The 72,089-nt window shown below is 30.2% G+C and overlaps 2 protein-coding genes across 2 annotated transcripts in view; one reads left to right on the top strand and one right to left on the bottom strand.

Moving 5' to 3' along the window:
- The first annotated feature begins 575 nt into the window (after positions 1-575).
- LOC108778297 (visual system homeobox 2) lies at positions 576-53,096 on the top strand. Its single transcript, XM_018545427.1, has 7 exons — positions 576-1,059; positions 12,478-12,519; positions 30,719-30,808; positions 33,519-33,649; positions 51,359-51,533; positions 52,127-52,378; positions 52,933-53,096. Exons 1-7 carry the CDS (start codon positions 576-578, stop codon positions 53,094-53,096), a joined length of 1,338 nt encoding a protein of 445 aa, XP_018400929.1.
- A 5,794-nt stretch (positions 53,097-58,890) lies between these two features.
- The window catches only part of DAAM (disheveled-associated activator of morphogenesis-like protein), a 13,915-nt gene continuing 716 nt past the window's right edge, over positions 58,891-72,089 (bottom strand). The window contains exons 2-12 of the mRNA XM_018545463.1: positions 67,204-67,311; positions 64,840-65,148; positions 63,968-64,186; positions 63,165-63,762; positions 62,556-62,830; positions 61,719-62,051; positions 61,008-61,483; positions 60,394-60,830; positions 60,019-60,146; positions 59,764-59,934; positions 58,891-59,406 (exon numbers count right to left, since the gene is read on the bottom strand). Of these exons, the coding sequence (XP_018400965.1) occupies positions 59,137-59,406; positions 59,764-59,934; positions 60,019-60,146; positions 60,394-60,830; positions 61,008-61,483; positions 61,719-62,051; positions 62,556-62,830; positions 63,165-63,762; positions 63,968-64,186; positions 64,840-65,148; positions 67,204-67,311 (3,324 nt within the window). The 3' untranslated portion in view covers positions 58,891-59,136. The remainder of the gene's footprint in view (positions 59,407-59,763; positions 59,935-60,018; positions 60,147-60,393; positions 60,831-61,007; positions 61,484-61,718; positions 62,052-62,555; positions 62,831-63,164; positions 63,763-63,967; positions 64,187-64,839; positions 65,149-67,203; positions 67,312-72,089) is intronic.

Genomic DNA, 72,089 nt, shown 5'->3' on the forward strand with positions numbered 1-72,089 from the left:
TATAAATCTAATTTCGAACGGCCTCGAAAAAAGTATGCACGTAAGGAAATAATCACTGCAAGCAGAGAGTGATGTTAAGGCCTACCGGATTTGAAAATGTTACTTCGTTAATGCTGGCAATTTTTGTGAAAAATTACATTAAGAATGATAATGGTACTGCTCTTGTAATCCAGATTAAAAATTTTGCAGTGTCTATTGGTTTCTGTGTTTAAACTTTAGAAAATTAGTTAGGTATTTAAGAAACAATGTACAACGATTCTCTTCGATTGAGTTCCTAAACGTCGGAAGAAGAATCTTTCGAAGAAACTGAACAACGATTATCTATCTGGAAGACCTAATTGCGCGCTTCGTGGTTAAACAATTAGAAACACGGTAGATAAATCCATAAGTTCCTGAATGCACTCTGATATTAGCTGGTGGATCTACACGCAGCTCGACATTCGCTTGCAGCACCTTTAAACTACCATTATCAAATATCTTGTGGATTGAAGATCAATGGTCACGTCGTCCTTGTGAATACGCGTTCGAGAATGTCGCTCTAAGCTTGTGCGATCTCAGTTAAAAAGAACACGAAGATGCCACAGCAGCAGCAGCGATCGGCGTTCGCGATTCAGGAGCTGCTGGGTCTAGATGGTACCGGAAATAGGAGTGGTACTGATCGCGGCTCCCCGCAGGGCTCGCCACCCGCCGGAGTTTCGGCCGTTTCCTACGCTCCGACTGCACCTCATCACTCGAAATTATGGGAATACATGCCCAGCCTAAATCATTTAGGCAATTTGGGGAATCTGGGAAATTTGGGGAATCTGGGCAATCTTACGGCCTCAAGGATGGCCTATCTGAATGCGCAGGCGGCTGTGGCAGCCGCCTTTCTACCGCCACCCCACCCCCACCCAGCCCACCATGTAACACACCATCAGGTACATCAATCAGGCCAACTTCCGGCTTCACCACCCGGCGTTAACCTGCATCCTGCGGCACACGCGCAGCACGTACTTCCTGGTACAGCTGTTACTACGAATCATCATCAACATAGCCCGACACAGCATACGCCGCCTCATGGTAAGTCAACGATTTTGAATTTGAGCCTCTATTAAGCAGCAATCGTTTGAATCTAATTGTGTTTTCAAGTTTTGTATTAGAAATTTGAAGAAAAAATAACGGCTTACAGCTTTAAGTTCTTCTGTGAAAAAATATATAAAAAATCGACTATATATATACACACACACACACACACACACACACACACACACACATATATATATTACTATAAAATTATGATATTTTGATTTCTTATTGTTATACATAATTTCTAAATATGCAACTATATCGAATAAATAAATCGATACCTACTGAAAAGAAAGAGAAAATATTTCTTTTGTGTTCTTTGAAAATCTTATTTTTTTACTTATGATCTTCAAAATTTCTAATTATTTATAAAAGGTCAAACTTTCAATATTATTATTAATATCATTGTCTTATCAATATTTCTTAAACGGTATACTCATCAATACATATACTGCGAACCATTCGCTAATTGTAAACAAGATTGAACTTATGACCCTCTATTTTCACAAACTCCGAAGTAAATTAATAGATGTAGCGTCGTTCTAGCGTGAAACGAACACTTAACTGCCACTTACAGCTATCACTTAACAGAGAGCCACTCAAGATCAAGTTACCGAAAATTGACACACGCCTTTGTCGCGCATCAATGTCGGCACTATATGTGCCAAGAATCTGGGGGAATTTTTGGGAAAATAGTATTCGGTTAGGCAGCTGCATAACTGTCTTATATTTTCAATATACACAAGCAATAATTGAGTGTGTCGAGTGTCCATCGATCAAGGTAGGAATTACTTTTATTTAGTTAACAGTCCAAAAGTCAAACTATCATTATTCATTGTAACTTGAAACTATATTTTCCCTGTGAACAAATGTTTCCATGTGAACAAATAATTAATTTTCATAAAAAAGTTTACATTCTCTTTTTTTTTACATCCATATAATATTATTCTTTATTCGCATTTTAATTAAATATAGATTTGACCACGCAAATAATATACAATTTACGAAATGCAATAAATAAATGTATATACAGGTAAGGAACAAAGAGAAATGGACTGTGGGAATTGATTTTTTTCGTCAGAATAATACCAAACGTTATGAATAATTAGTAGTATAATGAGTTGAGTGTTAGGTAGGCTGGTAATGTCTCACCAAAATACAAAGAGCGTCGACTAGCCGTCTGTTACCGAACTGTTCTCAACCTGAGTTAGTGACATTGATACCTTGACCATTAAATTATTAAAATAAAGAGTTAAATATTTTATTTATTTGTTAGTATTAATCTGATTGAAAAGACTAGATAATGAAAATGAAAATATAAAATTCATATTTTCGAATATCAAAAAATATATGTAAAACAAACAAAAGTTTTATAAGCTAATACATGAATTAAATAGAAATTTATTTAAATATCTATAAATTTAAATGTGTGTATGCAGTAAATTTAATGTGTGAAGAAAGATACTCCTTCAAAATATACATGCAATGCATATTATAGGGACATACATTATAGGCATACGTATTATATATATACTATATATCCTTTCAAAAATTATTATTATTATATAAAATTTTATATAGGTATATCATTGTATAGTACAAGCCATATATAATTGATTTCATCAAATTGCTCTAGCATTACCTCATTATTTTTACGTATCAGAGATTTCGCGGAACAGAACGGATTTTGAGAACTATTTTCGGGTGTCGGATTTCAGATAGAATACAAAGGTTCTACCGTTCCATTCAAATGTCACTCTGGCACCTCGTCTTACAGCATTTATTCGGTATGCTTCATTTGTTCGTTTTTGTCTTAAAACTTACGTAGTCTTAAATGAGGGTACGGGATAAAATCTTACTACCGTTATGTTAGCAATATAATGTGTTTTCATTAACAACAAACATCGAGTTTTATGAACTCATCTAAAATTCTTATTTACTGCATGCAAGATGGATGAAAAATTGCATGATTAAATAAACATTACAGGTTACAAGTAATTTTTACAGATAAAAAATAAAAATTGTAATAAAGTTTAAAAACAAAATCTCCATTTTTTATTCACATTATAAAACTTATAATTATTACTCCATTTACGCTGTGTGATCACGAAAAAATTAAAAATAGTTTTGATAGTTTATTGATTATGCAGTATATATGATAGTCACAAGTTATGATAAATTAGGAACAAAGAAGAAGGAAAAGAGTAAAGAATCTTTGCTTTGAAAAGCAAGTTACAATATCAATAGTGACAATATCAATAACAAATAAGAAAGAAGGGAAAAGTACATACATGAGCGATGAAAAGAGGAAGAAGATGTAAGGAAGAGGGAAGTGCGTGAGCGGGCTTCTCTGGCGTTGATAGGCAATTTAGTTGATTGCCGACTTCAAACGATCCAAAAAAGCGGCTTGCAGACGTGATGCGATGCTTAGAAAGCTGAAGGCGCGAAATAAATAATCGCCAAACTTGAAATTTTTGAAACAATACATTTTAGCTTCTTTTATTCACACCTACGAGATGTTTCTCGTAATATGATTTTCCATTCATGTAGGAAAATGTTTGTAATTATACTAAATCTTTTTATTTTTAAATTTGATTCGTGCATATCTAATGAAACTAATAATGTACATAAATTGGAGTCGCTGTGTGTTGATTGAGATCTGAGCTTGCAGTTTGTATGATTGGTGATTTGTGCGATTTTCGATTTTAAAAGAGTTTTATAGATATTTTATTTTGCACAAAAAACTTCAAAATATCATAAATATACTATTAAAAATTAAGAAAGAAGAAAACAAGAAGAAGAATCTAACTGCATTGTGAATGATTCAATTCTCATAACACAAATATGTTGTTTGCCTATAAATGTATGCCTATAAATGTTCATTTTATTTGTTGTAACATATCATTAAGAATAAAACAAGCAAAATGTAGAAATTTATTATGTTTCTTTCAATCCTGATAACAAATATGCGTGTATTACATAAAATTGGAGGAAATCATTTATATAATACAAACTTTTAATATTCAAGATTCTTGTAATTATTAAATTTAAATATAGTGTCGAAAAAAGTAAAATATTATAGAATCTATGCTGTATACGTATACATAACTTTTCCGTATATAAACTATTTAATACCAGAATTTATAACACGTAACATATAAATTATAGATTATAAGCAGAATTACAATCAATTTAATGAATAATTATTTTGATATCTCGAAAAAGAAAGAAAGGCCGTCAGCAATCAACACTCTCAGGAGATCATATTAATAAAATGCTATGCTATTGTTTACTAACTCAAAAATATCTAAATAAAATAACAAATAAATAATATTTATATTTTGTATACGATAATACGTTCAAGTTTAAGAATAATAAGGAAGTATGTATGTTAATTAATATTAAAAAGTATCTTGAGAACGTTTTAAAATGCTTGAAAGAAAAATGTGTTGTAACGAATGCTGTTATGTATTATAGCATATTAGCATTATGGTGTAACGGCGAGCTACTGAATAAATAATTCCATAAGTAATCATTAGAATTCGCCACTAATAGCGGATCAGATATTAAGAGAGGCTATTACACACTAGCCATAATACTACCTTATCTCCTCTACCCTTTACTCGTATCGCTTCTTTGCCACTTCGCTTCTTTTTCTTTTTTGTCGCCGCAACTTTTTAAAGGAATCATTTCGTCAGGAGTATGACTCTGCAAAAATCGGTAACACATGTATTAACGACAAATGATTACCCATGAAATAAAAAGACAAATACATGAATTCGAAATTTTCGATGACCTCTCGGCCAATTACAACATTTTCGATATTTACATTGAATAAGGTCGATATTGATTAATACAAAATAGTACTTCAAAGCGCGTCTGTATCTTTCATCAGTCATTCAACATTCACGTTGACATAAAGTTTGCTCGCAAAATGTGCGATAATGTGCTCGAGTAAAAAGTCTTTGACAAATTAAGTAGATTACCAATTTTTTAGTAGGTTTCGTTTTTTCGGGAAAGTATCGCGTATTCCGCTTCTTCCTCAACATATATAAGAGACTCGCGACATTGATTACGTTTGCATAAATTTGTACGCGTAAATGCGCGCGTTTTTTGCGCGCCCACGAGGGTAAGTGGCTCACGATGCAAATTAGTTTACTTGTGATAAAACCGATATATAATAGAACGAAATTTCTGTAGTCTTGTAATAATACTCGATCGAGATATTGAGAACCGCTATCAGTTTTCAAAAATTTTTAATTTTAATTTATGACTGTTTCGCTCTATTCGAGATAAAATTATGTAAACTGTAACGTAATGATGGAATGTATGTATTTTGAGATAATTAGACCCTATATGGTCTAATATCCAAATATAACCTATTTGCTATTTGTGGGTAATTACAGGTGAAATCATCTCTATAGCACTAATAATGCAGACTGTCCATCTAATTCGATTGTATCAATTTATTGCTTAATTTGTTCATTCTGTTATTGTTAGTAAAGTAAACTGTAGAATATAGTGATGTAATATTTCGTATCGTGAATAATTACTTTCTATCAAGAGATGATTAGTAATTTTTATGTTATCATTTTTACGTTATTGTAGTTCTGTATTTTTTTTACAACATTGTAACATTCGGTTTATATTTTCGTTCCGTTTATAGTCAAAGAAAGGCAACCCTTTGTAGGGTAAAATCAATATGACCGACCTGTAGGCATATTGAATGTATGTACACACATCAATTGTAACGTTTTTTTTTTGTTACTTTTGTTATTTCAGAACATGGATTCTAATTTACTTGCTAAACATCGTGAAGATAAGGATAAATAAGTATAAATAAACAGATAAGCCAATTATTTGAAAAATAGCTTTTTGTGTACTTTTACATGTTAATCAATATATGTCAATATGTTAACAAACTTATATTCTTATAAAAGTAACATTGAGGATCACTTCATTTTCCATTTCTCTAATATTTATTTTACTTTGATGTAAAACTTTGATAAATTAACAATTACAGTAAATTAATGAAAATATAATACTTCTGAAAATATTATTGAAAAGTTTAATGAGAAATATGAAAAAAGGAATTAATTTAATCAATGCCCATAATTACCAGAAGAATTTGAAGTTGCAGACTGGCGTTTGCAAAAGAAAATAAATGGCATTCACACTGTAATGGGTATCTTTTATTTTTTATATAATTCAAATATATTTCAAGAGCTATTTTTTTTATTGGTTTATTTTGCAGGAAAATGCAACGCAGTCGTGGTGCCTAGCCCAGCTTATGCAATTGCGAATGCAAATTAAACGAAATTAAACAGTTAATTAAAGTGCTGGCGCCCTCGGAGAAGTTAATTGAGATTCTTGGGAGATTTGTCGCGCGGAATGTCTTAATTTAGTCCCTTAAGCGCCCTAACTCGCCTTAACAACTTAGAATAATTGGATAACACTGCCGAGGCGTTCTCACCGCTAGAAGGAGGAAAATTTAGTCTTCCAGCATGGACATCTTCTTTTTTAAACGCGTGGCAATTCACGATATACGTTTGAAATAATTCTGTCGGTTTTTCCCTAAAGAAAAATTTTTACTTGTTAGTACAACTTTGTGTACAACTATTTGTTCTTCATACATGACCAAAAATAAAACAATAAACGTTTATATACAAATAAACTTATTGTATTGCAGTCTCTTGTTCTTTCATTGAAAATAATGGCTCTCTAGTTTTTGGATCGAAAATATGTAGAAAAGCTTTTCACATTTTATAATATAACATATAATAATGTCTTAGGTATTTTATTGATAGGTATTAATTAATAAAGAGAGTTTTTTATTATTAAGATCTAATAAGATTAGTATAATAGAGAGTACACATATAAATATTTAAGCTGTTTGATTAACTTCGTGCAAATTTAGTTACGTATATATGAGACATTGTTTTTTTTAATTTTAGAATTTCATTTTTAATTTTTTATTTGGTGAGAATGTATATTTTGTCTGTTATACGTAAAATATAAATAATGAAATTTACAATACATATATCTATAATGTTAAAATTATATGTTTGTAGTTTATTGTTTTATTTTCCCAATTCTCATGTAACGAAAGCAAAAACTCCGTATATATTTTGTGCATTTTAATGATTATATTTTAATTTGCAGCGTATATTTTTATACGATACATAATATTTTAATTATTATTTTGATAATAATTAAAATAAAATAATTAAAATACTGAATGTGTGTAATGTGTAAAGTATACATATTAAAATCAATATTATATATGAGGTCGGAGAGAAATATTAAGAATTATTTATAAAAATCTTGTTACTGACGCTAAACAATCGCACAATTTTTACGTATGCACAAAATACATATTGTTGAGGACATCATACTTGTACGATTGTCACGATTACTTGTTTTCTTTTATCTTCTTAACCATATTTTAAATCAAACTTTGTTTGACAAAAATTTATTAGAAGTAATAATCTTGGTTTGATATTTTTACTACAGATAGATTATAAGACAATCAGTATTAAATATAACATATATACATTACAATATATATCTATCAAAATATAAATTAATCAAAAGTGTTTATATATGATTGTATATATGATTATATATAATTGGCTATAGAAAATTCACTGAGAAACTCTTTATTTAATATCTTTGTTCAGCATATAGATATAATAACGGTCTAATCCGTATTCTCCTCCAATTGATTGCCACGAGTTTTTCCGAATTGAGCAGAGAAATAATTTTCTCTCATTATACTCTCGTCGCGATGTCAATCATTTGACCCTCGTCGCCGCAGTACCTAATCGTATAATCCGCTCCAACAAATCAATTCGGGGTTCTGACAAAAGCACCACTTCACTCTCGCTATAGCTTCTGCCTGGCAACTATGTTGATTACGAATATATAGAATTTTGCACGAGTTTTACTCGAATCATTTGGCATAATATATTTTGATGCGAGACAACATCAAAGTTTGATTTTAGTCCATGATGATTTTGCGCATATTTGTCAAATATTAATTGCAAGAATTATTCGCGAACTTAAAATAATTTGTACTTGAAACCGTCTTAGCGTTACATAATAATGTAAAAAAAGACAAAGAGAAAAATAAATAATGTATTAAAAGTAAAATAGTGTAACATGTCTGTAGTATGAAATGAAGACAATACTCCGTTGTGAACTTGTAGGTTTATATTAAATTATATTATCCAGATAACAGATTTATATTTTAAATCATCACATTCTAATTATATTCTCTCTTATAGTTTATTTCAATTATATTTGTAATGAATAAGAAATGCAATTTGTGTAAGATGCTCTTAGATAGAGCGCTTATTAGATTTTTGATAAATCAGATATAAAAATTCATTTAACATAATATACTGTATATAGTTATAGAGTTTATAATTTTTATACATTAAAATTTTTTTCTTATTTTGTGTAATAATCTCTTAATTAAACACAATATCACAATATTATATAAATTAAAAATAAAAAATTATCTAATGTACATTTAGATGTTTAATTTTACACGACCGACTACATTCAATTTTGAATTAATGGTTTGGCATTACAAACGATATCGATCTACTCCCAGTGAAGACATGCGCGCTGCTAACGGGGTAGGTAACTATGGTTCGTCATCCCATAAACTTGTCGGCATTGTTTCAAGGCAGCGTACATACGGTCGGCTATCAATCGGCCTTTTCGCGCGAGGCACTCACCTCATAAATTCTCACCCTTTGACACGTGCCCGATACGAACCCCTAGACCCGGCGGGGATCAGGGACAGCTATGGCGCTGCGCGTCGGCGCGACAGTGGCAAACCCCGTTGGCGTAGAAGCTTTACCCCTCGGGACCTGCGGGACGTTAATGAAATAACACGGGAATTAGTCTCGGACATTACCGACAAACTATGTCCATTACCACATCCCGCGAAAGTATAGCACCCCACGAAAGCTGAACTTTGAGGGTTTGTTGCAACAGGACAAATTGGGAAAGGCTTAAAAAATCAAAGTAAACTGTAGTTTCTTTTATGTCGTATGTGTGCAATTACATTTGCGTAAAATTTGTTATATTTTTCCATCAAAATTATACATATTATGTTGAATACTGTAAATTTTTTAAATAAACAGGCTCGTAAGATTGCGAAGCAATGTTACAACGTTCAATGGCCTATAATGAGTAATAACAAGTAATTAATATTCATTTAATATTTATTGTCATAACCATACAATAATAAAGATTTTTTAATTTACTTAGTCTTTCTTAATACAATGGTTCGTAATACAATTACATCATTCTGTTTATCTAAACATTATTAATTAACGACTCATGGAAATTAATACAGTCAATTTGTGAATAATTTTCAAACGCATGATTTGCATCTATTTTTAACATATAACAGTAAACCTTGATAAACGCAGTTTTTTTTTTTTATAAAACTCGTGTTATGGTATTGTTAGACACTACCATAATCATCAGAGTAGGATATAACAATATTTATTATTGTTTGGTCGATTAGCATCACAATATTAATTGTAAAATAATATAAGTATTGTTATACATTTGAATTTTTTTCATCTCATGAAGATTAAGAAAACAAATATACGCACTATTATATGTATATGTACAATATATTTAAATATGTGTATATATATATATATATATATATAGTATGCATGTTGTTGCTAAGCTTTTAAGCGAACGTGTGTAAGTCGCTCAAATTGGTACGGATTTCCAGCCTAACACCTCGATTGTCTTCCCTAAAGAGTACTTCGCAGGCACATACGTGAAATCATGCCTTGAACACACGTTCGTCGTTGTTGCCCCTCTTCCCTTCATCTTGCCGCAATACGCTCTCTCTGTCTTTCTTTTTTTTGATCTCACTTTTTTGCTCTCGTAGTTTCATCGTATAATTGTCTTTCTTTCTCCTATCTACAAAATTCTTTCCTTGTTGATCCCTACTTTGCTCACGCATATACCACCCTTTCTCTTATTCGTTCATCCCTTCGTTACTCATGCATTTCATTCCCTTCCTCTATTCCCCTTTTAGTTTCTTCTCTTTTTAATGTACCAACCTCTCTCTCTCTCTCTGTCGTATGTCGTGTCTACTCTTGCATTTATTCGTTCTTTAGCTGTGTGGTACTCTGTTTTTTCCTTTTTTTCTTATTATTCTTACCATATAAATTTTCTTTCTTTAGTTAGCATTTCTTTCTATTAATTTAATTTTAGACTTTATGTAGATATTCTCTTATTCATTCTCCTTTCTCTTGTTTGATTTTTTACAAAATTATCTTCTTGTTTCTTTATTTCTATTGTTCTTATATATTTATTTAAGTCAGATTATTATGAATAGCTTATTTATACAAATATTTTTTAATTGTTTTTATTTTTATATTCTTAATTCAAAGATATATGAATATAATTCTGTAACTTTACTGATAATTATCTAATTTTTAATCAAATAATCATTCTCTCTCTCTCTTAATTATTAAAATTTTTTAAACTCGTATTATAAATAGCAAGCGAGATATACTAGAGCAAATGTAAATATAAGAACAGAAAAAATTCGATTCTTTCGAGGGAAATCGCATGTCAAGTTATCGAGAAGATACGCTCGAGCTGTGTGTTGAATGGGCCGACGTGTCCCGCAGCCGTCCGCGTGCACGCCTTCGACCGTAAAAGAGACCCGTAGAGGACTCCTTTCAAGAAGTAACCGCAAATCCTAGTATAATACTAATAGGGCCATAATAGGGTCAATAGGGCTTAGCCGTGCGACGACAATAAGATCTTGTCAAAATACGTCGGGTAACACGAGCCTAGGAAACGGATTTTTCTCAATGGGGGTCTGTCTGTCCCCCTCTACTACATCAACTGGTACGACGCGATGCGCATTATGAGGTTTTCAAAAAATCTGAAACCTTCCACCCGTGTGCGCGATTGAGGTTTAAATTTCATCACGTTTGGTAGTCGTGAAAAGAAGACGGATAGGAAAAACCGAAGAATGCCATATCAGTCTAACTCAATTGGGACTTCAAATGAACAGTTTCACACACGATATATATGGCATTTACACTGAATGCTAGCTCAATTTCCGACAGTTTTCTCTAGAAATGGAATAGTTTTTATGTAATCAGTATTATTACAAGGAGCAAAATATAAGTATATGCACCATATTTTTTCTCAATCAACAATAAAGATATTATAGAAAAGTAAAATTTTACATGTTACTAACTTCAAGTTTGCAGCATGTAAAATTTCACTTTTTTGTCTTTGTTATTGACCGAGAGAAAATATGTTGTATTATTTGTTTTATGAACTTTGTGTGTGTATCAAGGTTCAGAATTACATCTCTAAATATGTAATGTTAAAAAGTTAGAATAATCAGAGTGTTTAATAAACACAAGACAATTATTTCTTCGCGCGCACGAACAAAAATATCATTATATAAGATTTCCTTAGAAGAAACGTACCTACTGCTTTTCATAAAACGAATTAGGCTTGTTTAATCTTCTCTCAACGGGCCGTACTTTTCTGGATTAATTTATCAAACAAACGTGCAAACCTGGGTCAAGCTTGGCGTCCCTATTTTAAGACGCCAACTCGTTAAAGTCATTTGAGGGTGCAGTTCCGCCACCATCATTGGTAACCTTCCCTCCGTGAAAACGCGAAGTCTATCTTGCATCCACCAACAAGCCCCAACTTTCTTAGAAGGCAAATCTTTTCCAACCCCTGTTTTTCGCCACCCTAACATCTACGTCGTGCATGGTGGAATGACTTTATCAGAACATGGCTACGCTGTGAAATGTCTTAATATACAATTTCTTACTTTAAAAATGTTTTTGCAAAATTGAAAATCCGTTTTTTTATTATACATAGCAAATTTGAAAAAGTAATTAATAATTAAATATTAATTATAATATGTACTTAAATAGCAAGCATATAGTAAATATAAAAGAATACGTGATTGACAATTTCAAACAACTGTATAGTTTAATCTGCAATAATCATTTTATATATATAGTTTTGATGAAGTAAAAATAGTAGTTTATACGTTACAGTTACATTGAATTATTTATTAATAAAGATCATTGAAAGTGATGTATTTGCAATTGAGCGGAAATAACTTGAAAAGATTTTTCTCTTTTCCTTGGATCGGATAAGATATTTTTAATGTTCGTTGGTTTAGATTTTGAATTAATTAATTTAAATACTAGCACTTATACTTATATTTATAAATAAAGATGATTTATTAAACTTATTATTTGCAAACTTAAACTTATAGTGAAATGTATTAATTAGTAATATAAAAACTATTTCAATTAATTGATTAATTATTAATTATTATTTTTATTGATAATTTAATTAATATTTGTTTCTTTGTTTTAGGATTTTCGCAATCAAAAGGGTCATTCTCCAATACAAGTCCAGGTGAGATTTTTATAAAATTATAATATTTTTAACATATCAATAATATTATGCTACAACATTTTTATGCTCAATACGGTGTATTTACGTGTTTTTCTAATACGCAAACGAAAATTCATTACTCTTTTATCGAGACGATAAGCGACTACCAAAATCATAATTACATGTAATATATGTATAATCGAATGAATTTATGATGTTTCTCGAATGCGAACACTATAAAATTGGTCATATTAATAATATGTTAATCAATAAATGAAAGTAACGTTTGGAGCTAATGTATTTTGTTTATGAATGTAAAACTAAACTTGTTACAAATGATACAAATTTGTATTAAACTATTATTTACATTAATAGTACAAGACGATTATGTTGTATAAAAAATCAAGTGTACTGAAATAAAAATTAGAATTCTCTTTTGAACTCCCCATGTGCCATCTTTAAATTAGAGTTCTCATTATATTGCAAATTATAACAAATTACAATTTTGTTAGTTAATCATAAATATTATTAACAAACATGATATTTGAAATTTTATATAACAATGAGTTCTACAGATGCCATGACCATTATCGCCATATGATGACATCATGTGCACATCGACAAAAAAACTGCTTACGTATTCATGTGCGCGATGATTTCGATTTTTCCAAGCCATTAAGCGCGATCCGTTTAGCCCGCAAAGTGATGTTACTCGAAACAAGAAACGACAAGTTAAAAATGATTACTGAGGATGAGTTTCGTATCTAATGGGGATAAGTTTCTGTATTACTTGCTGCAAATTTATTGTTACCATTATATATCTATCAATTATCGTTAATAATTTTTGAGAATGTTTTTGTAAGATATGTCATTAATAGTGCTATTTTTTAAATATCAAATTAATTAGATATGCATTAATTTGAAACGAATCATTATTTGTCTGCCAATAAAACTTTTTAATGGTTAGTAACAATTACTTTTTAAAAATAACATTGTTTAAACTTTTGTGCATTTAGTAGATATAATTATTTGTGATTTTGATAAAAACGGCTTAAAAGTAATTTTCTTTTACTATTAATCTTTGACTAATTTAAGTGTTAACACAGAAATAAAATATACAGATAATGTTATTACATATACGACGTGTTCCGAAATTCGCAAAACGAAATACTATCAGTAAAATTTTTTAAAAATTAAATAAAAAAGCTGTGTATATATTTTAGTTTTAAGCGTAAGTAAGTTTATGTAATAATAAGAATTTGAATATAGTCAATACGGACTACATTTAGACAGATTACGTTTAATCACTGAAATGTGTATTTACTAATACTATCGCACGAGTGATTCATGGACAAATGACTTAATAATATAATCTCTCTGTAATTGGCTAAATTTAAACTCTATATTTCAAAAACTACTACTTGAAATAAAAATGTACACATAATTTTTTTATTTAATTTTTTTAATTATTGATCTAAAGCAAATTAAATGAGGAAATTTACTTCAATAAAACATATATTGTTTTTAATTTAAATTAAATAAAAAACATTATTTAATTTTAACTTTATATAAAAAATATAAGCTTAAGAAGGTAACATTTCAAAAAGCGTAACACCTTTAAGAAATCGAATTAAGATTTGACAGCAGGCGTGGACACATACTCGAATTTCCAATAAAAAGTCTCCCGTTACCAATTAGCATTTCAATGTAGTGAATGATCAGAACCAATAATTTCTCAAAATATTTTGACATAAAATACAATATACTATCTGTACGAGATAGATGTTATAGATATGGAATCATCTAATTAAATATTAGATATATATATACCAGAGTTTAGTGAATTAAGATATAAATATTGTCTTACTTTCACAATCACACTTATTATTGAAGTTATAATTTTTTAGTGTTTAAATTTATTTTGTCCGATAATTTAAATCATTAAATTTCTATAATATATATTATACCCGTAGTTGATATTATATCGAATCGGTGCCAAAGAAAATTTGTATGTTCTTTACTTCTTTTTGCGAAAAATCAATGACAATGCTGGACGGTTAAGCTTCACTTCCACATTGCTTCACTCCACATCGTGTTTCCGTACGTCTTCAATTTTCCAGCAATCTTTTCCGAGCAGCACTGCTGTTACGGCCGTGGGCGGTAACGCAAGTCTCCTTTTACTCGCAGGATTCTCCGCGGTATTTTCCTTTGCCAGCAAATTGGACTATTACGCTCCTAACTCTCATACCTCAGAAACGCGTTTTCGTGAGAACCGCGTATTTCTCGCCTATCTACTACGTATTTGGGAGTTCACACTACGTTCTACTTCCATTCCTATTTTTCTTCTTTTGCTTTTTTGTTATGTTCTTTTTTCTCTTTCTATCTTTGTCTTTTACACAAAATTCTTCACAACTCAAAGTACTACACAGTTGTTAAAACAACCAATTCTGACGGAAAGCTTCTTGTTACTAGATATTCGTTGTTGTCACGAGCAGCTTCTATGTGTTTGACATGAAAAAATTTCAAACATGCAAAAGAAGACATCGTGCTTTTGTCAAGAAATGTAGAGATTGTTTTGTCTGTAATTAATACAGTACGTATAATTGTGTATAGTTAATGATATTATTACAATTTTTAATACTATTATTGGATTCATTGTTTGTTTTACATACATGTAATTTACATATAAATAAAACACACACACACACACACACGTTGAATAGTATGTCTTATATTACATTAAACTGCAAGATATGATCATAATAGCGCTTATTACTTTGCGTATTATTTCAGTACTACTTTTGTTGTGTTACAAACATTTGTTATATATAGTATATTGCGAAGTTTTCACTTCTATATGTATAAATGCTTCTTGTTGAGTTATATGCGTCTTTTATGCTGTTTTGCAAGATGCAAGTATGCAACGAGATTTTTTTCAGTCTTTTTTTAGAGTTTTCCCATAAATACACAATTGCTTTCAACTTCGATACGACTATTTAATACTATAATGTAACGTTATAAATATTATGTTAGTTTATCTTATAGATTGGTTACGCTTGCATCTCGTTTTTATACTTGAAACTGTATCATGAAAAAGGAATATAAATAGAAAAGATTTGAGAAACTACAAACATATACACAACAACATAATGTTTATTAATAATATAGCCACTATTATTTAAATTACTCAATTTGCAAAAGAAAACAACAAGAATTTATCTTCGCACATATTATTGTAGTATTTATTTTAAACTGATTTTGTATAGAAACAAATCACAAATACCTATATGAATTGAGTTTTTACTTTTGTAATCATCTAAATTTAATAAGTAGATCACGTTTTTATTAATAAAGTACAATAGCTAGTTTCCAAGAAATAAGGAGGTGCTTTGTTAGAAGATCTATGTCAGATTTTCATCTATTTGTACTTTAATTATAAATAGTAGATACTATTTGGTGAGAGAGAGAAACTAATCCGAATTGCACTGATAATTTATTTAAATTCACTAATATATTCCGTAGATACTGATTGCTTTTTCTAAATTTCAAGCCTTTCACTGCATATCTATATTATTTTAATATATGTATTATATATTATTATACAAGTACATTATATAGTTGTACGATATCTATTTTTTATTTACTAAGATTTTACTTAATATATATATAACTAGAGCTGCATTATTAACGTTTATCATACCTGAAACACGTTATTGCAAGGAATCTGTACTTTTAGACAGACCAACGATTGCCCCATCGAAAGGGGCTGCGCGCTGTGGAGCGTTTAGAGGAGTGCCAGAAGCATTCCCGTACTCCAATCCAATCATCTCGTTTCCTCTCGTATCGATTTCATCGTCCGCTAGAAATTTCCTCCGTGAAAAGAAATGTACAAGACAGCTGGAGAGGGGAGGACAAGCGACGGAACAGGGAATTACGGCGGTAACTCGCGAGACGGACGACGAGGAGAGAATAAAACCCGGTTTCTATAAACGATTTTGAAATTGTGTGCGTCTCGGCACGACTAGAAGCCCGAACCGGGGGTAGTGGGACAAAAAGGAGGCGGAAGTGCGCGAGTAGCTAGGAAGGGACGGCGAAAATCGAAGTTGAGAGTCGGCGTAAGACATAGAAAGCGTAGTAGGGACATGGCTCGTATTTTTCTTCTATGAAAAATTAAGTGCGTTCAACCATGAAGGAGTTCGTGCCTGATTACTAGCATCGCTTGAATATGGGAGCCTTGCCAACATTTTCCTCGTACAAATGGTTTCCGTTCTAAAAACCTATTCTACACATACAATATTTGTTTCAATGTGTTTTTTAGATCTATAAATCTATATGCCTCGCGCGATATGAAGTTGATTCAATCAGCGTTGTAGAGAAATAAAATAAGCCATCTTTTATTTTTTAAAAATATACATAAAATAATTTAATAATTCTAAGACAAGTATAATAATTTCCTAAGACACGTCTATGCCGTTCAATTTATTTACTTGGATAGTTCCGTACAAGAACTATACATATATGTTCTAAAAAATAACATTGTAAAATTTATCAACAGCGAAAAATACATTTTGGTCAAGTAACAAGCGAGTTAAAGTCAGAAGGTGATTTTATAGAAGTGAAATCTTTTGAATCTGATTTTCTGCTGTGTGTCATTCCTTTTGTTTTTACTCTCTTTTTCTTGGTCACCAGTGGTTGATTGTAACGGTAATAACAATTTGAGATACGAGAGCATGCTTTCGTTTGCAGCACTTCCTTTTTATTCGTAAACTTCGTCGAGGGAGAAAATATCATAACACATATTAGAGACGGAAATATAAGATATTATAAAGGGAACAAAAAGAAAGAATAGGAGAAAAAGAGATGTAGCTAAAAAAGAGATGTAGCTGAAAAAGATAGAAAGATATATACTGGGGAATCTACAGGGAAAACAATGACATTAATTAAATTTAACATGCGCATTGAAATTACCCTTAATTAGTAACACCATTACTGAGAATATTTTCGTATCTGCGTGATAATTTATAACGCTGCTAAAGATCAGCAAGATATTTTATTAAATTGCAATATATATATATATATATATATGAAGAATTAAAAGAGTGTTTGATTATGATTTTGAAATTTCGTAAAACTTACTTAAAGTATTAATATGAAATATTAGCCTGTAATTGTAAACAAATATGAAGTTTTGTGTAGACTTTACTACGAGAAGAGTGTTACTAAAACACACAACTTATACTAACGAGTTGGACAGAAATGTGTCAATATGTTTTCCCTAACAGGCAACACTGAGCGGATTCACACAATGCGATCGTTTTCGTATGTTTTGCTTAATCTATTATAACAATTTCTTTTCATATTTTATCACATACAATGAACTTCGAATCACTTGAGTAGGATGACTAAACTTTACATATATTTGTATGACTTACGGATTAATTACAGGTGATTTGATTACAAATTTGTGTGCAAGAAAATCAGAAATTGAAGAATTTTTTAATTTTTATTGTTCATACTTTCTTGATATTTTTAATGAGTGTCTCCCATCAGTTGATCACCAGTTGAGATGTTGTAGGCAGAATCTGTACACATTGAGCAGAATATATGAAATTGTGACGTCATCGCCTGGTGGCCATTTTGGCTCAGCTGGTCGTGACAAAAGGCAACTCGAACAACAGGACGCCATGTCCTGTCCCACGCCCGTCATACAATAGAGACAATATATTCAATAATACGCATATGTCGATGCCATGGGTCCGTACATATTTATTTGCATGCTCTGTGGGACACATACTAAAATTACAAATCTCTTACAATTTTTAAAGACATTTTAATCTCACAATTATATTTTGTAAATCAATCTGATTTTAAATTTCAAGTTATTATATTTCATCATTTTAAAACTCTTTCCATTCGACAAGTTTATTTATACAATTTAGTTAACGTATTGTAAAATTATATATTACGCTCAGAGTCGGTGCAAATTAGGTAGGTAAGTAGGTATGATAAAATCTTTTCGCTTCCAATCTTTATTCATGAACTTTAAAAAAAATTCTTTGTAAGATAATTTATACTGTTCGTTTAAAGGATGAAAGGCATAGAATGAAGAAATGTGCAAAAGGAGGTGTGAAGAGGCAAGTTCTTGCCTCAGAAAATATTTTGACATGTACGGTTAGTGGCGGTGGTTGCATGTAGTGTGTCGGGTAAATTTTTTACGTGAGGGTTTTGGGTTACACTGTATGGGTTGGCGCTTTAAAGCGATACACGACACGTATAAATATTGCGCGCCTGAAAATGCACCGTCAAGAGCACGTCCGGGCCATCCTCGACTCCTCGAGGCGGAATTGCGAAGGAAGGTAGACGGGCGAGGGAAAGAGAGGGCCCTTTTCCACCCCTGCTTGTACTCTATCTTCTATACGGATACAGTGACTACATTGTGGGTTTAGGGTTCATTGTGCGTCCGGCACCATGGGTATTGTCGCGCTTTTTCGAGGGCCGGAGATTCACACCTTTTCACAGGCGCGATTTTCCACGATGAGCGCGTTCTATTGAGCGAAAGAGGATGAGACGAAAAATCAGAGGACGAACGAAAGTGCGATGTAAATCTTGCTTGGACACATCGTTTTTGTAAAAATGTATATACAACCCGTGTTTTATATAATTGTATTTTGTGCATAACAATAGTGCGTAACAAAAATTATGAAAACGTTCTGTATTGTAAATGTAAACTATTTGAATTATATATATTTGCGTCATATTGACGTAAGTTTGTATTATTAAATTAATTGATAATGCACGATCACATAATTTTAATCATACTCTACTCATAATTATTTCTGCTTGTTTTTACCTTTTTTATGTAGTAATTGTATTCATATTACAACTAAATAAGTTTAACAAAAATCAGTTTAATATTTTCGATTTTGATAATGTCGAAATTGATATAAAATATTAAGTAGTATTTTCTTTTGCTATTCTCTCAATACATTGGTAATGAATTGCGCTAATTTCAAAGAGTCCAAGAAATTTATTTCCCGACGTTTTATGAATTTGTAATCAAAGGATTGTCAGGTTTCTCTCTCTCTTTTCTCTCTCTCTCTCTCTCTCTCTCTCTCTCTCTCTCTCTCTCTCTCTCCCCCTCCCTTCTTGTATCTCTCTTTGAAGAGACAATTAGACTCTTCTTGCTAACTTGGAGGTGAGTCCGAGACGTTGAAGAGTTTTGTCTGTCATCATTAAGCTTCTTCCATGTAGCATCCATACCTTCTACCGAAATTAGAGAACTTTTGCATATTTTATTTTTAAAATGTTGTGACACTCAACGAAAGATGCACGACAAATAATATAAAATAACTCAAATTATTTTTTTAGATATTTTTTTAGACATCTTTTCTTATGTTTTTAGACAGTTTTTTCTAAAATAAATTTATTATAAAAGCTTATGTATTTATTTTTATCTATATTACATTATATTATATAACTTATTAAATTTCTCATATATTAATGTATCGTATACATATACAAAATTTGTGAAATTAAAGATATATTAAATAAAATTGCAAAATTAAAATTTATTGAAAAAATAAAATAGATATTTCTGTATTTTACCTTTTCTTTTATTTCAGCCTGTATTTGACGGGTTATGTTTAGACATGTGGAAGCGTAACTTTGTCTGGCGCCAAGAAACAAAATATGCAGCATAAGTTCAGAAATATAAAGTTACATTGAAAACAGCCGGTAGTCGACACTTTCCTGAAACGTTACATATGTCTTTAGAACGCCGTATTGCGGTGCTTTGGATAGACTACTTTCGGAGTTTCTCATGAAGTCAAATAAAACGTTGTTTAGTTAAGTCAAGTATATTAATAATTAGGTTTTACATATATACACTCTTCACATATTCTCTCTCTCTCTCTCTCTCTCTCTCTCTCTCTCTCTCTCTCTCTCTCTCTAAAAAATCGCTCTCTCTCTCTTTATCAAACGTATTAAAATAACAACTGAATCAAACAGTCTAAATTGTCATTTCAAAATTATATATGTATTTTAGAAAGAATTATTTTGATTTTGAATTAACATAGTTGAATTTTTAATATCAAATTTTTGACATTTTACAAGTATTTTATGACAATTAATTATTATGAAATACTCATATTTTTTTAATGCTATTTTACGATTAAAATTTCTTCTGCTAATGAGATGGTTAATTCTAGCACTTCGGCAGGTAATGATATTAACGGTACAATAAATACAAACAACGTGCACTATCCAAATAATTACAAATTCATTGAATCATGAAATGTCTCAATTTGTATGTTCACTGTTCACTCGCTTTTCGACATTTAATGACATTATTTGCAAAAGCTCTGTTATTTATCATAATTATTCTATCCGCGTGATATTCCATATCATTCACACATAACTGTTTTAATTAGGATAAATTATCTGAATATCAATATTAAATGACAAAGAGTACAAACATTGTACAGTTATCAAGCGTTTTATCTAAACTTTTTTTAAATAAAAAAAATATTTATATTTACAGATAAAGAGACAGTTATAATATGTAAAGATTTTTACAATATAATAAATATATAGTCATAATTTAAATATAATAGAAGAGAAAGTGGCCTATAATAATTTAGTTTTTGCGCGCAAACTAGGGATGTAGGCAATACGCGTATCGATACAATAAAATTGTTTGGAAATTGTCCTTTAGGTGAAAAAAAATATTTTTTTTACAAAAATATCGCTCTGAATGAAATAGCCTCAAAAATATTTTGCAAAATATTGGTTAGAAATCATTTTTGTGTTATTTTAAATTGATCTTTTTGAAAAAAAGTTATTCCTTTTTTTACCATTATCTAAAAGGTAATTTTCAAACGATTTAGCGTATCGATACGCTTATTGCCTATTTCCAGCACACATCTTATGTTAGCTCAAATCAGCGCAAATATTGAATAGCGATGAACAGCTATGAAAGATACAGACTCTGTGCTTTGAAATTAAAGTGACTAGATTTAACTTAGGACATTCTTCATTGAAAAGTATTACAAAAGTAGGATAAAAATAGAGGATATTTTTTAAATAATATTAGATATATATATATATATTCTATCTTTGATATTACAAAATTGTCATTTTCATCTTTGAACTTAAAAAAGTAGAGAATAAAAAGAGTATATTTAATTAAAATCCTAAGAACATAAAAACATATACTTGGTATTAGCAAAATATATTATATTTCTATGTATATAATAATATATTTATCTAAAGTCCTGTTTAGAGAATCGTACGTTATTACGACTTATTCTTTAGTTTTCTGCTAGTTCGTGAAAAATAGATACGTTGAATGTCGCTGAATCCAACTATTATAGAATACTAAACTTTCTACGATAACTATTGACAATTTACTCGGTCATTGATGTAAAGTTAATGCTCAATGCAAGACTGACGCAAGGATGGCTTCCGACAGTGCATCGTGGTGGGTGGACAAGAGGCGGTGGCGGCATTGGCGACAGTGGTAGTAACGGAAGGAGACGAGGAGAGTGAGAGGAATTAATGGGGACGGACTGTAGAAGTGGCTATAGCCTAGAGTCGTGTTAGGGCCAGGGCCATTAAGCTTAATGACATAATGAAGTAAATGGCTGTGCATGCCATGCCACGCCTGGGACTATAGCTTATAACCGCCGCGCCTCCATCCCCGCGCAATATACTGCATGCCAGGAATTCCTGACTTATGCCGCTACTGCCCAGTCGAAAGGGGTAGTCGCGTTGCTTTCTCTCTCTCGCTTTTCTCTCGCTACTGATCTCTCATTCCCTTTTCCGTTTTCTCTCTTTCTCTCGGTAGCTCTTTCTCTTGCTCCATTGGTACATTACATAAGGGGCGCCTTACGTACTGCTGTACCTCGCACACATGCTGGAAGTAAATTTATTTTGGGGATTGCTAAGACGTCAGCGTCCGGGCATCTCTCGTTTTCCTGGAGATATTCCGTTAAAAATTTTGTCTTCTCTGTTTAAATATCATCACCACCTCTTCTTAAAATTAACATTTATACTTGTCTAATTTTTATTTTTGTATTTAATCAAATATAAATTGATTTTATTTAAATTTAATAAAAGTTATAATAAAAAAATTGTGTTATGCGAATAATGTATGAAATACTATATTCAGTTTAATATACATAAAATAGAAGATAATTAGACATTTGTTATATATTTAGAATTAAGCAATAAGCTAAAGGAAAAATTAGTATTTAAGAAATGCTTCTTTATAATTTTAAGTGGCTTTGATGTATTTTATAAAAATCAAGTATATATTCCAAATATCAAAAGTTATTAAAAATAACATGATCAAATCTTTAACTAAGTTTTTAATATAATAATTTAATATAATAATTAAAAATACACATAACATAAATATATTTCAATATTCTTTTAGATATACTCATATTCTGCCTTGATTAAAAGAAAATCAATAGTATAATATTTAAAAAACGCAAATTAATTAAAATATAAAATTCTTTTTAAAATACTTTGTAAATTGCATGTCTCTCATTGCTAAACAAATTTTTATTAAAAATTTTTATTAAGTTTCATATATCTGTTGATATTAATCGTAATTTGCTTATTTTTATATACAAAAAAAACGATGCAATAGTAGTATCATGGTTGGGAGGGAAGGGAATAATTAAGAATGGAGGATGTGTATGGGATAATTGTTTCTGCGTTTCTTTCCATAGCATTCACAGCATGGAACAAAGTCTAACTAAGAACGTTGGTAAAAAATGTTGTGTTTTCGGGCAATCAACACTTTGCTCTTTGTTCCTATCTGGCACTTGAATATACGGACATCACAATATTCACACTATTCTTAAAGGTTCGAATTTCGAGCATGACTATCACGAGAATGACAATGGACCGAATTAAGCACTTAAATATCTGGGAGGTGTGAGATTTGCGTCGAGAAGAAGAGAAATAAAAACAAATTGCTGAAAATTGAGAGAGGTCGAAGATCTTAAGAGCTATTCATTTGTATCTGAAATTTATTATTCATCAATTTATTAGTATTCATATTAAATGCTTTTATTCTCAAGATTCGGTTCTATATGTATATACTTGACAACAAAAATTAACAATAAATAGAATAAAGAACACACACACACAAAAACTTATAAAAGTGAGTTCATTTTATTCAATTTATTATGTAATTTATTTATAATTAATAGATAACATATTATTGCATCCTATTTTCACTCTTCTCCATAAAACTTTAAAAAAATAGAATTATGTTTTTTTATTGTCATACATATAGAAGATAAAAGTAGTGCATATTTTCGTAATAGAAATTACGTTACAGATGTGATAAACGTCAAATTAATTTACATATTTTCTACTTACAATGTGATAGAAATTAAATATAACAATTAATTAATATTTGTGAACAAATTGTGTACGAAATTATAGTTAGTAATTGTTATTACAAATCCTGCTAATTAGCAGGATTAGTTAATATTGCATATAGAGTATATATAGAGTATATTCTCTAGAATATATGTATACATAAATCATCTATTATTATACAAAGTTTGCCTTTGTCGATATGTATTGCATTAGATTAATCGAAAGTGAACAAATCGTAGGCTTTTATGGAGTGTGTGATTCTCCAGAGAGAGAGAACCTGACGATTGAATCGATCAAATTAATCCGCCTAAAAAACATCGCGGGAGCATTAGTAGTTTACCCTAAAGCTACTGGTTGGTCCGTTACAAGTGTTTCACGCATTATAGCATGGTGCAACAAAACTGACAGGGTGGAGGGTACCTAATCCACCGAAACATCCCTCGGGATGTATCTAGACTTCGACTACGCTCGAATGCGCTCCATTCGCCCTTCCTACTATGTAAACGACCACATTACATGTTTCATATACTCTATGAATAATTCCCAGCTCGACGCATTTTTAAGGAACGCCTCAGCGATTGGCGCCTCGATGCTTTTGATGTCAACGTTGTTGGCTTACGTGGCAATTATCGTCAAAGCTTCATTTTAATTAATAATTTGATTTTTTTAATGAAGTTTTCTATTTAAGTATTTATTATATATCTGCAGTAAATAGAATATCTTAAAGGTATTTTATCATTATTTGATGAAAGAACCTTTTATGAAAGCAAAAGTTTAATAATGCAGTACTATTGTCAATTTTTCGTGATTTCTGATTATAAATGTGTTTACTATATGAGTATATAAAAAAAATGTCTGTATATAAAAAAATCATGCGTTAGAAAGGTGTAAAAGATAAAATAACAATTTAAAATTATATTTTTATATAAGAAAGAGAAATAAGGGGTTGACACAGTAAGGCGTGACTAAAGTTAGCGACAGCGTATAAAATTGACGAGTAATGTGATTTTGTTGGCTCGAAGGCTATTAGAGCAATGCAATTCGTTACAAGCAGTGTACTGACTAAGCTGATGATTTACAAAATTTATAAATAAATAAACGATTTTTTTCTTCGTAAATTATACAAATTTGCACGTTGGATTAATTTAGTTACTATTCTATATATACATTTTTATTCGTTTTAATTAAATTAATAATTATAAACACATAATTAATATTTACATATAAAAATAACTTATATGCTAATGATATTTCGTTAAATTTAACATATATATATATACATAAATGTTTTAAAATGTCGTAAAAAATAGTTGTCCTTAATCACTTTTGCGAATAACACTTGATACAAAAAGAAAAACTGTCATATATAATTTTGTGTAATTTTACAACGAAATTGTTTAAAATCTTATATAGAAAAGTATATGTAAACTTTTTGGTTGTACTATTAATTTATTCTCCCTGTACTTTTTAGTCTTGACCTATTTTTTGCGATTAATGTAAAATAGCAAGAAATGAAAACGTATGTGTTCGGGTTGAATCATTTCATCTTACGCGCGACGAGGTAATTTTCATGTAAATCAACAAAAAGCTATTTATCCCTTTTTCATGCCGCGAAGGCAAAGAAGGGGGAAGGTAGAGGGCAGAAACGAATTTTCAATTACTAGGTACAAAAGAACGGGTAATTCACAGTCTAAAATGTCTTTGCGACATGTACACATTACGAGCGGCGTGGCGTGTGGGCTTGAAAAGATTTCTAAATTAAATTTTGGGATTAGTATCCAGGTTTAATGCGGACAAGTGATAGCAGAAGATGTCCCAAGGGTGTGCTACACGCTACCTTGGTCCTCCTACCAACCCCCATGGGATCATCATACATACGGCCTACTGTGTAAGGACACGGCGATGTGCCGTGCTGCCCTCCTCGCTCGTAATACTTCACGCGCGTTTCTATTTGCTGGATGTAAACTCGTTCTCTCTTTTCCGTCTTCTTCTTCTCTCTCTTTCTCTGGAACGTCAATTTTCGTCCACGCAAAACGTAATGCCTAGTCTCTCGAGCTACTGTTAGGGTTAGACAAAAACGCAATATATAGATCGTGCAAATCTTATTTAAAGCTGATAGTAGATAGCAGTATTTGTACACACACATCAACCAATTATTTATAAAATTACTTTGAAGTTAAAATAAAATTTAAAACAATCGATCGCTAGTTAATATAAAATGAAATTAATAGAAACTTTGGAACATCTTTATTAAAAAAGAATTTATTTAAATCACTATAATTTTAAGATTCAGATATAATTGTAATAATTATTATATAATAATAATAATAATCATGAGTTTAAATAACGTTAATATTTTTAATAGAACTATTAGGACTATTTCCATCCTTAATATTTTATTCTTAATGTATCTCTAAGTATCTTTTATAAAGTATTTCTTAGTATTCGTGTAATCTTTACATCTTCAGAGAGCATCTCTTTCTGTGTTATTTCTTCATATTTATCATTTGGCTATATATAAAATACAAATATTTTATAATTAGATGAAGTTAAAACAATTGAATTAATTATTTGTCAATGAATTGAATAGGAGAAAAGCTTTTTTACTCTACTTAGGTCCGTATTTGTAGACGTTTCTCAAATTTCATCTCAAGAGCATATCAGGCGAGATACTTAGAATGAAATCTTATAACTTGAAACACGAACAATTCAATAGTCATATCTTAATTAGAAATCAATTGAAACTGTATTTATTTAAGACGCGGAATGATTACTCATGTGAAACTTGTTTTGAGATACAAGATGTCAATTAAAGCTATGTTTTTCACCTGTTTGAAAATAACCTTTCCAAAATCAAGTTAATGACAATATGACACATGTTATATGACACATGTCTCACTTGAGTCATAATTACACAAATGTGAAGTAAATAAACTCTCAAGATTCGTCTATTGAACTGTTCTACGACTTAAAATTAGTTTCAATTGAGTTTCTCAGCAGAAACACAACTATAAATACGGGCCTCAGACTCTAGATATATGTATACTAAAGTAGAAATGTTAAGAAATACTCACATCTTCATCTGTTTTCACACTTTTAAGATAAAAAAAATGTAATTATCAATGGTGTTCAGCCACTGAATCAGCATTGAATTGGAATATAGTTGTCCAGAAGACTAAGAAATCGAGCTGTAAGACCAGGTTTTGACATGAGTTGTCCGACGCGAAATTTAAAGGCTTTGACAGCTACTAAAGCAAAAGCCTGTTTCTGTCTCGCTTTTTAGCACGAGACTGTGTTAGACGAAGGGGTATTTTGAGGGCCGCCATTGGCTATCCACGTTCCTTATTGTCGGTTGCTTGGTAACAGGCCTGTTACGAACACAGGTACACCCCCGATGGCAACCATCCTGCAGCCGCTACTGACACATACACCATCAAGCGCGGACGAACGTAATCCACCACGACACACTAGCAGTAGCAACCCTCTCCGCGGTCTTTCCGTGCGTACACGCATATCCTTCCGTTCGCTCTGATCATTGCGCCTATATACATTTTAGGGTTTCTCTGAGCACGTAAAGCGTGTATATAGCATGAATACCCTTAGCTACTCCTCTTTTAACGTGTAACACAAATTTCAAATTGTCGATTCTTAACGGCTATGTTTAATATTGGATATCTAATACTTATATATGGATATCGTTAATTTAAATATCTCATATATTGGAAACAGAGAGAGAAAGAGAGAGAGAGAGAGAGAGAGAGAGAGAGAGAGAGAGAGAGAGAGAGAGAGAGAGAAAGAGAGAGAGAGAGAGAGAGCAGATGTACGATATTTAAAAGAAATATTCTGTATTTTTTTTAGAATAATCGTGGGAAATAGTTACAATCATCGTAAAATCTTCATATTATTGACAGTCTAAATAAATAATTAATTGTAAATGAATATACGTATAAACTTGAAATACAATGTTGTTTGTGTAAAAGAGAATATATACTATCTTATATTTATACTACGAGTACTCGTATTACGTCAAAATTTATTCTAACAAGCTAGATTACCCTTAGCTGTTACCAATCTTTAAAATTATAATAACGAATATAGTTTATATTAATAATCATGAAATTAGATATCTTATGATATCCAACAAGCAGGTGTAATATGATATAAGAGTTTTAATGCTCTTAATATCTGTTGCAAGACTAAAGGAATAATTATTTTTCGAGACCTTGTACCCTTTGGCGAGGAAATTCTAAAGGTAGATTGGAGAATATATCAAAGGTAACTTACGGGATAATATCTAAGAGCGAATTAGATGGTACGTCTGATTAACGCTTCGCAAGAGCGAATTAGACGATCCTATTAACGCATACATCTGTGCATACGCATAGTTGCTCGTATAATAGCTAACTAGATTTGATTAATCGATTAGGTTGCGTATTCCTTAAGCGACGCGACACTACGCGTTTATTTAGATAAAATAGTTTCTCATACGCACGATATTGATCACTTTCACGTTATCAAACATTAGCCATGGTAACGAGTACAGCTTATTATCAAAATAACACATGATAATTTTAAATTTGTAAATTGAGTCTTTCGCACGCTAAATGTCAGTAAATTACTTAATGACCTTATTGCCATTCCCCCCCCCCTTTTTTTTACTTTTGTTTCTTCAATGTAAGAAAACACAACATTTCTCTATTTACGTAAAAATCCTTATTTTAGGATATATTTCTGTAGAATGATTGGTTCGATGGCTTGAAGTAAACGAGTGTACTTAAAAACTCGGAACAAGAAGGTAACGTGGAACCGAGGGTTTAAAGAGGCCTCTTTACTGTACTGAAAACAATGCACTGCGCGAACTATAAACGTTGTCGTACTCCGAGCTTGAAATATTTATTTTTTCTTTCCTTGTCCATTTTTCTTTATTACTACAAATTAATGTACTCGACTACATGTATTAATTAGATACTTCTGATCATGCCAAATTATACAATAAAATGGTGATTTATTCATTATAACAATAAACAAATCTTTTAGTATGTACTATCTAGTACCTATTAAAATATTTTGCAATAAAATTTATTTGCATTGAGAATACAACTAGCGAACCAAAATTTACATTATTTATTATTATAATGAAAATATAAATTGTTGCGATAACAATAAATGTTTATTAGAAAAAATTTTATAATATTCATTGTAATTAAAGAATTATCTATATTTTATATGAAAATAACATCAAAATGCCAATTAAGCGAGAAAAAGTGTCAACCAATTTCCTATGTATTAATGCTGACGTCAGTGAACATTTCAGACTCCAATTAGTCGAGGGACATGTATAATTGGAATTTAGCTCTTAATTACTAGTTAATTAGCCACCAGCAGTATCAGCGACAGCGGGAACGATAGTAACGAGAGTTACCCTTAGGGAAGAGTTTCATTGTGCGCAATGCTTCAGGCTGCTTTTCGCTCGTTAATTTGACATTAATTTACAATTGATAATTATTTTTGGCCAACGGATTTCGTTTGCAGCTGGATTTTATCGCAAGTTTTTACGAGTGCCATGCTCTCTTATAGATCAATTTACTGGAAAAATTGCCGTTATTGCCATTGCATATGCGACAATCATTTCATAAAGAAATTTCATAAATTGCGGGCTGTTATAATTGTAACGTACAATTTTTTTTTACAAAAATGTGCATATTACGGAAAGATAATTGAGAAATCAGTTAATACAATTCATTAATTTATTTCAAATATAGTTTTTATATATAGTATATATATAGATTTTTGAAATTATTTTTAAAAAATTCATTTTTTACGTTTAATTAATATTTTTAAATAAAGTTATATAAATTGTACTTAATTATACTGTCAATATTTTGACTGTATACTGCAGTAATTGGATATACTACAATAATTAGATATATGTAGTTAGTAACCGAAAATTACTATAATTATAGTCATTACAATTATAGAAATGATTAAAATTATCATAAAAGTAGTTTGAAATAATTATAATTATAGTTATTTTCAGTTGACAACTATATATTGCTTGATAGAAGTATATATAGTTATTATATAGTTATTATTATTAATAGTATAAAAACCTTAATCATAGTTGTACAGTAATATGTAATTATAGTTACAAATATCAAATCATTTTTCTTTCAGTATATATATTGTTTTATAACTAAATAAGAGAAAATAAATTTTCTAAAAAAGGGAAATAATTTTAATAAATATTTTTTTTATTTTATGCTGAAAGCAATATATGTATAATATTAAATAAATAAACTTTGTTTAGAAATAAAATATTATAATATAATTTAGCTTGTTTTTATAATAAAGAGAGTACAGTAAAGCAAAAACTAATGAATTGACAAGAAGGTAAATTACCGAAATGCAAAATTCACTTTTTAGACACATACTAGAATGGTATTCTGTATCCAAATCATTGCCAAGTCTGATATAATAGGTAATTTGATACGTGATGTGTGTACCTACGCAGTTTCAACATACAGAGTTGTATAATCATCAATTATAGATAATGTTATCAAATAATGAGCTGTGAATTCAGTAAAATATTAATCTCGACACATCTCTGATTTTTGTAATGTACAAACATAAATTCCGCTAATTTAACGCTGCTTCATAATTACGTTTTTCTTTTTACTTTTTGTTAAAGTATAAAATTGCAATATATAACAATAATGATAAATAATAATAACAAACATACATAAATATACTGTTACTTTTCTAAAGTTATACAAAAATTATAATTATTATTACTAAAATTTTACATGTTTGTCTGTTATTACAGGTGTTGGACATAATATAGAATCAGGAAAGGATTTCACGGTAGATGGACTCTCAGGTTTTAGTAAAAAAAAGAAGAAGAAACGCCGTCATAGGTGAGTCTCTGCCAAAAACTTTAACATTGTTTTTTTTCTCTTTAGATCATTTTTCCCATGAAATAAAATTATTCGTTACTTTGATAAAGGTATTTGTGCTCATCAACAACTACTTGTACTTATTGTTAGTAAATATATTCTTCATTAAAAAATTTAAAGGTTTTGTATAATTATTGTATAATTATTGTTAGTTTAATTTTTTTATTTTAAAACAATAGAAAAATATATATGGCTACTATTTTATATAAAATAACTTTAGCAGCCAATTGAAATTTTAAACTTAAAATGAAATGTTGAAATAAAATCTTTTGTAATTATTATTATTTGATGAATATTATTTAAAACAATTCTATACGATCAACATTTGAACTTAACTACAAATTTTGTGAAAAACATAATTGTACGGTATTTTAGTGATTAATTAATTTAATAGTTTCTATATTTGTAACTTTAAAATTTGAACTCTCGATCAAGACATGAAATACAGTAATATTTACTACATTAAAATTCCACTTTTTCTAATATAATACAAATTCTAATGATAAATTCTAATATCAAATATACTCAAAAACAGATTATATTAATATTGTATTAACAAGTATTAGGAAGATTTATTATATACATATACCGTAATAATATTTTTATATAATTTTATTTTAATTTACCAACGCAAAATAAAAAAAATATTTAATTACATGCTGAAATATTATTGGACTTTGTACATACACATATAAATAGGATAATATATATTATTTTATATACATATAAAAATTAAATTATTGTAAAATAAAAGTCAGAAAAAGAATCTAATTAGATAGGGTATATATACATATGTATATAGAAAGAGAGCTGGACTATTCTGTCATTTTCAAGTTTAAAGTATATTATTATAATATAAAATTTATAACTACAAATAATATCTTTTTACACAGTAACATTTTTATAATAACCTTGTATACCTAATCATAATTACTTTTTGAGAGCACAAGTATAATCTTCTAATGTTCAATATACGTTACACATAAACAATATTGTAAAAAATGGACGAAATAGCCCCATTCTACTCTGTATTTTGAATAGTTACATTTCTTATTTAAAAAATGACATTTTATTATATGTATGTGCAATAGCAAAAAAAGATGTTCTCTTTAATTGCAATAAATAAAATTAGAAATATAAGTAATTATTCATAAAGAGCATATTCTAACATCACAAACTTTAAATTAGCGCTTATTTCAATTTATTTGATATTTTGATACGATCACTGTTAAAAATTCGAAAGGATTACACGGCAATCTTTAAACGAGCACACAAAACTAAAGCAAAATTGTCGACGATTTTCGCGTGTCCGCTTAACGAGCGGATGATCGTTCGGGAAATGACTTTCAATTTCGAAGCTTTCGTTCGGCCCACAAAGGCAGATGCCAGCTCGTTCTCCGCGCAACCTACAATTTGTCGAATCGCAAGACTAATTGGACGTCTTGCCGTCAAATTCGCTTCTCCAGTTTCTGTCATATCACGCGCATATGTGCCTTCTGGCTGAACACTCGCCTGTCTACCATCGACTGTCCATCACGCGTTGCTAAGTTATACATCCTGCTTATGAAAAAGAAGAAGAAACGAAGTAATCATTGGTTACTTCGCTTCATCTCTCGTTTCTACATCGAATTTACATCGATAAAACGTATGCCCGTTTGCAACTAATTGCAAGCTAATGAACGGAATAGATACTTGCGGCTACTTAGGAAAAACAGACCTGTGAGGATTGTATGCTAATACATGTTAACAAGATTGAGAGTATATAAGAGTAATTTCAAAAGTATTATTGAGATGATGATTAAATTAAATTAACTTTTATATCACATACACTGCTAACAGAAAACATGTACATGTATTCTGTCATCTTAATAATAAACATTAATATTGTTATTTTAACAATTTAATTAGACATTAAATTAGTTAATTAATTAACATTAAATAGTTAATTAAACATTAAAATTTCGGTGAGTAATCGAAGAATTACATTCGTAGTATATAAATTTACACAATTATTTAGAAGCACCCGTGATCTAGCTTATAGACCGCTGTAACATTTTGTCTCATTCGGTTTGAATTTAGCGGTCCACCAAAAAATGATATTAATATTATTGTTATTATACTTATTAGATAACGTAACAGTGCTCCTTAAATAATAGAAATAAAATATATGTCTATCCTTTGCATATAAATATTGTTTTTAATTTCTTTCTTATAGAAAAGTTTGAGTTCTAAACATGATCTTGCTTCTAATAACTACCTTCTTTTTCAAACAACACATTTACAAATACATTTATATAATACATTGAGTATATGTATAATATTTATTAATATAATTATTAATGTTCGATACTTGATGTATCTTTCTACGAGAAAATTGTGAAAGCTTTTAATTACTTATAGTAATGCTCATAACGTTCTAGTTTTATTTGGATTTGTCTGTAGTATTTTTTAATTCGATATACTTGTCATAGAAAGCATTTGTTTATTATAAAATGTTACTCTGTTAGGCAGGTAATTAACAAAGATTTTGATACTTCTGATTTTGATATATTTTCCTATATAAACGCCATACATACCACTACTTGAACTTTTTCGATATTTTAAGAGAGAGTAGGATAGATTTAAAGTAGAAGCTCTGTAATGGCATATAACTAGGTTCATGTGGTTGTTGCTCCAGGACGATCTTCACGTCACAGCAGCTGGAGGCGCTGGAGGCAGCTTTCAAGGAAGCCCATTATCCTGACGTCTATGCCCGCGAGATGCTAAGCCTAAGGACTGATCTACCTGAAGATAGGATACAGGTAAGCGAAAATAAAAACATTTATTTCTATGCATAAATTTCTACGATTAATTTTATATATTATAGTAGATGAAGTTAATGTCAAATCAAAATAAGAAGAAACACTATTAGAACGTTGAAATCTTTATTTATAACTATGGGACATCTAGAATATATATACTCTTTTTCAATAGTGGCAATATTTTCATTTTTTTAAGTGGTATTTTACACCAAGAATTTTTGAAAGTCAATATATTCTTTAATTGCTTTCTCCTTTTGCAAATTCTAATATGTGGTCTACAATGGCAGTAGCATTAGTGGATGAGACTGTAAGAATAAACAATTGACCAATCGCAGTCGAATTTGAGAAGAATAATCAACTGTGACTGATCAATTTCTTATTCTTACAGTCTCATCTACTACTCTACTGCTGTTGTAAATCGCGCATTAAGTCTATTCTACAATTGTGTAAGCATAGCGTTTGTAAGCGGTTGTAGTTGCAAGAATTGACTAATCATAGTAGAATATTTACCTTAAATTCGACTGTGGGTCAATTCTTACGACTACAAAGACTTACAACTACGCGCTTATGCAATTTTAGAACGCAGGCTTTAAGATTATATATTGGCGTAAGCTTTGTAATAGGCGATAGTGGCTTTATAATAGTCAATGGTTTAAAGATAGATTATGGCAACGCCACAAAAGCCGACTGTAAAAGAAATAAATTTTTAGAACTGGTGATTAGTTACTGCGAGTTTATGGAGAGCAGTAGGTTGATGTAGGTTTTTGCAACAGGATTTTCCGAAATAAGATTTCATTCCATTCTTTTTTCTGTTCCGCTCTTTTCTAATATCTTCTTTTCTGATAGCTCTTCTTTTTTCTTGTTATGCTTTTTTTATTCTCCATCTCTTCCCTACTCTCTAAAATCTTGAGAGTAGTATTCAATTTTAAAGAGTGAAATCTTACTCTTAAAAATTGATAATCAGGCCACTTTTCTTCAACACTGATTCAATTATCACTCTTAATTACTCTTTAGAATTAAATTTTACTTCAAAGATTTTAGAAAGTAGAAAAGAAAGCTTTCTGGTGAGATCTGTGCTGTGCTTGGCAAAGCAAAACAAATGACTGAAGCAAATTGTGTTTCTTTTAAATGTTACTATCTATGCAATAAATATACGATCGATTATTACAAATCTATTAGAAATGGGAGTGCCTTTCTGAAAGGTGCTTTTGACAAATTAATTTTTATTCACGCATAATTATAAATTTCTGAAAAAAATACTAAAAATACAAATTGTGTGTGTATGTGAGATTAAGTGAGTGTTAGCTACTGTATCAATTGACTTTTAGATCAGTTGGTTTTTATAAATTTAACATACAGAGAGCTCACTCTCGTGAAGCAAAACAGAGTACAAAGAGGTATGGCAACAATAGAGTATGCCTACAAATGAGAATCTAAATACAGTGAAGCAAAACAGAGTACAAAGAGGTATGGCAACAATAGAGTATGCCTACAAATGAGAATCTAGATTCTTTTACTCTATTCCCGGTATTTTATTGTTTCAATGATAAAGAGAAAAAAACCGAGAATAAGAGAAAGAGACTCTTCAAATATCGCAACATGCAGTTTTCATCTATGCTGTCCCAATTGCGTGCGTGTGCACATTAACGCAGCTTGCGTATATTGTACATCAGAGGTGCCTAAGTGGATTTAACTAAGAGAGTCCGCACCTTGCCTGTACACCCCCACTACTAACTTATCACGCTTGTCGATTCGCATCGTAGACTAGGGGAAACGGGGAGAGCATGTGGGAGAAAATGGCCCGCGGGCCACGACTCGGACACTTCTGTATATATGTGAATGAGCGTTCCCAGCATACGGACATATACATATGCACACAACCTGTACGCGGCAGCCAGTGATTATATTTTGATATAATTCGAGATACGAGGGCGGCTGCCGCGAGCGGCGGGGGTGGCTGGTAGAGCCAAGTAGAAGGGAGACTGGGAGGAGGGGTGGGTTGGGGAATCGCGCGGGGTGACGGCATGGGGTTGTCGAGGCTGCTTGAAGCGTGCAGGCGCGTACACATAGAGTGCCGGGGAACGACAAAGCGGCCATTACAGGATGGGTGCGGTCCCGCGGGCCAATCAGAGAGAGGAGTCAGGGACCGGACGGCCAATCAGAGCACGCTTTCCACCCGTCTTTTGTTTCTAAATTTGCGCGCGCGACGGGGACACAATATAACGAGGCGCGAGACGGAAAGAGGAGCTGATAATCGTTAACGGGGATATTTTTGCATGGAGAGGTAGCGTCTTTCCTTCTCTGTCGCTCATTTCGTCTCTTTCCTTTTTATTCTATTTTGTATGTTTTCCTCTTTATTTTCGAATTTATCTTCGTCTTTTTTTAATTGAACTAGCGAATTATTTAGACGTCGCGCATTGTTTTTGTACATTATTTGAATTTTAAAATTTTCGATTTATGTGTAGTTACTAAAATATTACTTTGTACAAATAGATATAATCTACAAATTATAATTATGTGCATTAAATATACCTACAGATTATGTACACAAAACACCGTGCTTTATTATTTATATTTTTCTATGTTTGTAATATAATCATGTCTTGCTATTTATATTATTCCATTAAATATGCTTATTCAATTGCACCTTTGACTTTTTAAATAATGTATAAAACATTGCTACGTAATAAATTTTACTTTTTTATGTAAAATTTAATTTACAATTTTACATTACAGTATAATAAATTTGTTAATACTTACAAATTAAAGAAAACGTTTAGTTGATAAATTAGCTTGATAAATTTTGAAAAACAAAGTTTTGGGCATTAATAAACTAGAAAAAAAGCAGCTCTGTATTCTTAAAAATAATAATTTGATAAGACTTATTAATCAAATTGTAAAAATAAAAATGTAATTAGCTTCCTAAAAAAGAAATGTGTGTGTAAAAAAATATAGGTACTGTTGATAAAATTAAATAATTACGAGACGATACAAATAAGTTTTTTCATTATAACATATTTCACATGTCTTCTCTTGTGAAAAATGGTATCAAAATGATAAAAAATTGAATAAAATTAACTAAATTAATACATTTTATTTTTTAAATCTTCGACTAATAGATATTACGATTCTAAGAAACTAGAATGGAAGATTTCCATTCTAGCACTAATGAAATTATCCTGCGTTCATTTGATAATTTGACAGAAAATCGATTTCTGAATGCGTCGAAGTGTTACTTATTTAATGAAATTAATGGTTTTGGATACGTTGACCTGGTCTATGTAGAAATTAATTAGTTATGCTTATTGAACTTTACAAATTGCTGTTCATCATTGCATTATGAATAAACGAGATTTATAAGGAAGCTGTTCTAATAAATATTCTTGTATGAAATCATTTTAATGGATATGATGGAAAATAATATAGTTTAAATAGTAATAAAAGATAAAAGATTAAACAATAAGATTATAAGAGTGAAATAAGCGGCATTCATGTACATTGCATTTGTGCGCGCATTGTAATTTTAAACAATATTTGAACTAATATTAAATGGCGTTAACATTGAGTTGTAAATAATGTAATCACACACGCACGCAGAACGTTATTTAATTGATCGCATAAAGCAGATTTGAAAATCATTTGATCTAATAGCAACAGAAACTGTCGTTAAATTCTACAAAGCTTGTTTATACGTTGATCACCGCTCTTATTGCTATTATTATTACAATAGAAATTTGGTACCTTTGTTATCATTTTACCATAGAGTTACGGCTGTACCCGAACTAAAATATCGAAGAAAAGCAGTCGAAACCTCCTGCGGTGAAGTTAATCGAAATCTGTCTTCAACAGATTGTCGTATTGGCCTTTTATATTTGGGCTTTATATATAAAATATTACAATACGATAAAAGATACGTTTGTTCGTGTATTGGATATTGTAATGAAGGAAGCAATTGATGGTTTTTTTTCATCATAATTGCTTTATTGTAATTATATTATTACGCTGGAAGATTAAATGCTTGGAATTTCTAATACACAATCAGTTTCCCTGTACATGATATAAGGGAGGCAACTCGTTATAGCGAGCTCATATTCGCTGCGTCTGATTGGCGGGTAGAATCACACACAAACGGACATAATTTCGGCGATCTGAGGGTTATGATTTCTTATGGGGTGCGCGCGAAAATTGCACACTGTAGTATTCCTACCAGTTTTGGCGCGATCGATAGGAAGGGTTCCATGCTGCGGAATGATTCGAACTAAATTATAATGGGAATGAATTATTATACGATTAGATCTGCGTGAGCCAAGTATTGTAAGAAAATAACTGATAAGTTAATATTTTTTATTCCACGCTTCATAATATTCCGATATGATTTTGTTTCTGTTCCTTTAGTTGATGAACATAGTTGACTGTTGTTGACTGAAATTTACGAATAATAAAAACGAAAGGACCTTATACATGAATAAAGAACAATTTTTTATTTAAATAAAAAATTTGCTTATTAAATATTACATAGGTAATAAAAAGACTTATTTCGTATATAGCGGATGATTTGTTGAATTATACGATTGACTATGTTGAACCAAGTGTTCTAAAATTTTTTGTATTTTCGCAAGAGCGGGTGATCTTTTTCGTTGGAATAATTTATTACGCGTAACGAGATTGTGAACTCGTGAAGGGAAAGATGGTGTATAGGATCGTGCCAGTGTTCCGTCGTAAACGGCCCATTAGCGAGGAATTTTGACGTGATTCACACAATCGTCACGCGTCCGTTGAACGAAGAAAGCAGAAGGATGGAAAGCCGCCTTCGAGTCGAGGAGAAAAAAAATTTATTTCAAGTAGCAGCTCGCAGCTCGCGATGCGCAAGTCATCCACAGAGCTCTCGAGGGTTCTCACCCGAGTTCCACGTGAGTTCCCTGACAAAAGTTTCTCTGAAGGAATCCCCCTTCCTGACAACAAGGCCCCATTGTCAAGGCCCCGTTTGCACTCGGGCGCCATTGAGGATTCGTTAGAACGGCCAGCCAGGTAGGAGGCGCGAGTTGCTCCTCCGACAAGGCGTTCGACATTTCCTTCTCATTCTGCAATATCATTCTGCCACGTTCTACGATATATGTATTTCATATTGCTCTTTCATGATTAACAGTTCCGTCTAAAGCATTTTGTAGTTATTTTATATTTTTTACGTTCTTAGGAAGGACCACGCGTTGTTGAAAAATCTTTGGTAATGCTCTTAATATAGATATTGCCTATTCGTTTTTATATTTGTTTCTATAAAAATTAAGTTTAATAATCGAATGCATTTTAGAAGGTTAATTTGACAACTAATTAGATATATATTCTTATTAATTATATTAATTTATCTTAACATACGTTTTATGCCGCGCTGTTTTTATGCGATTGTTCATTCATGTGTACTATTATATATATGTATATATAATATATATATAATTATCTATTATATAACAATTGCATTCTATATTTTATATATTGTATATATTCTATATATTTGAAACATAAGATATAGTCTAAGTGAAAATTTTATCGATGAAACACGGTATTAAATAAGTAAAATACAAGATGTGATTGGAAATTTTAATGTATAACGAGATTTACTCTTTTTAATCAGATTATTATTATATCCGTTAAAATAAGATATTTAAACAATAACATTTCAATTTTTAATGTTTATATGCAATCTCGTATGTAAGATATAAAATGTATTATTGTATATATATATCTGGCAGTAAGTACATTATAAATTATACTTATAACAAAAAGTATATTTCAATATTAGAAACAGTCGCAAAAAGAAAAAATAAAGGATGCAGTAAAGGAATTGCTTAAATAGAAACAGATTTTTGATTTATCATAAATACAGCAAATATTAAATAAGTAAAATAATAAGTTTACGTTAAAATTTAACGTCACAAGCATCTCACAAGTACATTATATCTCTGTGGTGGAAAAACAACTTGAATCAATCTACAAAATGGCGGCCACGGCTAACACTTGCAAAAGCAACGCGAGAAACATCGCTCGTAAAGCGGTGAAAACGGCTTGTTCGAATTCGGTTTCGTCGAAGGAAGAGCTGTTTTTAGTACACAGCTGCTGCTGAATTCTTTCGTCGTTGTTGCAGCTATTGTATTATTTGTAGGATCGAATCGAAGATAAGGTGGAATTCTGTTCTGTTATGTGTTGCTATAATTCTTTCGTAACAGCTGCATATAAGCACTATAAACGATAATAAAATTTCAAGTCTTATAATCCTATTTCTATATAGAAGATATTGAGAATTGGAAAAATTTTAATAAACGTTCGTATTTTAATATTATAAGTAATCCTGAAAAGGCGCTATTCAAATAATTTAATTATATATGTATATATTATATTTAACAACAACTAAATTACATATGTACAGAATTCAAACATATATAATTATGAGATTGATTTTACATAATTTATCAGCATAAGTTAGAAACACAAAGGCGGATATTAAATTAGCTGTTTTTTTTTTTGCTAAAATAAAAAGTTTCGAGATGTATAATACAAATTACTTACCATGTTAAAGGGCTATTTACGTAGAATCAAGCGGTATAATGTTTATCTTGGAAAGTCTTAATAATAGAAAACTAATATAATTAAATTAATTAAATAACGGACTCTCAATCATAAACAATTCAAAAAGGCTAATAAGAGTCAACCACAAATGTAGTAGCTTTAAAAGATATAAAGTATACTTAGGTTTTTGATGCAATCCTCATATATTTTCCTTCAAACGGTTCGACTCACTTTGGAGTTATCCTCAGCTTTATTGTTGTGTTACATTTACATGTTTTTTATGTATCAAATGCTTCCATTGCATTATATGTTGTAAAATAAGCATTTTCAGTATCGTAAATATTTAGACAGTAGAATGGGATAAAGAAAATTCGTTGGAAGATACAATTTTCTGGAACAACGTAACGAGGAATCAAATCACGTCTGTGTTGCTACAAGTAACTTTTCTCCTTTTCGTATCCTCATATTTTTTTCTCCCTTTTTCTCCTTATCTTCCTCTATATCAACTTCTTCGATTTTCTACAATGTCTTACAATTCTCCGCCTGTTCTTGGACCGAGTCACAGGATTACTCGTAAAGGAGACGTGCTAAGAAAGGGTAATGGTGCGGAAACGGCTCAAATGACCCGCGAATTTTCAGCAGGCAGACGAGACTTCCTACTTGTGTTTATGTTTAGTAGGCACCCACTGTCGTAAGTCGTTGAAAATTATGCCGATATTACCATTCACATGAAATTTATGATAATTCGTAAATCAGCTGTAGTTTTTTCTTTCTATATCATTGATATCGCGCCATCGTCCTCGGAACCGACCACTTGTACTATATTCCGACAAATGTTTGTATTGATCTCTTGATATTTTTTGACGTAGAGAACATACTTCAAACAATGTCTTTAATAATGTAGCAAAAATTACTTACTGTTGCGTGCAATGTCGTTATATAGATCCAATATGGTATTATATTGTAAATTCATACGAAATATTTCTTCTCAGAGTTAATTTAATGCTTCAAAGTGCATTCACGAACGTTCAATTTATATATTGAATAATAAATATTAGTACTATATTTAATAATTATATAAAAGTAATTTCTGTTATTGTAAAATATTAACATTTTAAATATATCTTTAATTTTAGTATTATTAAAGTTATGCTACAAAACCATAAAGAACTTGAAAAGAGATTAAATTAAATTATTTTTTAATTTTCAAAACGTAACTATGAAAAAGGAAGAAAGACGATTTTATTGTAGGTGCGTAGTTAAAATATATAATATAAAACATTTTATATTACGTTATAAACTAAATAAACCACATTATAAAATATAAAATAGAATATTTTAAGAAAAATTTGAGATGTTTTATTTATAAAAATTATTTATAAATTTTCATTTATACACTTACAAATTTTTATAATTTTACTTAATATTTCATGTAATATATAAAAGGGAAATTAGTATTTACTATCTTTGTGATAATATTGTACAAATAAAAACATATGTTTCTTCAATATTTTATGCATGCATTGCCACAAATATTCACAACATTTAGTATATTCCATAAATGAAAGCAACGTATTCCTACAGAAATAATATAATATTAATAATATCTTTCTATATTACTAATTTTATATAAAATTATTCATGTACAAGCATGTATTTTTTATTCGCTATATATTTTAGTATAAATAATTGGTTTTAAACAAACCTTCTGTAGCATTTGTTATTTTATTTAAAAAATCTTACTACATATACATATATAAGTATATCTTCTTATATTTTGTTTTATACAAATTCTTATTTACATTATTTTAATATCATTAATTCGTAGATGACTACAATTAGAGATTTTTATTAATCAATTAGAGCTATTTATTGTAAAAAAAATTATTATTGCTAATGTTTTTACATATTTATTATTGTAAATAATTTTCCGACTAATAAGAAGATTACTTGTTATTTTACTGCAAACAGACAAACATTGAAAGTCTCTATATTTGTCGAAAAGTTATCCCTTCGCCACGGATGCGAGTTACGTGACAGGTGGATATCTGAGTTAAGAATTTCATAAGGACTCGAAACTGATTGTGAGGATCTAGAGAAGACGTCAACATCTTTAAAAGTGGGATTAACCCTGAGTAAATAATATTGAGACCCGAAATTAGCTATTTCCGACTGAGTAAAATAAATATTTTTTTATCGGCCATCTTAAGGGATTATGGAAATCTTTGAAGTTGGATATATGTATATATGTATATCTCCAGCTCAATAATCATATGGACTATTTTTGTAAAAAGTAATTACGACGAGTTTCGTTTGTTCATTTTTTTTATATTTTTGAAATAAAAAATCTTACCTATTTTCTTATAATTATAAATTGTAGATTTTATATGCATACACAGAGCCCCATTATTTATTTTAGGAAAGAACTAAAAAAATACAACGATATAAATTATTAATATAATCATTAATGTTCTTTCTATATCTATCAAATACATTTTTCCGTAGTTTATAAATATAATATAAATATCTTCTTGTTCCTCCCCCTCTCTTAAGTTCATTGACTAAAAACATCGAATACCTAAATTGTTTATACAAATGTATAGGTATATGTGTACTTATACGTTTAATTAAAGATTTAATATTAAGAAACGAAATAATAATAAGAAATGACAAAGTAATATGAAAAGAATATTTATAACACAATTACAATATTCCAATAAAAGGTTATATAAAGCAACTCGTAAAGAGAGAATAACAATTTTATTAAAATTAAAAAACAAAACGTTTTAAATTCCTTATAAAATATTAATACTAACTCTTTGATAACGTGCGTGTATATATATATATATATATACAAATTTTAAATATTATATATTTAATGCATGAAAGTCATATTTAAGAAATTTAACGGTTTTTTGTCAATATACATGGTTTTCTTTTATTTACAGTTTAAAACATAACTTAAAATAAGTTAACAAATTATATATATATATACATACATATATACAATATATTTAATACGCCACAAATTAAGACTACGTTTTCATACATAACAATTCAGGGAGAACTTTTCGGTACCGCTGACCGATTATTGATTTTATCTTTTGTACGTCTGCAACCAACGCGTGGTCGCGGGTCTACACGCGTGTCTGTATGCGATTGTATGTGTGAATGTAGGATGTACATGATATCGTAGGGTGACAGACCAACGAATGCATTAAATACTCGAGTGTATCTTCATTCATGATAATGAACACGAACATTCACGGGAATAGTTTTGAAATTAACGTCTAAAAAGGAAAAGGTTCTTTTTTGTCTTTTCTATTCGATTTCATTGCTAAAAACCTTAAAAATAGATAAATTTGTACATCTTTATTCGTTTCTGACTTTTATTTTTGCCATACTTTTTATCTAAATTTTCTCGCTTTTAAATCTTTTACTTGCTGCCTTTGACATCTTTTTTAATTTAAGTAATTTGCTTTTTTTTATACGAATCTATCTGCGTTAATCCACTTGTTTTTTTGCAGCACGATAACATATAGTTTTTCCGTTTTTCGGCATATAAATGTTAATATTAATATTGAATAGTTTTTCATTTGCACATTTCTATATATGTCATACATTAATTTTTGCATGAAAATGTGTAGCGTATACTTTATGAAAGACATAGATTTATATGACGATAAAATTATTATTTAATTAGATAAGCGTATAAAATTATACAGTAAAATTATACATAATAATTACGGTAATAAAATTTGTTACGTAATAATTCTGATTTATTATATAATAATTTATTTTAAGCTTAATAAAAATAACATTGCGCACAAGTTTGGAAATTCTTGTTTTACAAATTAGAGAGGAAACATTGAATAAAATTCATTAATATTTAAAAATAAATATATCTTCTCTTTATAGAGGATATTTTATCTGTATATACGCCATTAAAATAGATATAAACTTCTCAGTGTTTAAATATATTTAATTCTTAATTTGTATTACCACTAAATTGATAAAAATTGAAAGTCTTCTTATGTACATTTTTTAGTGTATGATATATCTTTAAATCTCTATGTAAAAAAAGTAAATATTCACATCGCTTTATCGAATTTAACTGTTACAGAATTTGACACTGACTGCGTATTGACAATTGTAAAGTAAAACAGAGCTTTTATCTATATAATTTAATGTTTACAGGAAGAAAGTTTTAAAAAAATTATATATGTAATAAAAATTAAATTACGTTCCGCATTCTTATTTGATCTTTGCGTTAGAGATTTGAATATTATTGCATTTGCCATACAAAAGTAAATGAGGTTTTACGACTTTGTCGGCGAAGTCAAATGCTTGTCGGAGAATCAAATTAAAAGCGAATTAGAAAATACGCGTGTGTGTGAGTCAACGCATAAGCATTCCCATGACGAAATGGCCAAAATATCTGGATGTATATGTACCAGAGCAGCTATCACTCGCACATAAAGCCAGGACATCATCACCCTCGCACGTCTAATACACCATGGACCAAGCAACTCCCATAATAGGGTTGCGGCCGCCAGTAACGTTGGGCTCATGAATTTTCTATCGTTCGTCGTCGAAATGATTAAATGATCTTCGTGGAGGGTGCCCTTTCGACTTTTGCGTGTTTAGCGCGACAAGTGGCAGCCACCCTTCTAATGCGATCATCTATTATTTATATTAATAAGCGACCCCTTGGCTAACAATTCGGTGTGACGGGAATGAATGTATGCGTTTTGCATGTTTATGACATAAATAGAAAATTTCGAATAAATGCGTTATTTGCACAATTTTTCAAAGTGTGCAGAATTGATCATTAAACCTACTAGACATTTTTCTTTAAAGCACTCCAAGACTGAAAGGTTTATTAATGACATACCTATGTATTTAATTAATCCAAAAAGATTAAAAAAATAAAAAGATATTCGCAAAAAAAAGGTTTTTTATTCATAATGTTAGATTTTTTGTTAATAAAGTAAAAAATTGGTAATTTTAGGATTGCAATCAATTATTCCATGTTCATGTAATTGTATGATATAGAATCCAGTATTTTAAGACTACTTGAATTAAATTAACATTTGTGACTGTTTGGTCGAACAATGACAATCTTTGAAATTATACTCGCCACACAAAGGATTCCTTGGTGATTTTTAAGACGAAGACTCGTTGCCGCGCCCTGCTGCCATGGTCGTAAAACCACCGACAAACAAAGCGATGATTTCCGGATGGGCGCGTTCCACCCCAAAAATTGACCAATAATGCACATCGCGGAGTATCCACTGAGCCTGGCCGAGGTTAGCGTAACGGGTGACAAATAAATACGGGTTTCCAACGAAAATCGGGAACGCGAGTCACGGAATATCCGGTAGTTTGGGCGTTGCGCTACTGTCAGCAGGACCGCTTATAAATTCTAATAAACTCGGCTCGTGCTCGAAGGAAAACACGGTGAATCGTTGGGGAATTGGCGAGGTCGGGGGTGAGGAACACGCCGACGACGACTTTGAACAAGGGAATACTGCCAGTAGCAGATATAAATCTCGCCTAACCGAATTAAGTTAGAAGCATGGACCAAAGTTTTGCCACGCCCACGCCGCCGATGAAATGCTATCGAAACTGAGTCTGCGTGATGAAAATCGAGAATATGAAAGTACACTGGCGTCCAATACACATCAAGAAGGAAATTCAATAACGAAAAAATGCGTCACAAAGACACATCTCAATTAGGTAGACCCGTCTAAAGTGTGCAGTATTAAATTTATAATGTCAAATTATACTCACAATTTGAGTGTATTTTTAATATTTGAGTTTATTTTTAATCATGTCTATAGGTTTCTACCCAATACATCGTTAATTTGACTAAAACAATGGAGTTGAATAATTTAACTCACGAAAATGTATTAAATCTAGACTCGAATTTGAATTATTATCTAGTAAATGTAAACGTTAATATGGATGATACTTACTTCGGAACTAACCACGAAAATGAATTGATTTATACTTTGATACACATAGAAGTTAAAAATAACAATGTTATTTAATTCAATGGATTGTCATGCTCCCTTGATATATTTAACAGTGTAGATAGCAGTTTGGAATTATGATTACTATAATTTCAAATGTAAAAATTGAATAAATTAAAAGAGAGAATGGCCTTATCACGACTACTCTACATTTTAATTCGTGATTTGCTACAGTCGGCTGGCGCTATTAATTTAGCCCGGTTCATTACTTCAATGCGTGATCGAAGCTGAGTTTACTTGCTAATGCATCCGTTCGTCTGAATTATTTTCTGCTTATCGACGCCGAGTGATGGCTAACGCGTACATCCCTTTCGGGCCACCCTCTGGTTGGCAAGTGTCTCACGTAATGATGTCCTGACGCGTGCCGTTTCGCAGCATGGGGTCCTCGCGATGGTCCGTCTGCGACTTAACTATTTATTACCAGCGGATAGTCAAAGAATGGGCTACTGGGCCAGTCTCTTACGCACGTATTATGCGGCAAATAAGTCATGCGTTTCCGAGGGATAACGCGTATATTCTATCCCTTCTCCCTCGCTTATTTGCCAAGATTAATTGGCTTACGGACAACCCCTGATAATAGGGATCGTCGGGATTGTGGGAATCTACGTGTGAATCGTAGCTACCACATCTAAGTATCTCTTGATCTGAATAATCGTGTGTATCGAGTAAATGCGAGATAAATTTTTACTGTTAGTAAACTACAATATTTACTTGCTCGTATTTTTAAAGTGAACGTAATCAGAGTTGATATTTCAAGTAATTATATTCTAATTATTACATCGGTGCGGCTAATACATTTTTTTTACCGTACTGCAAAAGATTATCAAAAAAGTTACAAAAGTAGGAAACTTCTTAAAAATTTCATCACTCTTTTAGAGTTTTATGTACAAATAAAGAAAAAGTTACTTTATTTTTACATAGAGATATAAAAATTGTAATCTTTTTATTTCTGTTACTCAACATCTCATACAGTGTATAGAGTTTTGTCATACTTAACACTTTTCAATTATTTTGATTAATAAATTACGGTATTTGTGACTTATTTGCAATGTACCATGTTATTGTTCGCAAGGAGAAATTCCTTCTATTTGATGTTACAATATATTATACCAGGAATCATTGATAATTTTGCAGAACTATGTAATGACCGTTTACACATTCGCGCACAGTCCGATAACGCTGGCGCTAATAATAACACGAAAATTATACAGCCGTAAATTATTTAGGTATTTCATTATATCCCCTGATATTGCGCTTACGCCACATTGGAGTCATCTTTCCTGTGCATAATATCACGTTACCACAAGTAATGAGATTTCACTGCATATCGCCATTATCATTCTATTAATACCTGTGTACGCACAATGCAATTCTATCCTTTTACGTTTTAGAGCCTATATTATTTAAGACTTTATTTAAACCTGTCACGCGTTCTATATCATTCTATACATAAAGATAACTTTTATGTAAAAGTGATAGAAGTTATCGTTATTTTTCAAGTGAAATCAATATTGATATTTGTATATCACTCATTACCGATGTCCTCGGACGACTTAATTTGCGTTTGCAAAGATCTCTAAACTCTTTTTGTGTCAGGTTTATTTTCCAGGTGAGATAGAATATAAACGTCACACTATATTACGAAAAGCTAATTTGGCTCAAGATGAAATGTAGGAGATTATTTCATCGGCTGTCTCACATTTTGCATTCTGTGATCGGGTAGTCCGTCGGTTCTATTTGAGGGCTTCGAATTCCGGCGACAGGGTGGTATGGGATACGAGAGCTCGTAACGATGTGCTGGTGTTGTCGCTATGCCATACCGTGTTTTACAAAAAATCCTTCAGAAATTACGCCATCGATCTATGGAGTAGACTATCACCAGACGTTACATCTTTGATTAGAAAAAAGTTTTTTGACTACTTGCTTACAGTTAATACCTACTTACTATACTTTTATGTAGTGTATGCGATCTTTACATTCTTATTTTTATCTGAATCTTTGGCTTCTTGTTTTCAAGGTACTTTATTCTTATGTTATTTTAATTTAATTTTATTCTTATCCTACCTCATTATTATCAATTTTAAACGATTTATCATCATCATCATCATTAGAGTGATACTTTTCAAGTATAGTACATATAAAAAGTAATCTAAATTTAAAGTATATAAACATAGAAAAGTGTCATTTTTATTGCAATTGCACGATGCTGACAGACATTTGAAACAGTATAGATATTTGATACATTGAAGATATCTGCGAGAAACATAGTAACGAATGCATAAAGATGCATATAAAGATGCCGATGCTCGCAACAGAAGAGAAAAAGAATAAAGTTGAAAAGCATTGTCGACCAAGTTCGTAAAGGAGGATCAATGATGCTCTGTGCGGAGGTGTCGTTTCGCAGCATTGAGATTGGAAATCGGGTATCTGGATTATCCTTTGGCATCTTCTGCTATATCACGAGCTGCTGAGTTATAGCGGGGTATAAGGAAGGGGTCTGCATTGCTGAAGCAGCGGTAGCAGCAAGACGCTACTAGAAGAGATCCTTTATATGATCACCTTCCTTGGTTCCGAAGGAGCGAGGAACTCCGACAGAACGCTCTCTCGATATTCTCCTTCCCTTTCCTCTTTCCTGTCCTTGCATTTCTCCACCATCTCTGTCATCTCTTCTCACCTTCCTTTTCTCCTTGTTTCTCTTGCTCCTCCTTCTTCTTCTCCTCCTCCACCTCCATACTCCCTTTATTGGCACACCCGGTATAATAAGGAACGAGTTTGTATTTAGTCGGCCATGCGCAGTACTGCCTGTTGGCGTATCATCGATCAGACCGGCGACTGACTATTGGACCAAAACAAGAGGATGAGAATGGAAATGGAGATAAAAAGAGAATACCGAGACAGAAAGTACAACAGAGCTAGTAGGAAAAGTGGGAAGAGCAAAATATATCGAAAGGATTTTTTCAGAGACTGATTCTTTGTTAAAGTAGACAAAAACAAATAGAAAATGTAAGGAGTAATAACAGACAATTTGCACGAAGACAGTTATTCTTATTTAACAAACAAAACATTCGAAATGATTTTTATTGTAATAATTTGTATATATATATTTATTAATCTACCAAATTATACAAGTTTATCATAAACTTTCACTGCAAGCTAATGATAGTGTGTTTATTAGTATTATATTTCTTGAATATCTTTATAATGGTGATTATCAGATTTTAGAAACAATTGGAAAGGACCTTGTATTAATCGTATCGCACGAAATAAAGTAATAGTCGAAGAGTTAATCGAAGGTTAAAAATTGCTGGTATTGTTTGTTTCTTTTATTTTAAATCTGCACAAAGGATATATATACACTATATATATATGTATAATAAATGATAAGATAGGATGACACTATCCTAAGGATAATTGGAGATCTCGTTACTTCCCACTGGTGACTTCAATTTAGGATCGACGATAATGAGATATCGAATCCTGATCCTCTATCTCCGGGTTTCTCCTTTCTCTCTCTCTCTCTCCCCCTCCCTCCCTCCCCCTTTCTGTCTTTCTCTCCCTTTCTTTTTCATTACCCAGCATTTCATCAGATGATGTTTCATAGCTTTTTTGGTTTACGTCCAAACAACATGAATGCAAATTGTGTGTGTGTGTGTATTTGTTGAATTGTTAAATCTCTCCTAGCACTTATTAAAACATTCTCTTACTTTTTAACGTGATAGTACCAATGATGTTATCATGTCTTGATGAAGTAATGAGAAACCATGATCTGTTCGTTTATGGATTGGCGCGATATAACTGATAATATACATGTTTTAGATGATCTCTTCTCTTTAAAAATACAAGAATAATATATTTTATTTTTTCAATTAAATTGATTTTTATTGAATGATTATTGTTTGAATTTTATTGATTGATTCTTACTGAATTGAGAGAAAAGTATATTTGGTGAAGATGTTTTGTTTAATAAACTGTAACGCGCGAACATTAATTTAGACCGATATCTTTGCGTGTAAATTTTCTGATCCTCTATCTCCGTGAAAACCTACATGTTCGTTGAAATATAAGCGGAAGATAATTTCGGGGTAACAGCTTAAATTGACAGGGCGACGCGTTCCCATTCATTCAAATTACGCACCAATTCTGTCGGTGACTTTGGCATTGTTGCTGTAAATTGGTCCACGCCCTAGCCTGCGGCCTCCCTCTTCTGCGAGGAGTATACGTGCTTACGGAACGAATGCGTGTGTCCAGTTTTTCAAATAATATTCTGTGTGCAATCATTATATATGTCACATTCAAAATGTTTATTTACTCAGTAAATGTATACACTTACTGTAGTCTGCTGTAGTCAACGTATGTATTTGCTATACGTATATATTGACTAGTAAGTGTATACATTTACTAAAATTAACACTTTAACTGTAACATATACATATATACAAAATATTCCATAAGTGTAATTTCTTTAAACTGTAAATTTATTGATCAAATTTAAATGTAACTTTTTTGTACAGTTATGTTGTAGCAATGTAGCATTTACAGCTTTTTTAAATTATAATTAAAATATAATTAAAATAAAAGAATTTTTTTTAATTAAAAACTTATAAGAAATAAAATTTATAATATATGTATAAAATCTGTTAAACAATTTTTCTGATAAAATATGTATAATGCTTGTTATTTTTTTTTTGAAACAATAATCTATTATATGCAAGCATATTGGAGAACATGACACGTGTCTTCACTACAGGAGGTCAAATAAGGGGGTTTGTGTTAACAAGTAATTTAAAGTATATAAAAAATAGAATAGAAATTTTTGACGAGGTCGTTTGAGCACGATAATTAACTATAAAACAGCATTGTGGCACGTGTCATACGAGCGATGATTGGATGAAGTAACTGATCATCTAGTCTAGAACTATCATAATAATTTTCTATTTAAAGATGATAGTGTAAGCTAGAACATATTAATGTATCAAATTGTAAAGTATTCACATTTTTGTACAATCTCTTTAATTTTGATATGTAAAAAATCAATAAGAAAGATTAAACCTTTTTTTATGTATAAAAAAATAATTTTTACATTCTTTTCACACAAAATGTAAAATTGTTTCAGGTTTGGTTTCAAAATCGGAGAGCAAAATGGCGCAAGACAGAGAAGTGTTGGGGCAGAAGTACCATAATGGCAGAATACGGTTTATATGGAGCGATGGTACGACATTCTTTACCACTTCCGGAAACGATTTTAAGAAGTGCCAAGGAAAATGAATCCGTTGCACCGTGGTTGTTAGGTAAGAGAGAAAACATTTCTGATACACAGAAATCTTACATTAATAGCTCTGACAATTTAAATATGTAACTTTTTTTTTAATGTCTCTTTTTAAACTTAAATCTAAAATTATTAATTATATTTACATCCAAGTATATATATAATACATCTCTCTCTCTCTTTCTCTCTCTCTCTCTCTCTCTCTCTCTCTCTCTCTCTCTCTCTCTCTCTCTCTCTCTTTCTCTATCTCCCTTCCTTTTTCAAAATAGATAATAGACAATTAATAATGATAACTCTTCGTACGACAAGAGATAGATTATTTAATGTCTACGAAAATGTGTGTGTGCGTGTGTGAATGTGCGTAGGTCTAAATATAAATAAATATAACGTAATGTTCATATATATAATAGATTTTTATTATTTATTGATTATCTTTGCATAACTAGACATTAAATAATTCTAAATTGTATTTTCATATTTAATTAAAGTAAATATATTAGTCCATTTGATTGCTATTAAAAATTGGAAAATATTCTATCTTTCTGTTCCGATAAAATCATTTAAGCTAAAGCGGCGGAACAAATTCCGAATATTTTTTCTGTTGGTTTTTGTCAGCTCAATCATCTAAGACAAGCAGCTTTAACCAAGATTTCGAATATAATCAAGAACTGATTGACTGTGGACCTGTAGGGATGCATCGGAAATCGCTCGAGGCAGCAGAGCATCTCAAATCTGGCGGAGAGGACAGTGGCAATGATCAAAACGGAAGCGGAAGCAGTCCCCACCATAATCATCATCAAGGAGGACCAACCAGTTCGGAGAGTGGACAGGAGAGCCAGGATGGTATGGGACCTTCGTCATCTACGAGTAAGTCTCATTCTATTTAGATAACATATAAATTTCATATATATTATTTTATAAAAAAATTTATATAATAAATTATACTTTAAAACAAAATAAAAGTTTCAATATTGGCACAACGATGGAATTTACAAATCAAGCAAATTGCATTAAAATATTGATAAATTTTCTGTAAACACACTCTTTTCTAACTTTATTAATACTCTTTATTTTGAATAAATTTTTAAGACACAATAAGAAAGTATAACTTTTAATAATATATAATACAATAATACAAACAAAATAAGAAAATTTAATAAATAATAATTAATAAAAGCTAGAAAAATTTAAGATCTCCTTTCTAAATCTTTGGAGTGAAATTTCACTTCAAAAGAATGAAAATTGACTACTATTGTTGAAGAGTGACAAGTTTTCACTTTTTTTTCAAGACTGGCTCAATTTTCACTCCAAAAAGAATTTAATAAAGAGAGGGTATCTATTTAAAAAATTCAAAACTATCGACATTTTACAAAGTACTGCAGATATATCAGGTACAATGACACGTATTATTATGTTTACAGGTGTTGTGCAGGATACGGAACAACTCAGAAACGAAAGTATTGCCTGCTTAAGAGCGAAAGCACAGCAGCATCAATTGCAATTGAGTCTGCAACCAACATCGACGCCTCCAAGTGGGTCGTATCCGTCGGCACAACAATCCAGCACGCTACACACTTCTGTTTAATTGTGAAAATACTGACTCTTTTTCTGATACTTCCGTGTCTGATATTTTTGCTGTTGATACGGAAGCACGTGTCCTGCCTGGCAGACTGTCGTAGATGAATCGGCAGCACCGATTTTTAAATTAGTGATATTTTTTTAATAAATATCTTGGCAAAGAGATCGATCCTTTTAAAATATAAGGATCTTTCTAAGATCCCTTCTAATTGATATCACAGTCAGACTGCAGCAATGGCATCGATTGAACAAATTTCTCGCGGGAAAGGATCTCGAATTGTTCTGGCATACGATTCCAATGTTCTACGTTCCTCGCGTCGCCTTCAAACGCAGTTTGTGAATTTTAACAACCGAAATTATCTGCAATGCAGTATTAATTGTGAAGCCCGAAGATATATACAAGATATATATATATATGTGTATATATATATGTATATTCACATAAAATTACAACGAAGCATGACGAACTAATTGATCGAGTGCTTGATTTGCATTATATAGATCTCGCGTAACAATCAAGCAGGCCTATAAATCAATATGGATTTACTTAATCCTTCGCAACGACTTGACATACAATGATAAAGACGCTGTTTTCATGTTTCGGCGTTTAAAAAAAGTAAAATGCCGTCAGAAAACACCGTCGAATAAACAAATAAAGTTAATTGTTAAGCTTAATACTTATCAACGAAATAACAGCCTATTGGTCTGTATAACAAACAAGAAAAGATTATCTGTCTGGAAATCCTGTCGTTGACGAACATAAGCAAATATTAAAAGAAAGTTATTTCTAATAAAAAAAAGTTATCGATGAACAAGGCTTGATTTTTAGTCCGATCGATAAGTTTAATAGATCGACAAATCGAGATCAAACGGAACTACCTAATTAGAATATAATTGCTTTTAAAGCTTGATTTTGTGTATGCATGCATTATTTGTGCGTGCGTGCGTGCGTGTGTGTGTGTGTGTGTGTGTGTGTGTGTGTGTGTGTGTGTGTGTAAACGCGCGCTTGTGTGTGGAGGGAAATGTGTGTGCGTACACAATTGAAACTGAGAGTAAAGCGTGATAAAAAAAACTTGAAGATTTTGTCTTCAGAATGTTAACCTGCAACGAATGTTGAACAACGCAATGAATAAAAGAAATAAAAAGGCAGAAAGAGAGATTGTGGAATGCGTAGCAAGATTACAAAATATAAATACACATCGAAGAGAAGCGAACTTAAAGACCTGTACACACTTGAAAAACTTCCCTAAGATTTACAAGTATAAAATAACATGCAACCATCGAAAGTTAATTCGATTGTTAAACTCATGTGTATGGGTATAAGAGAGATGATATGCATGTGTACGTCATATAAAATAAGGGAGGGAGAGAGAGAGAGAGAGAGAAGAGGGTGCAAGTCAAAGATTTATTTAGCGAAGACTTCCTATATCCTGGTACTTAAAGAGAAACGTAACTGTTGTCAAATGTGCAATATATCGATATAAGTTCTATACTGATAAGATATTATTATACTTTAGTAACGGATACATCTACGTAAGGCAGCTACAACGTCGGTGTCTCGTCGGGTGATTGTTATAAAGAAATTTTACAATATGTCTCTTAAGATTGTATGAAATGAAAGTTGATGGAATATTGCACATCTAATCCTTATACTTTCCATTTTTGCTGCGAGTAAACTTATCCCCGCGTTACACCGTCGTTTCGGGACGTCCGCCTTCTGTACATAAATATATAAATAAAAAGTATATATATATATATACATATGCGTAAATATAAAAAGATGACTAAAATTAAACGTGATTGCGAGATATCCTGAGCCGGACAAAAATTTTTTCGTAAGTATAAATAGTCGAGAATTTTTATAATTATTATGCAATATATATGATTAAAAAAACTTTTGTATATTATTTAATTACTAAATTTCTGCAAAGCATTGTAAAATATAAAACAAAATAATAGATAACTTTAATTTGTTATCTTTTTAATTATTTATTTAAAGTGCTTGCTGAAAGTTGTTTGACTCGATGTGGAGTCATTATCTACGTATGTTGTTTGTTTATTTTAAATGTTGAACACAAATATTACATCTGAGCAATCAAGAGACTATAAAAAAATTTATTTAACTCTTAAAACACCAATTTAGTAAGGAAATATTCTTACTGATATTTCATTACTATTAAATTAAAAATATGCAAAGATGGTGTAAAGATTATTCAGATCATAATTTTTTTCGAGCGATGCATTTCGTCTGGCTTAGATCTATCAAGTTGTACACGTAACATAACATATTATAATTTAAAAGATTCGATCATGGGAAATGAAGTAACCATACATTCTTTAGAAAAGAAGCAACTTAAGAGTCATAATGAAAGTGACACCGCTGTTATTGTGAAAACATTTGATGATGGACTTTGGATCTACAGCGAATTCTCTGTATCCGAATGTTCCAACGCATGCATAGTAGTCGGCTAGTATACGTAATAAATAAAATTTCTGAACAAGTATGTTTTTATTTTCATTACCCCATTTACATGTTGTAACATTGTTTTGTAAATGATCGTATATCTGTTGCAAAATCTTGTTATGTGATATCAGCTCTCTGATATGAGATTGATATAATATATAATAATTATTTTTTAAATATCTCTCTTTATTACATTACACAATAGAAATAATACACAAAAAATATTACAGTTATAAAATACATTTTTAAAAAGAAATGTTTTCAATACAATAATTTTTCAACACAATTGTAATTTATATTTTTCACTTTGTCGAACAAGCGTCATTGATCGGTCAAATAAATCGCACATGACTCTCTTTTGTGATTGAAATCCTATGACGCTATTCCGCTTTTATATGATAAAGATGTTTCAGTAAATGTAATTATCTTTTGTGATAATTGTTAAAATGCAGGGATTATATGCAGTGTTAGAAAAGTTACTTTGTAAAACTAACTAATTATAGATATTTTTTACAAAGCCAAAACTTAATTTACGTTTTTATACGTTATAACATTTTATTTAAAAGATAGAAAGAAATCAACGTAAAACGGTAAGATATAAGCAGTATGTAAACGAATCGACCAATTGTAATAGAAAATGTAAAACAGTATACTTTATGTTCCGTACTATGACTGGCTGTTTACTTATTGTCTTATAATATTTGTACAGATAATTCGCTTTTATGGATTATCTACGATGAGAGTAATATTCAATAAGCAGTAAGCTGTAAAAAATTGAGCAATATTATAATCCATTATCATCTTTATATTCGACCGTAATTGGATAATTTCTTACGGTTTATAACTTATTACATCATACTACTTTCATTATAAACAGTTGTTTAATGGTAAAGAACCAGAAGTTTTTGTCTCCTGAATACAATCAATTTTCTACATAATCAGTAACGCCGCGCAACGCAACTATTCAGATTCTAATCAATCACATTAATGGATAAATAAATTTAAAATGAGTAAAGTAAAATGCAAAAGTAATTCAAATTACTAATTTAAAAAATGTAACTAAAATAAGTTAGAATTACAACTATAAAAAGGAAGCAAAGTTAAATTAAAGTTATATTTAAAAAAGTAATTTTAACTGTAACTTAATGACAAGTAACTAGTTACTTTTCAACTCTGGTTATATGTATAGATTTTACGAATAATTAATAATATTAGGATTTTATTTGTGGTATTTATTTAAGAAATGTAAATCAAACAAGTTTGTTCTTAAAATCATGAAGATTTCTTTTACATTTATTTAATACATTTCTTTATATTTTAATATACATATATATGTGATATTGATGTTATATAATATGTTAATTGGATATTATTGATTCTTGCAAAGTATAATAGCTATATTCCAAGAAACAAAAATACCAATGCTAAATATTTACAAAAGTACAAAAGTTTACAAAACATCGACTACTATACAGCAAACTCTTCTAATCATATTTTTTATATTATTTTATCTCTACAATCAAAAACTAACCTTAACAGCATAATTAGTTAGCATAACATAGTTTCCTAACTATCTGTCTATTGTATTCGACTCATATATTGTTTCATTAAATTAGGAAAACAGACTTTTAGTTCTTCGGAAACAGTTAACTGGCAATTACTACTTGTCTAGGCCTTTTAAATGTTCATTGTTATTGGCAGTATTATTTTATCGATTGAAAATTATCCTTTTTGATCCATGTCATTTATCAATGTATTTGAATATTCTATGAGATTTATATATTATACGAGATGTTTATAAATTTCTTATCACATTTGCTCAAGGCAAAATTATTTGATATATGAGACACAATCAGGGAATTGACATAACAGAGTTACGTCTGATACAACATAATCTTACGAGTCTTATCTTATTAGTTAAAATCCAATTAATGGACATTGTTGTCAACAAGACTTTGCGAAGTTAGTTGTGCTTAATTGCAGTCAGTCTTAATTAATAAAATGTACAAAATAATTTTTTATACAAAATAATTTTGTCTTATACGAATAATTTATTACAAATTCATACAATCATGTTATTTTTTATTAATTAAAAACGCTTTATGCGTATAAGAGATAGCTGAATTTGTATGTGTTCAAAAATACATTTGAATAAAATAATACGTGTTTAAGTTTGCATTAATGTAAAAACTTTATTTGTAAGTCGAAAATTGCTCCATTAATTTACATTGATTCTTGATTAAAACATATTGTAAATTTCAAAGATATGCTTTTACTCTTACAGAAATCTAATACTGGTTAATAATGACCGAAATATAATAATGACCGAAAGTAATTATTTATTTTAAGTATTATAAGCACTATTATTTACTACTTTTAGTACTTTAAATAAATAATTTATACTGCCTTTCAGTAATAAATTAGCTAGTCATATTTCTCATTTCTCCATGTAAAGGTACAAAGAAAGGACATTTCTTTTCAAATAAAGAAATAGTAAGACAAATTGTACATTCTTAATATGCATTATTCGATCATATGACAATTATTAATTATATTTTATTTTTTTTAAACTTATTTTATATTATTTTATAATAAAAAGAATTTTGATAAGTGTCTGAGAAACTGTCTTTTGCGTTATACCTAGTTTAATTGATAGTTTCGTAGATATTCTTGATCGTTTGAATTGAGCAAAATATATTATAAATTTTACAGAAAATATAATCTACTTTGCTACATTTTCTCCTTCATTTAAATATTAAAATTTTCCTAAATTAAATTTTCTTACATAATTTAAAAATATATGTATTAAATTATTTATATTAAATCATCATATTTTATTATATATTTATATTAAATCATGACGTAGCAAATTTATATATATAGATATAATACCAGATTAATATTAATACAATTTAACACATTTACAGAATTATATTTGGTTTACAGTAGAAACTTATTGCAAAAATTACATTAATTTTATATCTGATTAATTTTTTTCTATTAAAACAGTAAACATTTTTTTATACAAAATTTCTTTGAAAGTTGTGAAAATAAAAATTTTTTTCTGATTTGCTATAAAATGCTCATAAATAATATATTTATAAAAAAATTTTGCAAAAGATGTTCTATAACATTAATAGTACAGGTCACTGTTAGAAGATCTAACGACAAAGCTACGAATTTTCATAGAAAATTTTTATAAAAAGTATTGCATTTAATAAGTATAAATGTACCGAATGTGGTGTTCTGTAAAATTTCTTTTTTTCTTTCAATATGTAAACTGTTTAGACAATGAAAATTTCTACTTTTTTCTAATTTTTTTCAGTTGAATTCAAAAGAGCACTTCACGTCTTACGTATGTTTAAATGTATAGAAATACACTATTAAATTAATATGATTTTTGTATGTAGTCTCACACGCGCGTGTCTGTAAAGCGCTTCAAATAATTTTATGGAATGTTATTTGTAATTAGATCATTTATAATGTGTAATGTGCTATTAAAACGCGATAAATTCGTAATAAATTCTTTTGTATGTGAAAAACTTATATCCAGAGAAATAGTCTATTTGATGCTATTGGAGTTTTAATGACGTTCTCGAGAATCTTCCTTGTAAGTACTATGTCTACGTGATTCTTGACCGCTAGGTGTAACAGGTCTTCGTTTTGACCTTTTGAATTTAGCGATATCTTCGCCGAACACGTCACCAGTTCGAAGAGCAGATATCAAGTCGTCGAATTCGCCTTTGTTATCAGTTTGTTGTCCGTTACTATTTACTTCATTCTTTTTACTTAACGATATGCTGTTTAATATACCCTCTCGCGAGTTCTTCCTCTCTATCGTTCTCTTTCGGAGCTGTAAGAAATTATAATACAATATATCATTTACACGATTTTATACACGAAAGAGTTTTTTTGTTTTATACAAATTGCCTACAGCTCGATTGCCTACAAACATTTTTGCACATAAATATAAAATTAAGAAACGAAGGTATGTTTTGCACATACGTATATTATTATTTATAGATCGATTGTTTACACACATTTAAATTATATAAGAAAATAATTTGTGTTTTTACAGCAGAGAATAGTGTTTATAGGCAATCGAGCTGTAGGTAATAATACATGTAGGTAATCGATCTGTTGGTAAATGAAATGTAGGCAAACAGCTCCTTTCCTTATACACGTATTTATAAAACACAATATCACTTACTTCCTGTTCTTGTTTCGCTCTACGTTCTTCTTCTTCGATTTTCTTTCTCATATTTTCTACGTCTTGTCTTGCTTCAGCTAGGGCTTGTAAAAAGTTTTCAAAAATGCCAAAGAATTCATCTGGTTGAACACCAGCCGAATCTTCACCAAATAATCTCACTGCTCGATCAAACTGTTTTGGTAAAATTAGTTATAATCAATAGTCATAGTCTGATATTAATCACAGTCGCAATTAAGGTTAATTGTTTATTCTTACTCTAGTTTTCATATCTTGGAATAAGTCTTCGGCCTCTGCTAATCTACATGTGGCTTGCGCCTGGAAGTCTCTCATCGCTGGTAAAAACATATCACCTTGAAGTACCTGAGATTGACCTCGATGAAATTCTAAAAAATGAATGAAATTGAAATAAGATAAATAATAAATAATAATAATTTTTTCTGATGCTAAAAGTAATCTAAAAGTATTTCTAAATTCTTTTAAATGATTATTAGAATTTTCACATATAAAAGGGATAGAAAAAGAAATTATTAAATAGATATAATTAATCATTTAAAAATACTTATAAGTTAAACTTGTAATTGCATTTATTCGAATTTTTATTCAAGTTGCTTAAAATTCAACCATTATTACCTATTTCCCTTTGAACATCCTGCAGACCGTTTTTCAAGTTGGCTACTTCTTTCTGCAAATCGGCCATACTAACTTTAGCAGCCGTTTTTACATGTGGCATGTCTTCTTCGATCTCTAGGACTTCTCTAAATCTGGCTTCGAGAATCTGTACAAGGTAATGTAGTAAAGTCGTACCCTTGGAACAAGAAGATTTTGTGTCGACTAGACGATTCAAAGAAGCTAATCGGAAGCCGCACGCGTTACCCCGCGCATTTCCACGATTTACGTAATTTCCCAATGCTAAAACTAATTCTAAAAGTTTTCTGAGTCTCCTTGATCTGGTTACTTGTCGGCTCGCTTCTAAAACTGCTCGCATTCTTGGCGTCAGTTCCGCAATGCTGGCTGCGAATTTCTTTTTATAATGAAGAGAACGCAATCTCTGTTCATAATGTGGCACCCTAAAGACAAGAGTATTTACTTGTTTTATTTGTTCTACATGTATTATTGATTTGTTCTTGCTTAAAAAAAAACTTTCGAAATGACTCAAAAACTAATTAATTGATTAAAATGGTTATCATAATTTCAGAAAAAGAGAGAGAGAGTATAAAAGAGTTAATGTTAGATATACAACTAACTTTGATATTTGATATAAGAAACAGTCAGCCCTGTTCTGCAAATCCTTTTGATGGATATCTAACGAGGCAGCCTCTTCCGAGGATGGTATGTACTTTAGCAACTGTTCCACCATATCGATGTGCAAAATATTCTGCTGATCCATCGATAATATCGTTCTAGTAATTTCATTATCGGTCATCTTCAATTTTGACAATAATATAGTGCAATTCTGCGCTCTTCTCGAATCAATTACTGACATCGTCTTCTTATTCTTTCCTAATGTTCTCAAATCCTCTATCGAGCCTTCCGTGGAAACGCCATTCTTTTGATAAGCGCAAAAGATCTTATCAATGGACTCGAGGTCCATTACATTATAGAGTTTCGAATCGTCCAACTCTGACCATATCGTGCCCTGTAATTTCTGCTCAGGTATTTTGGACCAGTTAAACGATTTCAAAGGATTACTCGGCTGTGGAACGTTCTTTATTATTTCCATCTAAAACATTTAATTTTAATTAAATCATCTGGATAAAGAAAATTATTACATAATAAATTATTCTATTGTAATTGATTATAACAACTCTTATAAAGTACTTTTAACTGTTTTTTAAACTAATTATTTAACGTTAAATTATTTTTAGTGCTATTATTACATAATAAAATATTTTATTATATAATAACGCAATAAAAAAATTTAATGTTTAATAAACTTTTAAATATTTAGTAATAACCTTCATAGGCGGAGGAGCAGCCGGCATTAAACAAGGAGGTGGCGGAGGTGCTAATGGAGGAGGTGGCGGTGGTGGCGGTGTGGGTTTAGTCTCAACCTTCTCGAGTACTTCATCTTCCACAATTTTTAAAGTAGCTTTTGCATCGTCTGGCAAACTTCCTGAAGCTACTAATTGTTCTAAACGTTTCCTTTCTGATTTCTCATTGTTAACTTGTCGCGACAATGCCTCAAGGTTATCTTGCAATTCAGAAATTTTTTGTTTTGTCTCTATGTGCATCGATGTCTCTTTTTCAAGACGTTCTTTGATCCTTGCTAAACTTGCTTCCATATCTTCCTATAAATAGATAATCACATATTATGATTACTTGTTCTAAAAAGTAAATAACATCGAGCAACAAATGACAATTCAAATTTTTGACGTATCAAAATCAAGTTGATCGTAAAAATAAGATACAAGAATAACAAATAATTCATTTTACATGAAATAAATTTATAGAAAAAAAAAGAAATGTTATTTATGTTTTTTATATTACTAATACTAATTAGCCTTATATTAAAAATTTGTTCAGCATATCTAAAAACCACTTTTATGTCTGAATAATACGTGTGTTTCTTTTATGTTTATATTATTATTCATCAATCTTAATATTTCAAACGTATTTGAAAAGTTATGATAATTTCAGCAAATATATAAATTAAACTAACAAAATTAATTTTTTTTGTTAGTTATATAGACTGCATATAGTATGCACGTGAATACTTTTTATAAATAAAAATTGTTATTATTGAAGAGATTATCATAAAAGTTATTGGCAAAAATATAGAATTTGGATAATACTTTTTCCTGAGTTCTCGAATCTAGTTCTTGCTCCTTTTTAGCTAATTTTGTAGACATGTCCAAATTCTCGCGTTCCATCTCTTCAGCCTTCTTTCTTGCTGCCACAAGTTCCTCCTCTTTGGCGAGAAGATGAACAATTTCTTTCACGTTTATATCTATTGGAGCCACATCGGGATTTCTTACTAATCCCGTCTCGTTGCTTTCGGATTGTAAAACAATTTGCTGAACGATTCGATCGAATAACAACCAATGTTGAGGATGCGAACCGTAATCCACTGAAAAAATTATTAATTTGCATTATGGAATGTTTTTTTTTATAAAAAAGCAAAAAAAACCTGAAAATGAACATTCCTGTCTTTTTCGTATGTCGAACCTCATAGGGTAATATCTACGATGTTGTGGTTCTTTTCCGTACTGTTACGTGAGTTAGACAAGGATGAGCAATCAAAGTTGATTATTCGTCCTTGTTTAATCCATGTAATAGTATGGAAAAGAACCACAGAAACGTGAACATTGCCCTACGAGGTTCGATATACGAAAAAAGCTGGAATGTTCACTCTCAGGTTTCTCTCTGTAATAAAAGTAAGATCTATGAATCCAAAAACTCACATGGCAACAAAAGACAATGTTCAAGTAAACTAAGAAGATGAGGATAAGCAGCAGTATGGCTGAGTTTCCGTCGCAAAAGATCGAACATTGCGCTAGCACTTTTAGTGTCCACATGTTCCTTTTCGAACTTCCTGGCGAGTTCTTTCTCGTCTTCATTTCGTACCATCTCAAAAAAATCGAGATGCCTATCGAGTGTCTCATTTTCATATTTTCTTAATTTCTCGATGATAGGTTGGATGCCGAGCATCAGTAACTCATATCGTAGGTGCAGCCTAAACTCCAGTGTTACTTGGCCAGGTCCATAGTTTAGCACAGCGTTGATGAATGACATGATTGCTGTTTTCAGAGATAAATTGTCTTTATAGATGCCAAAATTTTTGTCAAGATCATTAATTATACATTGGAAGCGCGTTCTTTCGGAATGATATCGTTGGAAGTGCAACATGGCCTCTAAAACTTTGCGATGACCGCCTGGCACTAGACAAACTGCACCGAGAATTTCTAGGACAGAGATTTTCGTCTTTATATTCTCAGATGCAAGTGACTGTGATATTGTGTTGATTGCCGTCGGATGCGCTAACACATGCGCTCTACCATTCTAGAAAGAAAGAAATATTCATTAAAATGATGAAGAAAAACTATGATACATGCAAGGTTTTCTTTATTAGGGGCATCATTGAACAATGATTCACACGTTCTCAACCCTCATGCAACGAAAAGTTAGTTATGCTGCTTTTATTAAACAATAATAAAATATTATTAATAAAGATTTTTAAATGCTTACCTATATTGACAAAACTCACCGAATTATTCATTAAAGCCTTTAAACATCCTATAACGCTGGTGTTGAGATTACTATTAGCTGCTTCGGTATCCATAGTCTCTAGAACTTGTAATAAAGCATTTAAACCATCTAGTTCTATAAATCTGAGAACAAAGCTATGCGGTTGTGTTCTCAGAGCAGTCTTTAGAGCTTCTGCTTGACGCATTTGATTTGATATCTCTTCATCTTCCTCCGGATTCTATATAATATCCAATAGGTTTATTACATATTTATATACATATGTGATGAAATCGATAAAAATACAAAATTTCGCAATTCAATTTTTTATTACTTTTTCCAGCAAAAATTATTAACTTTTGGTAGTCATATTATTACAAATGACACGATACAAAAATTCTGAAAATTGTAAAACAACTAAAATACAAGAATTATTTTACAAGTTTTGAATTTTTACGCTAAACAATAACTGTTCATCTTATAATTTTGATTTTTATCTTTCTCATATGTCTCATCTTCTTAATTTCAACAAGAAAATTTCCAAGATAAAGTAATTACAATTGGAAGTAAACGTGTTATGTTAATATCTAACATTTTTTCATAATGACATTCACGTAGACGTAAAAATTATTTTATATATATGTATATATATTTAAAAAAATTATTTTGTTTTATTTATTCCTTTAAAAAGAGGGAAAAATATTTTCATGGCGCGAATAAATATTTTTTTAAACTTATATCTAATAATATACAGGTATACATATACAAAAACCTGTTTGATCGGAATCTATTTAAAGTGCTAAATGTAATACTTTACATACAAAGAAACAAAATGGTTTATTAACGAAGAATTTCATCATTATAATATTCCATTCAATATTTTTATTTACTCACATTCGCTATTGTCTTCAGTCTATTGATATAATCTTCGGGATCACCGCTAAGGTCAGTAGTTCGCAAGCCTCCGTTGTCTAACGTGCCATTACCTTTCCTGGAGCAATATATTTGCCATTTTTTATTAGCTGGAAGTGCCAAAACTGCTTGTCGATTGGTTTGAGTTAAGTCCAACTCGTCAACAAGCTCGAGAAACATTTTATTCAACTCCTCCTCGGCTGGCATTGGCAAGGTTGGTGTCATTGCTTGTAGCGTGAGCGTACCCGTGTGTTCCACAACGCAATACGTGATTTCCGGTGGCTCGTCATCCTGCGAGGAGCATCTAGATTAGTTCAGCATCCTGTTATGTATTGACCATGCAAGTAATATATTATATCAATAAATATAAAAAAGGTACAAAAATAGTAGTTTTTTGCTTTAATCCTACACGTTAATAGTTATTAGTATAAATTTTCCGATACTTTTTACTTTTTATTCCTTATACAGAATATGTGTATTTATAAATAATTGTATTACTTGTGTGTGCTATAAATCCAATATCAATTTATTATAAATAAGTCAATGTTTGCATTATATATAAAAGAAAATATTTAAAAGTGTTAAAAAATTTAACATAAAGTTAATATAAAATTATTGTAAAAACATTCTTAGTTCAGCTATTAAATAAAATAAATTTACATAACAGTTACTTATGTATATATATGTATATGGAATTTTGGAGAAGCAGATAGAACATTACGATTAATAGTGCAATCGGCTCACCATTGGCGCAATTCTTTGCATTGAAATTCGTGTTCAATCAATAAAACTTTCTAGTCTTTTACATGTTTTTTACAAGAAGAGTTGTCAAATTTGAAAAGATATTAACGATCAATATATACTTATGTTTATGATATATGGAAATCTATAAAATTTATGCAGTCAAGAATTAAAAGTTTAAAATACATAGATACCATGTCTTAATCCGTTTCTTAATCGTAACATAAACACTATGTAATAATTAAAAAATGCTGTTATAATAAAATTCATAGACTAGAGCAGAATTGTAAACTGTGTGTTTGTTAATATTAAAAACTTTACATAACTTTAAGAATATGGAATATAAAAATTCCATCTTTCAAAAAAATATATTAAAATGCATTTTTTCTGTATATATACACTAAAATTTTTCATGGAAAATAAAAAGATATTACAAGTACATAGTGTACACAAACTTATATACTCGATTATTTCAATTTATGATAATCAAAACGATTTAAAAGATATCATATATTGATGCTAAAGTATCATTATTATTCTATTATTATTCTATTGTTATCGACTGATAACAATAGAATGATAATAATGATAAAATTGTGAAATTTATATAAAATGTATATACATGTATATATACATGCTGACCTATATAACACTGGAATCAAACTAATTTTTATAAAATATATTTTTATTATTGTCTGTTCATTTTCGCTTTTTCTTATTACCAACCAGTCAAGAATTATAGTAGCATCAACGGCAGCAAAGGTCAGGGGATTGGCTTAAGGATTGGATTCCTGAGATACTTTCACACGTGACTAAGAAATTCACGTCCAGACATCGATTTATTCTTCGTAACATCATCTTTGCACGATCGTTGCGGTAAAAGATCGCGCGCATGTATGCAGGAAAATGTTAGAATGAATCCCCCCCAAGTTCTTATTCCAATAATTTTCTTACACATATCTTTGACGTATGAAAAAAAGGGCATGTGGTCGTCACAACATCAAACAATCATGTTGTTCCAGTTTTTCTAATATATTATTGTAATTCCATTAATCTATGTCTGTGTAGGTCTGTATTTTGACAGATTCCATTACGAAAACAGTTACAAAATTTCCTCTCTTTCTCACACACACACGCACACGCACGCACACGCACACACTTATTCTTTCCTAAAATTAAATATACAATTGTATTTGCACATAGAATAGAGAGATGATTTTTAATTTGACACGTCTTGTGACGTAAAAGAAATGCAAGTAGAAGATCGATCGAGATAATGAAATCTGCAAATCACAGGCCCAACCAAGGACGACCACTTGCAGATTATGCCATGCTTCTAAAGGAAACGATTTTCTTGTTTCAGCCAACCATCGCATCGTGGTTACGATGTTAAAGACCTTGAATATTCATGCAAGATGGACATGTCAAGTTTGTGAATGACACTGCAAAACGCCATTCATGTGGCATGATTCTTTAAACGTCAATTTAAGTGTGCAATATTACTAAAAAGGTAGCAATTATTTGCTATAAATTTCCTTGTAATTTTATCGATGCTATATTTATTTGCATATGAATCATACTTATTGTTATTTTGTTATTGCTTACTTGAAGGCATCCGCAAAACGATTTCTTCACTCGTGATGGCATAGTTTGGCAGCGACCAACAAATTCTTTCAGAGGCTGTGAACTTTTCACAGAACAGTTTGGAATCCTCTGTAAATCATAAAAAGCTTTATACATAATTTGTTATATAATAATATAATTGTTAAATAATAAATTAATTTATGAAATTTTATGAAATACTGTATTAATAATACACGCCCCCCCCACACACATACACACACACGCACGCGCACGCTCACATGTACCTATACACATATATATATATATATATATAAAATAATAAAAATTAAAAAACAAATTATAAAGAAGAAAATTTAATTTAGAATCTCTTATAGTCAAACACAAGATTATGGTACGCATTATCATTGCATGAAGTATTGTTTTTTTTAAATGTAATAAATCATATTAAGAGAGAGAATTATTTACGCTTAAATTAATTAAAAAGGTATATGTCATGTCTGAAATAGAAGTCGAAGAATCGTAACAATCAATAAATTGAAAATATATGTACGTAAATATAAATAAGAAATTATGCTATATATATTTTAACAAAAAATTTCACAAAGTTTATATAATTAAGACTCTATTTCCTGTTTCTTTTCTCAAATATGGTACAATGAGCAAATCGGAAGTGATGCGTTAAGTTAAGTATAGCAAGTTAATGTAGCAAAAACGTTTCAATAATAAAAATTTATTCATAATTTGATCACTCACGCGAAAAAAGCGCCACCTTTCAACTATGGCACCGAGTAAGACGCTATTAGTCTGTTTTCTGTTTCTACACTAGACTGCACTAGAACTCTTTCTCGGAAATATCGAATTCGTCATCTATTACCACTTTAAGTTCCAAAAGTGTACACTAGTTCAGTCACAAAAAACAGACCTTGTATCTCGATCTTCATCGTTGGACATGTCAATTTTAATTAAATCATTTTTTGTGTGTTATAATTGAGTAAAAAAGATTTCTCTTTCACTCCATTATAGCACACAGAAAAATAATTTAACTATAATTAACATGTCCTCCAATGGGAAACTTTCACGGAGACTTTTCTTTCAATCGAAATAACATCGTAATCCTCTTTATAATAATTAATCGCGATTTTTACTTGTGCATATTTTTCAAATAAAAACCGTCTCGTTCGCACGCAAGTAAATACTCGAGAATTTGAGTCAACCAGTTTCATAGGTAAGAAATTCTCTTATCTCGCACTTTGAATTTCTTATCGCGCCGGAAAAACAGAACGTCAATTATCGTGCGCTAGTTATCGAGCGATTATGCATATCATTGTGATGTCCTCGATGGAACCAATCTAACTGCAGTTTTTTTTTACAAGAAAAAAACCTTTTCAAAAAATGTAATACTTCATATACTGTTATTAATTTATTAATTCATTCATTTTTATTTTTATATTTATAATAAGAAAGATATCAAAGCTTTAAAAAATTCTTTAAATACGATGCATTTTATTTAAAATAAGTATTCAAATTTTAATTTTGAGATAAGCATTTCCAAAAATTATGGTTAATGCAATTTCTATCATGGTATTCGTTAAAGTGATTACATCAGCATGATAATTTTCGGGTTTGTAAACACACTTTCCAAAATTTCACGATTTATAATCTATCTCAAAAATTTTTCTTCATAAAAAAAATATACATTGTGTATTTATTACGCGTATTATGATTTATTATTGTCACCAATTTATACGTAATAATATCACGGCAATTGTATATAAATTACCATATGTTTACAAAAATAAATAGCATTTTAAAAGATAGAGCAATCTCGCCATCAATTATTTAAGCACTCATTATGTAATATTAAATCAGAAAGATAAGAAAGACATTATAAAACAGATTCTTTATCAATTTAATCATGGCGCCTTAGATAAATATTAGTGATTAATAAGTAGTCTATTGTTCGTTAGCTATATACCATATATTATTATAATAATAATGAACTTTAATGTGCAATCGTTAATGCATTGTGGTGTAACGATCTTACAATACTATTATCGAATAATTAAGTCAGAAAATGGAGTAGCTACTTAATCATCTTCACGAGAAAAATTATGCACCGCGAAAAACTATGATTTTAATATATTGTATAAGGTTAGAAAAAGTATCTAACCTTATATTATTAATGTCACATATTTTATATGTATATGTATTATATATGTATACATACATTCATATACACACACATATGTATATATATACATATATATATAACTAAAATTTAAACTTTAAAACTTTTAGAATGCGAAACTTCTGTAAAAAGATTTATATTTGTATATTTGTACATGTAAAACATATAAGTATGTATAAATATGTATAAATACATATATACACATATATGAAAATTTTTATTTATATTACATCCATATAGATTTCTTTCTTGTGAAAAATTTCAGCTTGATAAAAGAAAAATAATAATAAGAAGAAATGAAAGATAATTAAAATGATAATTTGCACATCGTTTTCTCACAAGAAGTTTGAAGAAATGAGAACAATCAAAGTTTTTGTTAAAAAAACAATATAGAAATTATCTTTTAATTACAATAATTTTATGTCTTCTCATGACTCATTACTATTATTCTTTTATATTCAACTTTACAATAATTTTACAAAAGAAGGAAATGTACCTTTGGTAAAATTATTGTATGTAAAAGAAAGATATATATTTTTATATGGAAAAATTTTTACGGAGATGGTATGAGTAATGTTAGAGAAACAATTACTTTTCAATTATTTGATAAATTTAAACAATTATTATTTCTGTAAAAAGTTAAATAAAATTTATTATCGTAGAATCTGTATGTGTGTGAGAAAGAAAGAGAAAGTGTGTGTTTGTACACTACATTAAAAATTCATAAATTTTAGAAAATTGCTAAAAATGTATGTACATATAAGAATTATTTGTTTGTATCTTTACATAATTTTACACATTAAAATAATATAATATAAAAAAATTTTCAATTAAACACAAGCGCTTTTATGTGCAACATCTTAAAAATACATACTGTACATATGTGTATAAAAGATCGTTTGTATTGATTGCACATATGCGATTGTATTCATCGATACGCATGTCAATAAATTCATGCATGAAATGCTTGTAACAATGGACAATAAAGAATAGCTGAATTACTTCATATCTTTTCTCATTCTTTCGTATCGTTTCTTTATCTTCTTCTTATTAACTCTGATCTTTTATATTTTCCTCTTTCTTCTTTTTCAAGTACGTACTCTCATCAGAGGTATTTAAGTGAAACTTTGGTGCGCCCTTTTCTTATCGACATCAGCTAGACTATCTGTCAATATATCGCGCGACTGCCATTAGGGATTAAACTTTCTATTTCCAATGAGAAAATAATTTTCTCTTATTAATCGCTCTGTGTAATCGTTCTATGTAATCACTTTATTTCATCATTCTATTAAGAATTTTTATAATTGCACAGTTAATATGATGGCAAATTATATTAAAATTTATACATATTAAAATAAGAATTCTAGGCTATAAAAATGTAGAAGTAATGTGTTGTATATGTATGCGAAAAAATAATTGTAAGTTAGTAGAACAATATATATTAAACAATAATTTAGATTTTTAAATATAATAAAAAATTTGTCAATAAGGAAGAAACATTAGGAATAAATACAATATTATTAATTATTATACATACTGTTATACTTATTAGAGATAAAAAATATATAATACAATACAAAATACAAAAAACATCTATGATGTTCACGTTATTTCATATTTTTAGTTTCAATGATTGTTATTATTTAGATAAATTTAAATATTTACATATTTTAAACGATGTCATTTAATGAATTTATTTCTACTCTATATTACACTGTACTTTTGTTATAATTAAAAATAAACAAAATCAATTATTAAATACTGATTTTAGAATTGTGTTATTTAATAATAGGAAAAAGGAATTGGATAATCATTAGGAATTAGCATGTTCTACTCGTATGCTATTGTACTTTCGAAAATGTCTAAAACAGCATGAATTATTCGGTGTACTATCCGTGAAATGAGTAACAGACTCAGAAAGCGTGCAGATTTTTCGATCGTAATAATGACATTAATAACATCGATGTTGCTGCTGAGTTCAAGGACATAGTATGATCAATATTGATGTGCAATATTCGTGATAATAGTGTTCACGCTAATTTAGGCATGTGAACAGGTGTCTGACAGATGACTGGTACAGACAGCCACGGCATAGAATGCTGTGAAACAGGAAGATTCTCATTCATCTCTTGAACTGTAATCATTTCTATGCTGAATACTTGTCAACGATGTACACGCGCACGCGCGCAATGGAATATATATATAAAAAGCAAATAAATTAGATAAATCAATTCATAAAAGAGCGTTATGTGTTACTACATTGCATTTAACCAAGAATGGTAAAAAACAAAAAATCTTGATTTTGATGGAATTTCAACTCGTGTATGTTTGTTATTAATGCAATTTATAAAAATCTTATTCAATACAAATGTGTAAAAAAAACGGTGGTCATTGAATGATTCATAAATAATAATTCAGCAATAGCTTACTAACATTTATGTAATGTTACTTCCATGAATTTACTGGTTTACAATAATTACGGATCCTCTACTAATATAATGTATTTTATTTTATATGTTATTTTGTATTCATTACGTTCGACTATATTATGTATTTATTACTTAAACCTGATACCATAAACATCACGTATATTGATATAATTTAACATTTATATCATTAGGTTTAAGTAATAATAAAAATAATAATCAATTAATAAACGTTAATTAGATTTGAATATTTGAGAAAATAAAAAAGTTAAAAAGAAAAAGATCAATGATAA

Source organism: Cyphomyrmex costatus, unplaced genomic scaffold (assembly GCF_001594065.2).
Source record: "Cyphomyrmex costatus isolate MS0001 unplaced genomic scaffold, Ccosl1.0 scaffold5, whole genome shotgun sequence".
In the NCBI taxonomy this organism is placed as follows: Eukaryota; Metazoa; Arthropoda; class Insecta; order Hymenoptera; family Formicidae; genus Cyphomyrmex; species Cyphomyrmex costatus.

Bases quoted from the DNA above. Each gene is read 5' to 3' on its own strand.
- LOC108778297 (XM_018545427.1), top strand. From the start codon at position 576: ATGCCACAGCAGCAGCAGCGATCGGCGTTCGCGATTCAGGAGCTGCTG. The intron at 30,809-33,518 runs GGTGAGTCTCTG...CATGTGGTTGTT, and splicing joins GAAGAAGAAACGCCGTCATA to GCTCCAGGACGATCTTCACG. The intron at 51,534-52,126 runs GTAAGAGAGAAA...GGTTTTTGTCAG, and splicing joins CGTTGCACCGTGGTTGTTAG to CTCAATCATCTAAGACAAGC.